Source organism: Athene cunicularia, assembly GCF_003259725.1.
Source record: "Athene cunicularia isolate RWA chromosome Z unlocalized genomic scaffold, athCun1 chrZ_part2, whole genome shotgun sequence".
Classification (NCBI taxonomy): domain Eukaryota; kingdom Metazoa; phylum Chordata; class Aves; order Strigiformes; family Strigidae; genus Athene; species Athene cunicularia.
Window position 1 is genome coordinate 21163446 of NW_020799143.1, and position 72089 is coordinate 21235534.

The 72089-nt window shown below is 37.0% G+C and overlaps 1 protein-coding gene across 4 annotated transcripts; it reads right to left on the minus strand.

The window, feature by feature from the left end:
• Positions 1-6796: 6796 nt before the first annotated feature.
• Positions 6797-56229, minus strand: DENND4C (DENN domain containing 4C). Of its 4 annotated transcripts, none has more exons than XM_026866376.1 (31): positions 55905-56229; positions 48632-48884; positions 47036-47105; positions 45652-45821; positions 43904-44145; positions 42997-43063; positions 42272-42330; positions 40798-40942; positions 40180-40355; positions 34949-35049; positions 33282-33500; positions 32253-32398; positions 30675-30805; positions 29706-29838; positions 29059-29265; positions 28288-28416; positions 27432-27576; positions 26959-27105; positions 24613-24738; positions 23674-23814; positions 21226-22373; positions 19463-19643; positions 17654-17763; positions 16637-16812; positions 15424-15606; positions 13661-13850; positions 12589-12834; positions 11132-11249; positions 9446-9599; positions 8295-8359; positions 6797-7592 (listed from the first exon to the last, which is right to left on the minus strand). In XM_026866376.1, exons 1-31 carry the CDS (start codon positions 56213-56215, stop codon positions 7456-7458), a joined length of 5826 nt encoding a protein of 1941 aa, XP_026722177.1. In that variant the 5' UTR covers positions 56216-56229; the 3' UTR covers positions 6797-7455. The 4 variants fall into 4 exon arrangements, with proteins under 4 accessions (XP_026722177.1, XP_026722176.1, XP_026722179.1 ...); XM_026866375.1 differs by having other exon boundaries at positions 19463-19712; XM_026866378.1 differs by lacking the exon at positions 26959-27105.
• Positions 56230-72089: the final 15860 nt, after the last annotated feature.

Consider the following 72089-nt stretch of genomic DNA (forward strand, 5'->3'; position numbering starts at 1 on the left):
CAAGCACATTCTTCTGGTCTTGCTTTTAGATGTTGTTAATCTTCTGACCTGAATGCTGGTTGTACTTTTGCATTGTCAGTGTGTGCAGAAAGTTCAGCAACCCAGCATATGCACCCACAGATGAGATTCTCCCCCCTGCCCCCATGCTTTCTCCAGGCTGAACAGTGCCAACTTTTTGTCAGCCTCCCTGTGTGTGACATGCTCCAAACCCTTCATCCCCTTTGTGGGCCTTTCACTAGAGTCATTACAGGATGTTCACACCTCTCCTAGTCAGCCAGACTGGGACATAGCACACAGGCTTGTCTCACCAGCACTGAGGGGAAAGATGGACTTCCTGCCAATGCTCTCTTGTTCACTTCGGGATGCTGTTGGCTTTCTTTGCTATGAGGGCACTTTGCTGGCTCAGTCAGGTTGGTGTCCACTGGGAACCCTAGATCTTCTGGCCCAGCTGCTCTCTAGCTGGTCTGTCCCTAGCCTGCACTGATGTGTGGAGGGGGCTACAGGTGGCCACCTGTGAGAAGCTTAAGCTCCACCAGCTCCAAGTCAGATCCACCTTTGGCCAAGGCTGAGCATTATTGGTGACAGTGACCACATCTCTGAGATAACATATTTAAGAAAGGGAACCTGGGAGGAGTTGGAGTTATGAGGAGGGCACTTTTCCAAATACCAAGGTCAGTGGGAGAGGATGGGTGGGGGGAGAAGTTGTACTGGAGCAGAGCAGAGACCCCACCCTACAGCACATGGTGAGAGGGCAGGCTGTCCCCCTGCCACCCATGGAGGTCACCAGTGGAGCAGATACTGACATGCAGCCCCTGGAGGACCCCACACTGGAGCAGGTGGCTGCACCCAAAGGCAGGACTCTGTGGGAAGAAGCCTCACTGTTGTAGTTTGGCACAGGGAGGACTGAAACACAGAGGAAGGATCCACACTGGTGTTCAGGATAGCTGCAGCCCATGGAAAGCACCCATGTCAGAGAAAGTTCATGGAGGACTGTCTCCCATGAGAGGGATGGCATACTAGAGAAGGGGAGATAGAAAAATCAGGAGCAAAACAGCCCTGGAAGAAGGGAGGGGGGAGATGTTTTAATTTAAGACATGGAAGTGCTTCTCACTATCCTACTCTGTTAAATTAAATGCTGCTGTTTAAATTGATGTTTCTTTTTCTTCCCCTAAAGAGTCTGTCTTTTGCCCCTGACCATAATGGGTAAGTCATCCCTCTCTGTCCTTATCCTTCTGTTTTCATTTTTATTCCTTCCCATTCCTGAGGGGGAAGGAGACTAATCACCCTCTGGGCTCAAGCCACGACACTGTCATACATAAGGGAGTTTGAAAGATACTTAGTTGTGAAGGCTTGAAACACTTGACAATAACTGGCAGTTTCTAATACTTATTTTTCACCCTAGCCTCACTCCTTTCCCTGCCTCCCCACTGTATTTGAAAAAAAAAAAAAAAAAAAAAAAAAAGTAATCTGGAAACTGCATGTAAACATCATCCAAGGATGTTGTGAGGCAGGAGGTCCAGTAATGTCTTCTGCAAGCTAGGTTGTATCACTGAAAGCAGCACTCTCTGCTGCCATTACGAAGCCACTGAGAAACCAGAACTCCCATTAAGTGTTACGCAGAGCCACCAACCTGTTCCCACCCGCTGACTGATGATGCATTGCCTGGTCAGCAGAGAAGTGGCTCTTACCATCAGGAAGTCAGAGTCTATGACTTGTCTGCAAACGTCATGGATTCAGCCTCCCTGAGTCTGTTTTTCAATTCTTCTCACCTCTATTAATCCCCATGGCTTGCTAAAGGTGCCACAGAGCCATCCTCTCATGAGCCAAATCTCCACAAGTGAATCCCATCTTTTCCTCTCCCCCTGCCCCAGCTGCTCTCACTCTCTCCCACCATTCAGAACTCACTGAGTTACTATGAAACAATTCCAAAAAGAGGCAGTTCAAAGTGTCTGTTTTTGCTCAACTGTAAGGTGATTAAATTCTGTCAAGCAGCTACATTCCAATGGCAAAAAAAGCTGAACAACTGAAAGTTTTACACAGGATGCATACATATTTTATTTTGGGAAATACATTAAAAATTGTTTCTCAGTCTAAAATATCTACACAGGATACAGAATATGCAGAGTGCCCTTTTAAACTCAAGAAACATGTCAAATGTACAAAAACATTACAGAGAAACACTTGTTAATCAAAGCACAGTAAATGGATGCCATTTTTCAACAGTTCAAAACAGTCTCTAAACCAGTGCAAATTTTACTGCATTAAAGAAAAACTTCCCAGCTCACTTAATAAATTCATAATTTATTCACACTACATCCTTTCATCCTCATTACAATAGTTTACTTTAAGCTCCTAAAAGGAGTTTAATGTGCTTCTAAAAATGGCAAACAATCCCTTTTATTTGCACCACTGATTGATGCAGACTGAAAGAACAAATAAAAATCCCATCCGTTTCTCTCCTTGTATGCATCACAATATACAGCACAGTAGAATACAGAACTAGAGTCCAATTCAACCATTCAGTTTCAAGACTTAGAAGCTACAAGTGTGTGTGTGTGTGGTTTTTAATTTTAAGAGTCCATGATGAAAAGCTGATATACAGAAGGCACCTTAAAGTTTTTTTAGTTAAAAGAAAAAACATTTGTTGAAAATGTAGTTATATAAGATGACCTGCTTACCATTTAATGAAATAAAGTTATCTGCATGAAATAATTGTTGAATAAAGAGATTTTCCAGAGGAAACTACTGAGTGGATTCTTCAGTTACTTACATTTTAACAATTTGTTTTAAAAATATAATTTCTATGATCTAATTTAATATACATTTTGAAAATATCCCCTATGTTGTAGTTATTCAAGGAAAGCAGTAAACTCAATGAAAGGTATATTCTTCTAGCTGCAGCAATACAAAAAGCCATTAATTCACAGTTAAAATGGAATAAAATTACTCATTCACAAGTGCAATGTAGCTTGAGCTTAACCAATGTGAAATTCCACTAGGAACAAGATTAAGTGACTTGAAAAACAAATACATTTAATTTGAAACACATATACTAAATAAAATATTTTCCATTAAAAATTGTATTGTCTAAACTTGAGTTATATAAAATGTGAAGGCAGGATATGACTGTAAGTAACATACAGATGCTTCTAGTAACATAAATGCTGGTATCTATTACTGTGCCAATACTGCAGCCACATCAGTGTCCTATACCTATGGGGTTCTGAAAGTTGTGTCTTGGTAGTGTGCCAGAATATAATTAATAAAGAAAAACACTTAAGAATCCCCATTTTAAACCTTTAAGACCCCATTTGTTGCTTTAATTCTACAAAAAATAGCTGTTTTGATATGAGCACACAAACTACATGTAACTCTTTTATAGCTGGGTGAAAGGTGCAAGATAGTATCTTCTCAGCATAACTGACTGAAGTTTGATCCTTAGGCAAACAATTCAAGGAAGCTTCTCCCTGGTAATTGTTATGCCAACACAAACTTTCTAAATTCTTGAGCTTACCTGAAATTCATTAACGTTTGCATCCACATATCTAATCAGTTTGGTTTACACCTTCACTTTGTGCACACACTGCAGGTTTTGAAGTTAATACTGATCTGTAACCATTTCCTTCACATTTATATGTGAGAATTGTAAAATACACACAGAAGAGCCATCTCCTCCTAAACACTGGCTGTTGAGCTACTAGAAAGAATATCTGGAGGCAAGAGTTTGCTTTGAAAATGAGCAAAATGCAACTTTTTCTGCTTACACTGAGAGGAAAACAGTACCAAGATCAAGCTTATCCACAGCCTTCCTTCACAACACTTTGTCCAGCTCATTCATGCGTTATGGATTCAGATAAATTTGTATTACTAGGAGTGGGGTGTCAAATTAGAAGCATTTGTAGGTAACTAAGTCATTCCTATATAGCCCAAGAAGTTCATGTTGTTACTAACTTGCAGAGAACTTATTATGTCTTTAGTGCTCAATTTCTTAAAGACAAAAACGTTTACAATGCACTCACAGAAAACTTCTGAAGACTTTTCCCTGTTTATTTTTGGCCAGATTGTCAACCATACAAGTACTGAGTCATGCTTAGCTATTTTATGTCATGCCCTTTTCTTACGCATGCTCAGTTTTTTTCAACATTCAAATTAGGGATACCTACATCTCAGAAAGTTTGTGTAGGAAAACCTGCGGTCTCTACCTGTTTGTAGGACAAGACCTAAAAGTCAAAGGAAGAACAGGAAGTGCCATCGTGCATTTGAAAGGAGAGAAAGCCACTAGGAAAAAAACACTCAGTTCTTAGTTACTTTCAAATTTTTCTGATCTTTTTTTTTTCCCCAAAAAAAATCATCCTCTTAGATGAAAACTTCATAAACAAATTTCATTAAGAAATCTCCTTTTTCATTTGAACTGTGCATTTCATTCAAGAACCAGCTGATTAGTTAGCTATTAAAAACTAGGCATTAAAAAATCCAAATTAAAAAGATGAAGCACTTACTTTTGTCATTCTATATTAAAGAATTAATTTCAGTAAGCAGATTCAAGATTTCAAGTAATTACATTCAGGATTTCTACCACTCTGAAATCCAGGTATATACAACAGGAAAATAAGTTAATTTGTAGTGTACAGAAACGCCAATATGCAGGAGCAAATTAAAGCAAGTTCAATCCTGCAACTGTCCTTTTCCCTTTAGGCTTTAGGATCTTTTTTGTTTAGTGTATATACCTGGGTAAAGTCTAACATTTAGCACTAGATGCTGTGACACAATCTGCTTTGCTGTTTCTACAACACTACTGCCTGATTAATCTACATTTTTGGTAAAAGACTGGAAGGTGATCTGCTTACAGAATTTAGTTTATAATATCATTTACAATAGCTTAAAAAAATTTGGATGTCACCAATTATCTAAAACAGCACTAACTGGACAGATTTTCTTTGTAATTTAATGAGCTGAGAGAATTTAAGAATAACTAAAACTTGATTCCTTACAAGTTGCATCACATAATCATATGGTTTGTCCATTTAAGACTCAGAAATTGTCTTTGTATAGCTGTATATTTAAAATCATTATAGAATTACACAGGAAAATTTGCTGTTTTGGTTTGTAGAAGTATTAAGTTGTGTGGATGAATGCTTCAGAATTTTACTTTAAAAGGATGGAACTGCACATATCAGTTATATAATAGGAGAAGAGAGAGAAGTATGAAGAATCAAGCTCTACTCTTCCATTGTGATGTAGGTCAGATATCTGCAAGCAACCATGCATAACCCCAAAGGAAAAAGAATGAAAAAAAGTGTCAGAGTGTGCTTTCTTACTTTCAATTCTTGAGCAAGCACAGTATTTTCTTCAGGAGAGAATCTGTCCAGGTAATATCCCCATATTAACTAAGGATCAGCACTCTTAGACAAAATACAAAGCATCACTCCATGATGCAAAGGTATTTTGCAACAAATAGTGCAAATCCTGTTTTAGCCTCATGAAAAAACAAAAGTTGGTTTTGTTGTTTCATGTAGAAGCTGTTCCAGACAGATATTAATCTCTCATCATTTTCAAGAGTGAAAATTTTTAAGAAAGAGTGGTATGAAGTAAATACATTCATACTCAGATGTGACTATAGTTTTAGCTATGCTCCTTTAACATGCTACAAATATTACTCTTTTTTCTCTAGAAATAATTCCATCAGAAAAGCCACACCATTAAATTTCAGGAAAAAAAAAAAAAAAAAGGAATAGATCTTATCATATTCCTCAAGTAACAAACATTCAAATTGTTGACCAGTATTCAGGCCCTTCTTGCCAAGAAGTCTATGACTATTGTAGTCAATTAAGTATGTGAGGTGAGGTCTTAATCTACTAGAAGCAGATGGATTCATCTTTTCAGCTCATACACTCGAGCACTTCATTTGTGCTAATATACACCTTGAAGACGACATTTATAAATACATTTTAATTGAAATATTGAATTTGGACTATTAGTGCAAAATAATTAACCCACAGGCTATAGTGAAAGCATGGGAGAAAGTGATAAAGAATTCAAGGAAAAGATATTTTTTAAGCATACATGTGTACAGCATAAAGCGTATTTTTTTTTCAGACAGTGTGTTTGATGAATCTTGTATGTATAATAGAACTATTTAAGCTTCCTATCTAATTTTTAGAAATCCATCCATTTCTGAGCTGTTTAGTGTAGAAGCCTATCATCCTTTTGGAGAAAGCAGCAGTCCATTCACAGGATTTTTCACTTGTCAGATACAGAATACAGGAAAACTGAGAGTAAGTTTCTAGTTTTTACAACCATAGACATACATTGTGTACTGTGGAGTACATAACGGAATACTATGTTCAGCTCTGGAGCCCTTAACATAAGGACATGGACCTGCTTAAGCAGGTCCAGAGGAGGGACATGAAGATGATTGCAGGGCTGGAGCATGTCCCTTGTGAAGATGGGCTGAGAGAGTGGGGTTTGTTCAGCCTAGAGAAGAGAAGGTTCTGGGGAGACCTTACAGCAGCTATCCATGACTTAAAGGGGGCCGACAGGAAAGATGGGGAGTGATTCACGGATTGTAGGGATAGGACAAGGAGTAACAGTTTTAAACTGATAGAAGGTAGTTTCAGAGGAGATATAAGGAAGAAATTCTTTCCTGTGAGGGTGATGAGGCACTGGAACAGAGAAGTTGCCCAGAGAAGTTGTGGCTGCCCCCTCCCTGGCAGTGTTCAAGGCCAGGCTGGATGGGGCTTTGAGCAACTTGATCTAGTGGAAGGTGTCCCTGCCCATGGCAGGGGGTTGAAGCGAGATGGTCTTTAAGGTCCCTTCCAACCCAAACCATCCTATGATTCTATGATTATGAAAAGGTGATTGAAATATAATTTAGAACACTGATTGGGATAAGGGTCTGGAGAAGTGTAGCAATTTTAAGTACTGTGATCTGACAAGAGCAACTGCATTGCAACTTCCAATCCAAGGACTCAAATATTTACATTCATACATACATACATACATACTGCACACCAGTAAAAAGATCCCCTTTAGGTAATGGTAATTTTAAAGAAATAGTGAAGAATTTCAGTATTCTGTGGAAAGAAAGGTATTTCATTAAAATACACTAACGCTGGTGGCCCTTAAGAAAGTCACCAACTATAGGCTGCTGTTTAATTATCACCTTTTTGAACAACTTGATATTGTGGGGGAAAGATATGAGGAAGGAAAAGTAGTATATATAGGGAAAAAAAGCAGAACCATCACTGAAACTATCTCAATAGTTTTAAAACATTTTAACATAGTTTACACTGTGTTTCATGAGATGAAAGACAAGAATGTATGTTGTAGTTCAATGAAATTGCTTTGACAAATTGCTCAGTTATTACCTTTTGGGATTCAAAGTGTATATATCACCATGCTTCTGGTTTGTTCACCTCTACTTTTGTCTCACTGGAGTGTGTGTCTTCCTCATTTTTATATTAAAGGTGCTCCAAAGCACTTCCTACAACACTCAACCCTGCTGCTTGGTGGAGCATCAATTTTCTGCATCTTTTCAATAACATCCTTTGGTAGATTTTTATGTGCAAGTCTGTATTCACTATCAAAGACCTCTGAAATAGAAAAAGCATAGTTGAAGTTATTTAAGAAACCTTGTACAGTGCATATTACTGTTCCTATAAAATACTTTTGGTGACTTTTATATAATAACAAATTAATTAACTAGCTGCTGATTTGGTGTGTTGTTTTTTTTTTTTTTTTTCCCAGAATGCATCCTCTCAGAGAACCTGAAAAGCATCTTCATGCTGGAGCATCACAACACTTCAGAGCGGATGCCCATCACTTCCATCACAGTTCATTCTGCCTGTTTCCAGGCTATTTCTCCTGTCACATCCCACAAGGGAGTCCCTTTGCTTGCATAGTAGCAAACAGAAGTCAGGGTAGAGGAGATCAGGAAGGGGTGGGCAATCATGTGGCTAGATGACATAGGTCTAATAGGTGGGTCAGAGAAAGATGGACAAGACTGGGAACAAATTTTCACACATGAGGAATTAAAGCTTCAACCTAATGAACTTTGTTTAAAATAACTGATTAATAGATTCAAAGTCAAAATTAATGGCCCAATCTGAATTACATTTTCATAAAAGCAACACCTTTGAAGAGTGACAGCACAGTAGTTTTCACAAAAACACAGTAATTGAAAAGTTACTTAGAAACTCATGGATGAAACGTCAATTTTATACACTAGTTTTCATATAAAGTATTTGTATATTCCATACACAGGCACTATACATTTCACAGTATTCTTTACTTACCAATATCAATGTTCTCTCTTCCAAGAGACACCAGAGACAGGAAAAGAATTTCTCTGTAAAAACTCCTAGGAAATATTTTGAAGGCCAAGTTAATGAAAGCACTAACTGTAAGCTTAGAAAGTCAGTGTTGAAGATGCTAATCTTCCATTATGTAGTTTCTGCAAGTGTTCTGTTAATCTTGCTTGTGAAGAAAGTGACCAATCTACATGACTACTAGTTGAAAGTTTTCTCATGCCTGTCTATTTTTCCTTAACACATTAAATTATATTATTGCCAAAACCTAGCAGTTGCATTTTCTATGAAAAACTGCTCTGCCAAACATGCTGTAAAACCAAGAAATATAAAATCAAGCACCGCTTAATGAGTTAATACTCATTCCTGCCTGAGGGTAACGTACATGGAGCAGGCTTATTTCAGATCACCCATAGTTTCAGAGTGTCACAATCTAGATATCTCAGAAGTGGGTATCACTGACCAATTAGATATTAATTTTTTTCCTTGTGGAACTTACAAAGATTCTTCTCTAGGCAGGTCAGTTGTTTCTTTTTAGTAACTACAAACCACAGAAGCAAAGATGACTTAGCATTATAGACTTCAAACACATTTTGTGTTTGTGATGTAATTTACTTCAGAGGCTGTGCTTTTGTAAGAAGCCCTTTCTGAACTGTATTTCAGATGTCAAAATGGACCACACAACTGTTATTTATGTGTCTCCCTTTGTTTGTGAATCATGCTGTATCCTCTTTCCTTAGCCAGTACTCCAAATTGGTAGAATTTCAACAGATAAAACTAGGTTGTTTGAAGAATACTGAAGACACTGCAACAGATACTGCACATTTGTATTTATCAATTTGCTAGATTGGGAGCAACACCAAAATCTGCATAGTCAGTATCTCCATTTTACTTATTCGTTTGTAAAATATCCATTTTGATTAAAGAATTACATTTATCCTTTGAATTGGATGAATTATGCATGTGGCTATAGAATGCATCTGTTTGTAAGCATGGGCATAAACAAATATACATAGTGTTTGGTGGACACAAATGAAACTGAGTATTCCCAAGCGGTCTGTATGGAATTAACATTATGAAGTGTAAACAGTCTAATGTTGTTTGAGTGGGAAGAAAGTAAGAAGAGATTATCCCTTTACCTCTGTCGTTTCACATCTGGCTTAACTTTCTGTAGAAGGAGGTTGATTGGTTTAACAACGTTATTGTGTTGAATACTTAGTTTGATGTTCTCCAACAAAGTGTTTGTTGCCTGCTGATCTTCTGTCACTGTGGAGGGTTTCTTTTCAGAAGAATCTAGGAAATGCAACAGTACAGGTTTGGGTTTTTTTCTCTTTAATAAGCAGAAGGTGTTTTAGAAAGTGAGATAGATATATAGAACTTCTACTCAATCTACAGAAATTTGTTACAATGGAAAGGCTTTGTCTGCTTATAGTCTTTACTCCACCATGAAAGTGACAGTATGCATCAAGTATCCATGTGCAAGAGCTCCCGCATGACAGAGAAATACAAGAGACTGAAGAATATTCAGCATCAGAAGTTGCCTGTGATGGTTTGTTAGCTCAGATTTATTGCTGTACTTAAATTTCAAAAATTAAGTTCACTCCATGAAGGTTATTTTTACACAAATTAAAATAAATAGAAGTCACATTTTTTTTATCAATGATACTTTTCTTATCAAAGCCCTTCTTAAAACCCACCTAAAATTCATTGATAACTTTAGGCTACATATTGAAATACATAATGCACAGTTGCATCAAACAGGAAGGAAAATTATTAAGGCATTTACCATCATGATTTTTTGCTTACAATGCCACTTCCAGAGTAACACTGAACTATTCTCTGGAAAATAGTGACTCATGAAGGAATAGTAAGTCCATTTACTGGCAAAAAAATTAGGCTACAGATAAGGCAGCAAACACATGGTGTGTAAATGAAAGGCAGACTTAAGGCTAGTAATCATAATCACACCTAATGTTTTAATAAAATTGACATATATGATGTCTATCTATGACGTTTTCTCCTTTCTTTACATAAATATATTTATGCATCTTCATTCATGTCTGAATGCTCTGGGGATGCTTTCCACGTACTATGCTCAAAACAATATGCTTTTCTAGAAGCTGATGGAAACTATGTACTATTCTGTGCTCGACTGTAATTTTCTGATCAGTCTGTTTATTTTTGGGACACTTTTCAACACATCCTTTTTCCCTTCCTCCTGTGTCCTTAGAACCACAATTAGCATGCTACATAGCTTTTAGCCTAGCTTTTACAAGTTAAAACACAGGCTGAGAAGTTTGGGTCAACAAACAGTTTTTTGCTGATCGGAAGTAATGAAACTCTTCCTTCCTTCCAAACTAAGTTATGGTAGACAAAGTCTTGCCTAGATCTTACTTTTTGACAGTCGAGTAGGCTGCCAAATGTACATATCAATGAAATTGTGACCTTTCATTCATTTACAGAAACACAAGATACTTTTTCCGTAATACAGTCTTCTTTTTCATGCCTGAATAGATATAACCAGATAATGCATTGAAACAGTCAAATCAGGTGAAGCTTATTTAGCACCACATTTAGAGCAAATCCTCCCACCCTGTGTATGATATATAAACAACAGATAACATATCTTTTCACACAGATCAGTAAGACATTTTCAAAAATAACAGGGCTTCGACTATGCTAAGTACCTAAGGGGTTGCAGATGATTCACACACTAAAAAAGCTTTCCACCTTGATGGGCTGTGTACATGTTAAACACTACAAAACAACTGTTTATTTCCATAGCCTCTACTCCCTCTGCTTTCTGTAACATTTGTTTTACTTACTGAGATTTCTCCAAGATATATACAGGGGCTCCCCTGGCTCTTGGTGGAGGTTGATATTGTCCCACAGAAGATGGATGTACACTAGCTTGCTATCTTGAGCAAGAGATGTCAAAGGAAGCTGAAAAGCAGGAGGAAAGGGAAAAAGATTTAAAAACACCTGTACAGTCTTGCTATTTAAAAAATGGCTCTTTTACTCATTTTGCAAACAGAAAAAGGTTTACTTTATTTATCTTGAATCCAACAAACAGGAACAGTTGATGTCTTCTAGGGGAAACTGCACTCAACCAGGGAAAAGTCACAAGTACTGCAACATTAAATTGCCTTTTCTAGTTTAGCCTAATGTATGAAGACCATTCGATTTTTCACAGATATCTGAAATTTATGAGTAGGTATCCAAAAATATTTTTTGCACATGAAACACGTTACTTGATTTGTACTACTTATAATGCCATACCTTAGTATTTTCTGACCTGATTAAGATTTGGTATGCATGGCTATGCTTTCCATCAAGCAGAAAGACTCTGTCTTTGCATATAAATATGAAGCATTTATTTCCATTAAAAATATATGGTGCTCAAAACAATAATTTCATAATTATTTTATAAAATTAAAGTGCCTCTGGAATCATTAATACAATCAGAATTAGTGGTCAAGAAAAGTTTACCACTACTGTGTCATAAAGTAGTAATCAGAAGGTATGTCCCACCTTATGGTTTTCCCTGCTAATCCACTGTATTTTTGCAATAAGCTTTAGATTTCATTAGTATTGGTTTTCAAGTACATTTCTTGGAAAATTCTTCTTGCTTCTAGGTGGGTTTTTGGTTGTTTTTTTATTTTTAAATTGAGGGAGATGATTTTAAAATTAAAGTGCATAGAAGTAGATAGGAAAACTATTTTTTCACATGCATCATTTACAAATATTTAATGAATTTGGTACTTACATACACAAAACCTACAGATATTAAAAAAAAATCTGCTCCTTAAAATGGGAAAACCAAAATATTCAAAAGATAGCACCCATTCTTTTGTTCTATTCATATCATAATGAAACTCAGTGGAGTCTGAATAGCAAAAACTGATAGTGGAAAAGAAGAGTAAATATTGACCAATAACTTAAAAGATTTATATACTGAAGGTATGTAACTCACACTACATGGATTACCATCTATTGCAATTTGTGAGTTCTCCACAGACACATCTTGTTTTCTTCCTGTATCAGCCTTCTCTTTAACCAATCTTACTCTCCAGCTTTTTAAAAGAGAACAGCTTAACTAAAATTTGAATTCTGTTTTCACTCATCTTCCTTCAAGATTCCTTGCAGAAAACAAACCTACCTACTTGTATTATAAATTACAGGAAACTAGATCCAAGCTAATCAGAAATTACCCAATTTTTCGGAAACAAACAAATTTAGCTTACTCTAATATCTGCATTTCTAATATGAGGAAGTTGCTCACCTGCACTCCATCATTACAGTGTTCCGATGTTAGAATGAGTCCAGGTAAGTTGCTAGGTAGATCTAACCGTCGGAAATACCAAACTAGGTTCCAGAAAATTATGGGGTGTTGATTGATGAATTTGGATGTATGAATTACTTGTTCTCCTTCATTTTCCAACAGTGATTCAAGCTCCTTACGCAGTACCAAAGGGCTCAAGTAGGGTACAGATACAGGGAGAGGGTTAGGTCTTTGTACTAAAGGATCCTAAAAACAAAACACCACACAAAAAAGAAAAACTTTTTTTTTTTACAAAATCAAAAATTTTTCTTCCAGAAATACTCTTTAGGATTACTTGCAGTTTCTTTTGATATTTGGAAGATGCCTCTGGAAGTACCAAACACACAATAACTTTTAAAAGCATCAGCAGTTTTGACTGTTCAGGTGTTTCTTAATCATCTAAGATCTCTCTGTTATGTGAAAAGAGAAAATGCTAATTTGTTACAACTTGTTCCTGACTCAGCAGTTTCAAGCTAAGCTGGTACCAAGCAAGTGGCAATGGAGATTGCAGAAAAACATTCAGTAATTACATAAATTGTGGAACTGAATCATGAGTTCACATGTTAACACTTGTTAACAAGACATAACAAGAATAATGTAATAGTCTCAGTACTGCGTCTTACCTTCTACCATTCCCTCTACAGGTAAGTCTAATAGAATACAGAGGAGGAGTGTAAGTGAATGTGTGGAAAAGGAACAAGTTTTCACTCTTGCAACAGTGGTTGTTTGTATTACTGTGTTTAGTCTGCTGTGGAAGTTGGGTTATTTTTAAAACAAACTTCCAGTTTTAGAAAGACATAAGTCTAGCTTCATTCTGCTAGAGAGAACATTTCAAAGCAAGCAGCACTGTTTGTACAATCTGCTGAAAAAGGAATTTTGGATATTTTTTTTTTTTGTCATAAGAACATGAAAATATGCTAGCCCATTCCCATTCCCCAAATGGACAAGAATACTAGTAGTAGAACGTCATTCATTCCAAATTCATTACATTCAATATTTTGCTGTCAACTGAATGATCAGCTTCTAGACTTACCACAGCTTCTTGCAAACTATTTGGAAGACTAACTGTTGAAATGCCATGAGATGGTCTCTGGGAAAGATCAATATTTTGCAGTGGACCTCCAACACTGTGGCTCCGAGTCAAGGACATTCCCCTTTTTGGTGCATTACTGGCAGATATCTTCATGGTTCTGGGATCTTCACTCTGTTGTTCTGCCACATCACTGTTTGGATTTTAGAAGAGAATATGCTAATATGAACTATTCAGCATCCCTATGGCAGCAGAAAGGAAGCAGAGAAGGGCTGCCAAGTATGTATTCCAAATCAAGTTTCTTTATTAATAAGGAAACATATTTACCCAGTTAGTTCCACAGTTTACGGAAAACAAAATGTCTTTCAGCATAGTATAACCATCCCTCAAGAAAAGCAGCTAGGTACAACCTGAGACATGAAGCTGAGAGAACTGTAGCTCTGCATAGGTACCATTGCTATGGTACAGCTTTACCTTGCTTAGAAAATAGTAGTAATGTACTGTTTCGTCAATACATAAAGATTATATAGTTCTCATTATGCTCATTTTTAATACTTCTTCCCTTTATGTATACTTTCTCTAAATGTCATAAGCAGAGCAAAAATATTAGATAGTTAGAAAACCATTTATAAGTTGCATGCCAAAATCACTGCGAAAATAAAATTGTGTCAAACTCATCCAACAGGACAATTTAAGCAAACTCCTATTAGAAGCTCATCAAATTTAATCCATACAATCAAGCCATTTAAAGATCTGAGAATATTCATTTTGTGCCCCTTATAACTGAAACAATGGATAAAAACAATTCAACTACAATACAGAAGAAAAAAACATCAAATGAAATAGAAAGTGTTTGCTTCCAAATAATTCGCAAAGAGAAGGAAGAGTTTAATTTAGAGGTGACCTTCACTCCTAAATTTGACTTTATATAAAAATATGAGACATCAATGTTAAGAGATTAACATACGCAATATCACCTTTCATTTTTAGAGTATTCGGACTAACTATTATCACATCTATTTAAATTGTGTCAGACTAACTAGTCTGACACAGGCATTATCTCATTAGCTCACAGGCACTGATACTCAGGAATTCCAAACTGAATAATGATTTTTAAAAAATCCTATTACAACAAAATTTCAACAAATCCCAGCAAAAGAACCACAATTCGTAACTGCACTATTTCAGTTCTTCCCTCTTCCAACATGACACCTTCTTCTTACTGCTTCTTTCCTCAAACCCTTTTAAAAGTGATACTGTTTTTCTGAGTTCTCCTGAACCTACATCAGTATTGCTTGTCATAGAATGCATGCTCAGTGCAAGTGTTGAGTATTCGGAGAGCTTTCTCTCAAAAAAGTATTCCAGCAAATGGACTTATTTTCCCTCATATTGGAGCATCCTTGTGAAATTCTAACACAAGAAAAGGAGAAGTAATACTTAAATTTCTGTGTCTTTAAAAGGTGAGTGTTCTAACAATACTGAGTAGAAATTGTACCTATTACTCAATAATGGATGGACCTGAAGATTTATTTCTGTAGTTGTATCTCTAAACCCCACTCATTTAGCGGAACCAGCTTACTTCAAATTGATAAAAGCACACTAAAAAATGTGCAAAAAATAATGAGAGAAAACAGACAATTGTCAAGTTACAATTGTACTTCTCCACCATATTTCATACATAAGCCAACCTTCACTTTAGAAGTAGAGGAGAAATACTGGAAGCGTTGGTACATTTCTTACAGAACTAACAACCCTGTTTTACTTACCTCTGCTCAGGTGCTGAGCTAGTTTCTTCAGCTATGGTGTGGCTGGACTGTGGGTGATCTGAAAAACTGATCAAGTCAGCAACAGCTGGACCGGACAACAGTTTCTGCTCCAAGGGATCCATGGTTAATGGAAGGGTACCACTCTGTACACTATCTCCTGAGGTACTTTGCTTCAGGAAAAAACTAAGTTACAACATGAGTGAGAGGCAAGAGAAATACAAAGGTTAAGATGTAAGCATAAAGTAATCAAAAGTTATTATTTCCTCTATTTATTTTCAAAAACTAGCAAAAATTAGGAAACAACATTAAAAATCTTGACAACAGGACACAAACTTCATCCTACTCTCCCCCCTCTAACTTATATAGGCAGAGTTAACGAACATATACAGAGGTTTGATCTGCAAAATAAGAAATCCTACGCTGGCGATTAAGTCATTAAGCGACCTTAGTGTGTCATGGTTCCCAATCAGCAACAATAGATTGATAGCTGACAGATCACTGAAAATGGTTGTCATTGTAATATGACATTACAGACTAGAAGGCAATATACCATTATAGGCACAAGGTAACAGGAACATGTCTTGCTTTGTTAAGGTTTTTAAGTACATATTCTGCAGATGTTCAGTTTCAGCATTAGAGAACACTAATGGAAGTTCTGTTTCACAGCAATAACCACTACAGCGAGAATTCATTTTAAGGTAACTTAAAATAAATTCCAGACTTCACAGTGCAATTAAAAGAGGCACAAATATTAAGTGAAGAAGGTTAAACTGGAGAGCTACTGGAGAAACATTAAATTAGAGCATCTGTAACTAAAACCCGTTCGTAAATCTGATTTGGGAGAAATTCTATGCTGACAGATTTTAAAACTGCTTCACATGCTTTTAAAAAGTTCATGATCCATTTACATTGTTTTAAAAGCTAAGCAAAATGAAAACAGACATGCCTTCTGTACAGCTATGCTTACAAAGAAAATATGGAAAGAAAAAGTAGTAAAAAGGCAACCAGTTCTTTGCTTTGTGGCTGTTTTACAATGAAACTCAACAGTTATAATTTCCTTCAGTATAATCATGACCATCAAAAACAGGCAGCGACCTTCTTGCAAATGTCTAGACAAAAATACTGGGAGATATAACTTAAGATCCTTTTGTGAAAAAATATAATCATGTACAACTGCAAAGGCAGAAGGAGATTATCTATAAAACCCACTAACCTTGCAGAGCCACGTAGGTCTTTAAATTCAACATTAAGTAAAGGTAGGAAGGTACTTTTACAGAAAGGACAGGTAGTGTTCAAGTTTGAATCATCTGCTGTCCATCCAGCCATAATTTCTTCATCATAAACCAAAGCACCACAAGCTCTACATTGAGAGCAACTTGACATCAGTACCTAGAACAGCAAAGAATGAATATTACCTGTCATGTTTCAGGGTTCTTTTATAATTTGCTTTATAGGCTTACTATTCACAAGAGTTCAACAGGTACCAGAATGCCAGCTGTGAGGCAAGAATTCATCCTGGCCTGGTGAGGAGGCTGGGGGTGAACAAGAGGTTGGGAGGGTACACAGCCAGGACAGCTGACCAAAGTGATCTTACATAATGTTATGCTCAGCAATAAAACTGGGTATGAGGAGGGGATTTTTTTCCAAGGCAGCTGTTGCTTGGGGTGTCATTGTGCTGACTGATTGCCTTTGAATCAGCTGGTTTTTATTGTTCCCTCTCTTGTTTTGTTTTGCTTTTTTCCCCAATTCACTTATTAAACTGTGTTTATCTTGATGTTCAAGGTTTTCTCCAACTTCTGCACTTCCAATTCTCTCCCCAATCCTAATGAGGTGAGGTGAGGGCTTAGCTGCTAGCTCTGGTCAACCCACCACAATTATTTAGTAACAACATATAATTTTCATAAAGGGAAAAAAAAATAAAAACACAAAAAAAAAACTTGAAAGGGAAAAAAAAAAATCTTGTATTCTCTCTAATTTCTGTCTCGCTTCAATTTTTCACCCTTCCCTCAATTGTTTCTTCTCTCAAGATAGGAGAGAGACATAAAGCATTTAACATACTTTTTAGAAGCTACTGTCACACCCTGGGTAAAAGTACCAAGCACCTTTGCAGTAGAAACATGGAAAAAAAATTGTTTTGGAAAATTCAACCACAGTCCAACTAAACGGGTAATTAATGAAACTAGTAATATTGAATAGTTACATTTTTCATCTACGAGTTTATTTATCTTACCTCCATTGCATAGTTCTGGAAAATGCTGGATAAACTAGTATTATATGAAGAGCTGTGCTCTGACTTCTCAGAATCTAGAGCTTTCATACTTCTTGGGAATGAAACTTCACCTGTACAGAAAGAGCTCTTTTGGGTCTTGCATTCAAGGAAAGAGTAGTTCATCCATTCCCCAAAAAAATAATTTTCTGTTCAACCAAGACAGAAAATTGTGCCCAATGATCTCAAAAAATATGTGTAGCTCAAACTTCACTGAGATTATAATTACAATGCAGACAAATGTAATTTTTGTGATTAACATTTCAAAGTATTTTTTGTCTAACACAATATATCACAGACTGGTAAAAGAACAAAAAGCATCAGTAAATAAAATCTGAAAATACAAAGAAAGAATAAAAACAGCAAAGAGCAATAAGATTGCTCAATACATAGATATACTCTAAAAAGTTGTTCAAGATTTCTTGAATGATACTTCCGTATGTAAATAGCAAACAGAAGGACAATACCAGGCAAGATACATGATACCAAATATGCCATTACTATGCTTAAGTTTTTCCTGGCTAACACTGAAGTAAAACAAATAATCTTTCTTTGGTAAGGCTGGGTTTTAGGGTTATGAGCTTTGCCCAGGAGAAGGGGAAAAGGAGTTGGAATAAATTTACCAGAAGGAAATGGTTGGAATCAGTTTTAGGAAGCAAAACTATCAGCATTATTTTCTCTGACAAGCCCAGTTAACCTTTCCTGTTTCAAAAAATCACTACCAGAGTCCCCTCACCATAAAGAAGGTTCCTCTGCTTCTTCAGCTAAAGTTTATGTTTGTGAACAAATTTTATGTATCCTCTTGATGGCTGCCACTCTTTACAGTTAGTTCTTAAAACCCTTCTAATTAACTGGAACTAGAAGATATTCCATCAAGATTTTGCTAGACAGAGCCAGTTTAAGTCCAAGTCCACAAGACAGTTCTTCCTCTCTTGATGCAGGCGGCTTTAAAGCATTTGCATCATTAAAATACTGCAAAGAGAGCTAAACCAACCTCCCAGCTGGTTCAGCAACACATCTTTTCTCAAAATAAGAATCAAATATAATTGAATCTAATCTGAACTGAAAATTATTAGATTTACTTCATCCAATTTTAGAACTGGGTGGGGAGGACAATTTAGCAATAGGCCTATATTCATCAATTATTTACTTCCACAATTTCAAATCAAGTATCCATCCAATACCTCCTATTCCACAGTGAAGCTGATATATTTTTTGTATGTGTTGCTTTAGGGTTTTTTGTGGCCTTAGGGCTGTGGTGTTGGTGGGTTGGTTTGTTTGTTTGCTTTTGGTTTGCCCCCCCCCCCCCCAAAAAAAAAAACAAAAAACAAACACAAAAACCAAACAAAAACCTGCATCTCTTAGTTATGCAACTATTTGCAGTTCTTAAAACACTGCCCTGTTTTTTCATATTAATATTTCAAGAACTCTCAGGGTATTATTTTACATCAATGAGCAGGTGTTATTTGCTGTAACTAGTTAGGAATCTTTCTATCACATACACAAAGGAAGTATTGTTACAGTTTAATCCCTGTGTTTTATATCAACTTCTTATACATACATACAAAGAGAAATATTAGCTGTTTGCTACTGCAAGAGAATAGAACAGAGTACAAATTTGCTTGTACTTATTTTAAGTGCTTGTAATAATTTCAGATTAACATAACTTCCACTGTTATGAATGATTTCACACATAATAGTTTTCCCTGTTTGTTATATTATAAACAAGTTATGAAGGAGAAACAAACAAACAAACAAACAAAATCCACTCACCTGCACTGTAATGCTGTCTTCCTGCATCTCCACTGCTGTTGCTACTGCCAAGACTAGTAGTGCTTTGTGCAAGGTCATTCGTAATTAGCCCTGGGACTGCAGTTCTTGATGACAGATTATCTCCTAAAATATTATCTTTGAAACCAGCAGGGAAGTTAAAGTCTGGTTGACTGTTTTCTTCCTTTAATACAAGAAGAAAATTAGCATTTTTGAGTATTTCCAGATCCATTATTTGACTTCCATCTTCCTCCTAACAAATAAATAATTAAAATAGGAGATTAAGGTAAAATCATGATGTAAAAAATTTTAAATGTTAAGATAAATCTATGCAACCCCAAGAAGGACAGATATTGGACAAACCAGAAGGATACTGGAAAAATAAAAGGCTTTAGCGGTGAAAATACTTAGCTGAAGATCAAACTGAGTGACAAAGCAACAGGGATATAAACTTCTTCATTACAGGAGAGATGGGAAAATGATGAAGACATTGTGATTTGGCAGACATTACACAAAATTAAGGAATTATCAGAAAAAAAGGTCCGAGGTAAAATCATATTTTCAGAACTGAAGATAGGAATGAAACATACCAGTTAAAATGATGCAGCAATAACACAGTCACTAAGACACAGGATGCAACAAAGTATAATAATTAGGATACTAAAAAGGTAAGTTGCAGAAATAAAAGAGGAGACAATGAAAAGATCCTTGAAGGAAACTAAAGTCATGTTAAGGGGATTATGGTGTGACATTAAACAAATTTTTACAGAATAGGTCAGTATAATAGAAAGGCATACAGGAAATCCTAGGTCACAGGAAAAAGGACAGAAAGCAAATCAGTGAGTTTTCATTGTCACAGGCAAAATCTAGTTTAAAAAAGAAAAAAAAACCCAACTTATTAAACCCTATTAAGGACCCTATTAGTAACATCAGTTAAATTTGTTCCATGTAGAAATAAAGCCAGTCAGCTATCTTCCCCCTTCCCACCTTTTATGGAGGTTGGGGAAAAGAGGGATAATTTGTAAGAGGAAACAAGAAGCTATCTTAACAGCCTGAAGACAGGTGACAAGAGATCCTTAAAGTCAAACACTAGGTCGAGGGGTTAACTAAATCAAGCAGAAGCCTTTCTAAGAGAGAAAAATATGTTTGGAGGCACAATAACAAGGTGCATGGAAAGGAGAAAGTTATAAATATTCAACCCTCCATCTCTTCTATCATTTGTGTCATTATACTCTGAAATCTTTTATTCTGAAAAAAGACTTTGTTAATCAAGTGTGCTCACAAAAGAATCATAACATTTAGTTTCCAAATTCCTGATGAGTCAATTTACTAGATCTAAGGCTGTCCTTTAGTACTCACAACTTTAACCCTCACCAACCCAACTTCTCAGGTTTGTGATTTGTTTTCACAACCTTGATTTTAAAAAATAAGACATGTAGTATGGTATCAATCAGGATGACATAATTTTGTTCTTACTAGGGTTACTTGGTGCAATTTCTTTAAATATAAATAGGTAAATAAAAGGGGGAGAATGTTGAGAAGAAAAAGTCAAAGTTAAGTTTACTGCATCAAGACCATTTAATTTGCTTTTGTCTGAAAAGATTTTTAATGACAGAGGAAAACTCCTTCATACATAAACCACAACTTTTATAGCTAATTAACTCAATACTTAATAAAAAATACCACCTCATGAATCAATCTTCTGGACACAGAAGTTATCCCACTAACTTAGTCTCCCCAAATTTTTCATATTGAAAAACACTTGCCTCATCATCTGAGTAACTATATGCTGAAGTTACAACTCCCCACATCTTACTGGCCACATTGGCAGCCTGCTTCATGCCTGATTTCAGAACATCCATTTTTGGTCCAGACAGTATATTGTCTAACTTCAGACTGGATAAAGTTGTTACGACAGATCCTAATGAGCCATGTGGAGAAGAACGACCCAGTCCTGTCAAAGATGAAGACCGCTCCTTTTGAACTCGTGGATGGGTTTGTTGCTTGGGTCGTCCAGTGAATGTTTTGGATCTGGAGACAGAAGGACTTCTCCGATTTTCATCAGACTTAGGGGATGGCAGGATGGGATCCAAAGGCAGGCTTGACCTCCTTTCTTGTGAGTGACCAAGTGTTCCAGAGGCTTCTGCTTCCCTATCTGGCTTGTGCAGTTCCATGCTGGGAAACTTACTACCCAATGGGTTCTTCAGATTCATGTAACTCTCTATTTCATCTGCCAAGTTACGTGCCGCAACTGGTGACACTACCTTTTCTTCAGGTTCTGGATGCCTTGGTTGTATGCTGTCAGTAGCCAACAAAGATAAAGGGTCCAAGCCTACTTCAACATCTTCCCTTTCAATAGGCTTAACCACTCCATAAAAGCTATTCCTTTTAGCAGTTCCATCTTTGGATTCTAGTTTCTGGTTTCTGGACTCAGCTGACTGTTCAAGGTTCATGTCTTCCACTCTGGTCACGTTTTCATCTCTTCCATTCTCAAGATGCTCCTGCCCTTCCCCAGGTTCTTCCAGCACTGGAGAAGACCTATGCTCCAATCCCCAGTCAATCTCAGTCACACAACTCCATGTGCCAGATATGACAGACACCTGCTGGTCAACGATACTTTCAAAGCTGTGGGATTTATTCATATGACAGGATGAAGTTTTGGCCCCAGATAAAGCTGCTGTTAGGATCTTGGCATCTGCTCCCATCATTATTGCTATTTCTTTAGAATGCAAGTCCAAGCTTCCCTTTTTCAGCAGCATTCCTGCTCTGCTTTCACTGCTGAAACTGCAGCTTCTCTCTGAAAACAGTTTCTGCCTCTTCTGTCCTTTTTCACTTGTTTTCTTAGGAGAAACATCACCAAAGACTACGTCTTCAACTGAATCCTGAGTTATGAACAGTGGGCTAGAACCAGTCTCTAAAAGAGAAAAGCATTAATATGGTATCCATAGCCACCAAAAATGTTTATTTCCAGAAAGCATGTGAAAACTCCTTATCTTCTTACCAGTGAGAAGACCAGGAGCACCACAATCTTAAGTTATGTATTAAGAAGTTACATTGGTATTAACAATTTATTTTACTGGCTGCAAAGGCATTCTGTAGATCAAAAGTCATCTACTCTTTGACTCCTTGAGGTCAAAGCCTTTTTTATGGCTTCTACTCCTTTCCTTTTGACAACACCCAGCAGAAAGTAGGTACTATATTCATGAATTAAAGTACAATTATAAGTAAAGATTGCACTATGTTTTTTTCCAGAGCTATATTCACAAATCTATATATCAAACTCCACAATTAAGTTTGGTTCTGAAAAAAGACCCCACAAATCACCAATCATCATGTGTGACTGCACAACACAGAAGTGTTACTTTGCTTATGACAGTCATATTTAGAAAAAGATAACTTCATTTAGCATGTGGAAGATCTAAACTAATCTTATAAGTATTCCCATTTCCTCGGGGGAATTGGGAATATTTATTGCCTAAAAAGCTGTGTTAGCCAGGCAAAAACCTCCATAAGTACAGGAATTCTAATACATTAGGATCCTAACAGAGGATCCAACGAACTATTTCCACTGCTGAAGGATGTCCAAGTCTCATATTGATGGTACTTCTTGATCAGTCATCACCTCTCACAACTGCCAAAAAGGTTCTAGGCAACTTCTTGCCTGACAGTCAATTCTTTGCTGTCAAGCTACACTGAAGTTGGACTACACTGCCATAGTCAAGGACAGGCACAAAACCAGAAAAAAACCATGAGCCCCAAGATTTGGCATTTGCATATCCATAAGTGTTCATCATAAAGTTGCGGATGTGTAAATAGATTTTGTATGGAACAAAGACAACACGCAATGTTCCCAGGTTATACAATGACATTGTAAGCCACAGGTATAGGACTTGTCCAAGATCAGCGAGGTTTAGGTGCCCAAATCAAGAGTAGAGACTCTAATCCTCTTCGTTTTCTAGTACATTGCTGAAACACTCTCAGTGCGGGACAGGGAAAAATCCTGATTTCAACCTACTCAACAGTGATTTTCAACCTCAGAATTCACAGGGGTTTTTTAAGTCACCTGAAAAGGATAATGGTGGAAAGCAAATGTGCGAGACATCTGCATCTCAAATACAAGCTTTGCTTATTTTCATATCATGAAGAAGATTGCAAACCGGTATAGAACAACAAATTCAAGACTTCAGCAAGCTCTGTTTCATCCAGTGACTCACCACCACTGCTCTTCCTTCCACTGCTATCAAAAATGCCAGATGGAACTTTCACAATACTGTTACCCCAAGCAGGTGGGTCTGTTGGACTACGAATTTCTACATTCAGCTGTTGCTTTTCATTAGATTTTTCAGTATAAACTTCTAGAAAAAAGAGAATGTGAACTTTAGTTAATTTAACTAAAATATTTCATTTGCACTGTTACGGAAAACAAACTCAAATGCTTTTCCCTTATGTAATTATAAACTAAAGAATCAGTCTTACTAGGTACTGAGCATTTCTTGGAAATAATAGCCAGACAGATGACAGCAGGCAGTATTATGCAGAGTGTGCTTAGCTGTTCACAAGGTTAGAAGAAATGCCATTTTTTTCCCTTGGTATTTTTTTAACTAACCAAAGTAGAGCAGGAACAGAGTTCTCAGATTTACATGCAGGGTTACTTGTCTAATGACAACTTTAGAAGCCCTAAATCAGACTAAGGATCTAGTAACACAGATATGAAACAGACTCAGCAATTAGAAAGACAAAATACAGAAAAACTAAGGGCAAAATCTGGATAGAAGACAGGAGATGACCATATCTTCTACAGCTGGGAAGAGATGGTAGGAAAAAGTACTGCCTTTTATTCGGTCAACTGGATCATTTTTTTAGCTGTACAAGTTTTCACATACACAAATGAGAGGAATGGAATCCAAAATACTGTGTACCCCAGAACTTGTCTAATTTTTCCATGTTAAACTAGTCTAATAAAAGGCTATTTCTACCTATATGTATTCCACTGCTATTATCTAGGGCACAAAAGTAGTCCACCAGATTTCATACAATCATATTTTGACCTTAGCAACATTATGAATTCAATACATTATGTATCTGTGATGGTCTAATCCATGAAGAAGATGTATTACAAAAAACCTTTATCAATGTAAACAAGCATACTTAACCTCCTATTAGGTCTTCAGCTTTAGAAGAAATATTTTTCTCTGCTTGTGTTTCAGCTGCATGAAGACTATCCCCATCATTTCTTAAAAGTTCATCTTTGGATCCATAGCCCTGGTCTGACTGACCACCTGTTTGAAGGAATACAAACATATGCCTCAGATTTGTTTTTCTCTCCTAAATTTATTTTCCAATATGAAAATAAAAGAACTGAAAATTAATTTGTTTCACACTTTGTTTCAACAGAAGAGTTCATATTAAGACCACCAAAATGCTCAGTCTGTGCACAGACAGATCTAATTGGTGATAGTGACAGCACAGATAATTAGGCTACAATCCAAATTTACTTTTCTAATTATTACATTAAATACAAGTTATTTCCCCAGGAACACTATACTGACTAATTACTTTTAATGCACTGTATGTCCTTACATTACTTTCCCTTCTCATTAGCATAAAATATTTAATTGCTGGGCAAGCTAAATTCTCAAACGCATCTACAAAAGAAATTTAGACAAGAACAACAGTAATTGAGCAAACTTCTAACAATGAATATATCCCAGAACTGTTCAATAAACTGTGCTACATCTTTGTGCTATAGTGCAAAGTATAAAATGTAATAGAAAAAAAGTAAAAATTTAAACATTTAAAAAAGACTGCTCTTCCATGATACCAGTTAAACTTGACAGCTCTAACTGTAGTTTTACAGTAGTGCAAAAAGTCTGCCATAGGAAACAATCCAGAAAAATACTCTTTTATTTGTTAATTTTTATCTGAAGTGCTGCTGCATATGCAAAAATACAAAAATATTATATGGAACATATCCCACAGCGACGTGTTAAACAGAATTATTTAAATGCCTTAGAGTACCTATTAGAATACATGATGATATTTATAAAGATCAAAGTGTAAGTAAATTACTGAGTGTGAAAGGTATTAGGAAGCTCCACAAAACTCGAGTGACAGACTTAATTTATCTACAGTACATATTACTGTTGTTTATTTTGCCAACAGAGTAAACAAGTAAAAAAGAATGATATTTAAAAGTTTGAGTAGCCATCATTTATTAAATTTGGCTTCTATATTAAAAACCTTTTCTCCAGAAAAGTAAGTTCTGACATTATTCGGTCCTTATTTTCTCTCTATCATCATTTCAATAATGTTAGTATTCCTGCTTTGCATAGAAGTGAAACACCCTATCAGTAAATGGGTGAATTACCTTCAGAAGTAACATTCAAGGGTAGAAATAATGCACACGTGCATCCAAGGCTTCACACCATTTAAGTCTGCACCCCACACCATGATAGCCAAGGACAAATGCGGCACCCAAGAGACAGCAAAGAGCAAAAAGCAGAGTAACAAAGAGCAGAGAGAAGGGAAGTTCAGTAATCTAGGCAGGCATATCAGATGAAGCATAGGAATCAAGACTCAAAAGTTCTTTTTACAGAAGAGCTCAAGGTATTAAAAACACAGAGTGTGAAAGAACTGTTTGTACATTAAGTTTTGAAGTACACATGAAAAGGAAGTTTAGTTGAGCCTATGCACAGGTAGGATGCAATCAGTACTAAAGCAAATATGAAGAACCATGAATTTTGTCTTGCCATCTCAAGTGATTAACTTCCTGTGCACTCCCTTTCTATACACTTCTTTTACTCCAGTTTGTCTGGAAGAGTGCACACCACGTTTAAGGCAGGACTTTTTCTCCACTTTATCATCTGTTTTTCCATTCCCAGGGTGTTCTGATAATTTCTATATTTATCTCCAAGTCTAGCAACTTAAGAAACAAGAAGCAAGAACTTAAGCAACTTAAGAAGCTTGAATTATGGCCTTTAAAATCATAGTTTGCTATAAACAAACATAACATACTAATTCCAGGAATGCTAATTAGGCCTTTCTGGATTACCATCAAGGAGCAACATTTTAAGTGAAGTGTTAGCTTCTAATCACCTCAGCAACTTTTACTCCTTTCCTTTAATGCAGGGAAAAGTCTTACTCATGCAGACTATCATTTCTATGAATACATGACAATATGCAAAAATTAACCGGATTCACATGTCAGAGGCTTCATACCTCTTCTGAAGCTTAGCACAAAAGCAAGGTTCATGAGACCACAGCAAGACATTTATTTTAACACAAGAGTACTTCTGCTACAGTTCACTCTAACCTAAAGAAACTGTGGTAAAGGAGTAATATTCAACAGCAGTGGTGTTCTTCACATAGTTTAACTTCATGCTTCATTCCCTACAGCTCAGGAGGGGAAGGTTGTGGTTGGGGAGGGGAAATCAACAGGTCACTAGAAAATTTAGCCTTTTGGGGGACTGTTAGTAGTGAAACCCAGCAGAATCTAGTACCTGTGCTAGAGTGATTATCAATGGAATCAAGCCTGACTAAGTCACTGACGAAGAGAGTGTGCTCCCCACTGTTAGCATCATTAGAACTATCCACGCTACCATGGCTCACCATGTCCCCATCACTTCCACCCGTGGTACTCCGCAGAGCTAAAGACATGAATGAGAGCTGGTTAGTAAGAGAGGATTTAACTTCTCAGTTATTTTTTTAAAAAATCTACCCTCTTCAGACAACAGTAAATACTTTTACTTGCACATATTAGACTATGAAATTCTAGTAGCGGAATTTAATCAATTCTTCAGTGTGCAAAAGACATTCCAAGACTGTTTCAATCATCAAGTTGGCAATTAACAATTTTTATACACTTAAGGAAAGATTTTCCACTTGTAAAAGCCACAATGTTAGCTGCAGTCCCTCAGAAAACATGTCATGCTCTCATTCAGCAGAAATAAAACCATTTCAGCTAACTTATTACCTGATATCACAGGTACTCGTGGGTTCTGCGCTGATTTCTTTAAGCACTGCCTAAATTGTGCTGTGCCACGAACTACATTTCGTACCTTTGTCCACAGGAATATGCCACTGCGGTTACTGCTAGGCCAAGGAGACTCTAAAACCGCCTACATAAAGAGACATTGCAATAACAAAAACAGTAACAAAGTTACACTAAGAAACAGTGCAGTGAGAAGCTTCTCCTTCCATACTCAAGGAATTTCCTGTCCCTCATCTGAATGACAAATATTTGAGTTTTTATGAGCTGTTCCCTTTTATGAGTGGTTCCCTTTTATCCCACAGCTCTGGATACAATAGCTGAGTAACAATGAACAATAGATCAAGATTTCTTCAAGTAAACAAGGTGGGTTTTGTTCTTATTTACATACTTAGGTAACAACAGAAGATCAGTTTAGCACTTCCTTTCCTATCACTTTACACAGTTTCTTATATTACTGGAGCTCGGAAGCAAGAAAAAGAGGGGGAGGTTACTACAACTAGCCTAATTCTAGCCTTGATACATCTTGCATCCTGCTACCTTAAAGAATACACCCAGGAACAGATGGTTTTGACATGGAAGCACTAGACAGGTTCCAAACCTTGGAAATGGAAACACTATAAATGTGTGGTTCAACAGAATTTTTGGTTAGCTTAACGGTGTAAAACCATAGTGTAGGTCCAGTTAACTATAAGCATGTCCAAAATGCACTGCTTGCCCAACAGAATCAGCAAATCCAAGTGAAGAGCCGTAAGTAACAATCTTCAAAACATGCTACAGGACAAGAGGAGTGACAACAGCAAGACATTGGTCCAGTATCCCTTGTAAAGACTTCTCTTACCTTATTGTAATAACCATAGGTGATGGCATTTGGCTGTATTCCAGCATTTTTCATTTCAAAGAGGACTCTCACAGCCTGAACCGGCTGACCCCACAGTCCACAGAGCTGCATTACAACTCTGTAGCAGACCTGACAAGATACAGAAATGCATAAATGGACTGATGACAAGGATTTTTAAACAGTTTAAGTTCTTCCTTGATTTCCAACTTTTACACATGTAGAAGAGAAAGCAGCTACTCAGTACATAACAACAAACAGAAGACGGAGCAAAAATTAAACAAGAAATCACACAAGATGAAATTACATCAGCAGTCACATTGTTAAGAATGCTAATTTTTTTTCCACTTAGCTCTTCTGTTTTTGAAATAAAGGAGGGAAGGAAATGCCCACACAAAAACCAGGATAACTTCTATTGTGTGCCTGTGGATGCTACTGAAAGAATGGTATGCTGCACACAAACCCATTATTCCTTCAGTTCACTAAGGCTGTAAAGCATTAATTCAAAGTGCATTGAAAAGCAGGGATATTCAGAACTTCCTTCTTGAAGAAGTCTGGGAATAGCCACACTAAGTTGGAGTACTTGACCCAGCTGACACGTGCTGGTGATGAAAAAGGAAATGAACTTCCAGTTGCCCTAGATTATTTTAAGGTGGCTTTAAAACAGGTTAAACTGTAAGGATGCTTAACCTGGTGGTGGTGAAATACACTATATTTGCACCTTGTCTTCTATTCCACGGTTATGGTAACTTTTTTTTTTTTATTTGCACTTACCTCATCTAGTGGTTCCACATCAGTTTTCCTCATTTTAATTAGAACATCATATGCCTGCTGCAGTGCTTTCACCTTAGGATGTGCAACTCTGATGTAGGCTGGCAGACAAATAAACCATAGGCTGTAACTATGACTGAAGAGACACTTAGCCCACTGTGGGGGGCTTACGTAATACTTCTTGGCTAATTTATGGGCTGTTTTTATCTCCTGTAAGAGCGAAACAAAACACAAAAGCAGACAAACATGTAACATCCTGAATCTAGAAGACATTATTAAGTCAGATACTAGCTTCTTAAAAGTAAGTGTTTAATAATAATAGACAAACATTCAACTGAAGCTCCCTTCTGCAAGGAAAAACCAGCATCAGAATCAATCCTCTTTTTTCCTCCTTCCCCATTCAAGCATTATTTTTAATTTCCTTTTGTTTTATATTACAGTTTGAAGCTTAAAAATGGGTTTGACAATAAACTCAGGTGCTAATTTTATTTGTTGCCTTCTGTTTCTTTCACAAGTGTATATTCTCAATGGTTACAAAGACCTAACTTGTAAAAACATTAACTTATAGTATAGATAGGTAGCGGCAATTTTACAAAAAACTCCGTTATCTTTCAGTATTTGCACAATGATTACAGTGAGATTCATCTGACCTGTTTTGTCCTCTTTGCCATGAGTGCTGGACTATTGGAAATGCTGCTCCCAGCTGGGTGTCTGCTGAAGGAGAGTGTGAGCTCCTGTGGCCTGTCAAAGAGCTTGAAATCTAGTCGTGGGAAGTTTTTATAGCTATATAGACGATTAAAAAAAACAGAAAAGGAAAGCTTTTCACTACCTGCTGATAGCAGAAAAGCTGTACAAAGACAACCTGTGTGCAAAGAACTGACAAACAGGAGAATAAGGAACCGGGAGCGGGGGGCAAAAAACAAAAGGAAAGAAGACAGCAAGATCCTTTTAGTCTTATTCACAAAGATATCACAAGATGCCTTGGACATTAAATCTCCACTGACAATGGAAACAAGAACCAGACTACCATCCGTATCATGAAGGTCAGATAAGCACAGATGATGATTAACAAGGACAACAGTTGGAAACAGAACCTTTGTGACCTCCAAGAGAGAGAGGAAGAAAAAAAGTCATACCCAGAGTGTCTGAAACTCCACACTTGCTGCACAGGGCTGAAAAACACTGAATGAAACAAGTCTGAAAACTGGAGTGGGTGTTTTGTTCTTTTGGTTTATCAGCTGCAGATCAACAGTAGTGGGCATATCCATTACCCACCCCCTGTCATCCCCACTGTGAAACAAAGTGCACTGTAATTGCTACAAAATACACATGGCTCAAACAGGAAGAAAGACACTGAATACATGTAGAAAAAGTATTACTATAAAGTTAGCAAGAAGTTACTGAAAAATCTGAAACCAAAATTCACACATCCTGAAACATACACACACACAAAAAACATTGACTTCTAGAGCTTCAGAATCTTACCAGAATCCAAGAGTTTGTATCCTGTTAAAGATTCTTCTGAATATTAAGGCAACTCTTGCACCAAGACAGAACATCTGGCCTGCTTAATGTCATAAGCATTCTAGTTTCATTATATTTGGCTGTTTGACCTGTACCTGTATTTTGGCACTCGGTCCTGTCCATCATCAGCAGGAGGTTCTGGTGGCATTATGAACACTGTGTGTTCACTTTTTTGTGACTCATCAAGCTCAATTAACCGTGTATCTTCAAGAAAATCTACATCAACCTAAGAAAGACAGTTCGTATTCTAAGTACAGAGTTTGGCTTTGGGATACAATGTCCTTTTTAACATTAACTATGTAAGTGTATGTAAAAATGTATTTAATACTCTATTTGATTATATATATAATATATAAAAGAAATCATATTTGTTCTAATTACTCAAATATCAAGTCCACAGTCTTTCTTTTCACAATCAGATATACCTAAACATTTTGAAGGACAAAGTACCTTCTCTCATTTTTCTGTTCCTTTATCCAGAAAGAGCTGAGGGAGGTGGAGGCGAGTGGGTGTGGGGTGAGAGAGAAAAACAGTTTCTTCTCAACTCAAAAAAAATCCAAATTAATAAATCTAATAAAGCTGTGTCATTTACTGAAATATTAAATACAAACCACTAAATTTTCATATTACTGTAAAGCAATTAGTGTCCTTTTTATATACTTCCTTTGCTGAAAGTAATAAAATGCAGTAATCAGCATGCTTCCAATCTGTTGACATTATCTACCAAGTACAAAATCCTAGATCTATTCAACCAAAGTGCTTTCATTTAGTTCAATTGAAAGAAACTGCTGTTTTGCAGATACTTGCAATATGACAATTTAAATATGCAACACAATAATAACATGCAATAATATCAAATTCTTAACAGTATTAGATGAAGTATACTCTAGATGCCTAACTCATACTCTGCAGGAAAAAAAAAAAGGCAAAAAAAGTTTTAAACACTTATTTTGTGGTCTGTTTACAAGTGTTAATTTGACCAGAATCAATATTGAATCCAAGGCTTATTCTATAAGAACTACGTATGAAAAATGAAGGTTCTGTCCAGAAAGAATCATATATATATACCCCTTTAAAAAAATACATATAATTCCCTAGCTCATAATTTTTATATTGTGAACTTGGCATTTTACAGATGAAGCTAAAAACTCAATAACCCATCTAGACCAGAACCACACTGAAGAGTCTCTGTTTCAAAAAACAAGAATGGGTTACAGCAATCTTTCTCATATAAAATACAGGCAATTGAAAGGGAATCTTATCTACATAAACCAGTTTTGACCGCAAGTGGAGCACTAGGCATGTTTTAGTGTTTTAAGTTTAAATTGTGTGAAAAAGAGCAACAACGCAGATGACCACTGGTAGATAATGTGATTAACATTTAAAGGGAAGACATGGATGGCATTGAGCTACTGTCATCTACTTTTATTCCTCATCCTGTCTTATAGCCTGAGATACTACAGAGCTTTAATGGAAGTTTTCTGCATCAGCACAGAAAATGATGGCCATGCAAGAAGATGAAGAAAGAAAAATGACTCAGCAAAAAAACACCAAGAATCTCAATCCCTCAAAACACTTGCTATAGAGGGTATCTACCTTTACAACTAAAAACTAGGACAGTAACACAAAATGAACAGAACCATATAATTTAAGAGTATTGCTAGATTTTTCACCTTTTCAATACAGTCATCAAAAAATGCCAAGCCAGTATCCTTGTCACTCACAAAACTGCATTCTTCAATAAAGCGGCTGAATATCTGTGTTTTGGTGAGATGCGTGTAGAACTTTGTATAGGCACGGTCTCTGCTTTTTAAAAATCCTGATTATAAAAAGGAACACACAACTAAATAGCAGTTACTAATACACAAAGTATTTGCTTTATCAATAAAAAGAACTACTTATCACTACTTGCATTTGGAAGATTAATATAACAGCTTTTTTTTTTTAATAATTATTTTTCACTACAGTTAACAATACTTGGGAAGCAATCATCTGCATGCAATCAGCCCACTGTGTTTGCTGACCTTGTGTGCAAGAAAAAGGAGATAACAACCTCGTACAAAAGCAAAAGTATCTAATATTTAAAACAATACTAAAACAAAAATTATGAAATCCTAACAGGTGATGGGCCTGAAAATATTTAAGGCTTTCCAAACCTCTGACTAAAAATCTCTTGTCAAATCTCTCTTCCAGTAATTAAAACAAAAATCAACACCACCACACACCCCCCCCAAAAGCCCCAAAACACCACCACCATCACCACATACAAAACAAAACACCTGTGACATTCAACTCATGAGCAGAGCTGAAAAGTTAAGGTGATGAGAAAAGATGACCTTTGCTGACTATTGTTTTGTTATGTTTCCAATCTCTGCCTTGTTCTCTATTATCTTCCCATTTATATCAAGAACATTACTCTGTTCTTCACTACTGGGCTTCTGGCATTTTTGCTCAGTACAAATGGAGAAATATTCTTTCATTACCAAGAGCTGCCCTCACAGATTATATCACACACAGAGGGTATCCTTTTACTGAAAGACAACTTTTCTAATACCAGAACAATTGTAGAACTGCAATTCTATGTGCATTTATCTGTTTCACTTTATACAATTGCTAATTGACCTTTTGAAGTTAAGGAGCTCCTCAACCCTAAAGTTGTAACACCGCCAATGCTATCAGCAGCTGGTTTGCCTCATCCTCACCTTGATGATCAAACAAGGAATCAGCAGCAGTTGCTTTATTTGAAGGCGCCTGTGTGATTGGCTTAAGGAATGTTCTGTAACCCTTTAAAATAGATGCCATGAAACGGAGAAAAGCTTCCTGGATCTCCATCTCAAGTTCTATCATCTTCTTCTGCCAGGAGAAATCTGCCTCAATAGGAGTCATCTCCACTGCAGAGCCTTCTTGGGTTTTCCTGTGAACTAGCAATGAACAACACATACAATCCTACGTGAAAATTCAGTGCATTAAAACAGGTAAATTCTGCAAGATGCCGAAGAGGGATTTTTTTTTCTACTTGCCCCTATTCACAAGTGACAAATACTAGAAATCCTGTGATTATTTTCCAATTGATCTGGCTGATACAAAAGGCAGGTTACCTGAAGAGTTGTGTTTTCTAACTCATCTCACCCTCTGGGACATGAAACAAGGAGGATCTCGGTTGAATGTAGTCTTTCAGTAATACATCAACACAAAGGACCATGTTTTCCCTGTTCTGAAGATTACACATCTAGAAAGAAAGGGCCTAAAGCTATTTTTCCAATCAAAATTCTAACATTTGACTGTTCCAAAGGGTAGAGACAACTAGATGACATTCAGAGTTTACTCTTGCACTCTTAAAAAAACAGTAGCAGGTACTGCTGAAAATTATAGTTCCACACTTTTTATTATTACAAAAATATCAGTTATCATAATATATTTATATGTAAATATAAATAACATATCTATTATAATACAGCCCAAATTGAAAAAACAGATGTGTAGAAAAGACCACTGGTTCTGCTCAAGGTAAAATTAAGAAGTAGTTCTACATTAGGTAGACTGCATGACACACCCTGCTGATAAAACCAAGAGAAAAGTTGAGGTTTTCTAATAGATGAAGTAAAGGCTATCTGCAAAAAGAAAAAAAATTATAGAAAATCAAGGCAAGAACACCTTCCTCTTAATTAGTGCATTTTTCTGTTTCTGTAACTTACAGAGTTTGTATATCTTGTATACCTGAGAGTTCTCCGTAACAACCTAACATACTCCGAATCAGTGTACCTTGAAGAGCTACAGTCATAAAGAAGCAATACCTGAAAACTGTTAGGTCAGCACAACTTTAGTCCTACCTGTCCAAGTCATTAGGCTGAAGAAAACTTTTTCTTTATCTCTTGACAAAATACTTTGTCAAAATTCAGCTAATCGATTTTTTTTTGTAGAAAAGTCTTTATCTGAGATACTCAGCAGCCGTATCTGCACAGTAACTGAGATATTCAACATTATTTTACTCATATTGCCATTTCCTCTATTAGTTTTATCATAACTGTGAATATTGTTTTAGGTCAAGATCCAAATATGTTTTAGCTGAATCTTTGTTTAAATATGATTTAATCATGAGGAAAGACTAAAAAAACAAAAAAAAAAAACACCCTCAAATTTTAGGAAGACACAGCAAGAAAAGTCTAAAAAAAAAAAAATCACACCACATATGATAGAAGGAAGTCTTTACCTTTATATACTAATTATAAGTTAAGACTTGAAGGTATCTATCAGAAAATTTAGTGAAGGTGTCTATCAGAAAATTTAGTAGTTTTCTTTGAATAATTACTCTTCCTGATTTAGGCAGTTTTTGTTCTTAACCCTTCCCATTTTATTCTATATATTTCACCTGCTGCCAGCTGTGGGTGCAGTTTCTTTAAGGTGCTGAGCAGACTTTTACATGGCTTCTTAGGAAACTGCTTCCAGTTGGTGCTCTTCTTATCATCTGATCTAAACACGGGGGAGAGAAAATGGGATATATAAAATACAGACAATATATAAAAAAGAACAGCTTCCACAGCCCTAAGTTGCTTCATTTTCAGAATGTAACTAAAAAATTATTTTGAAATCTTGTCACTGTCCCTATTTGTATAAAACAAAAATGGGAGTGACATAACTCAGAATTTCATTTCCTCAGCTATAAATAAAGCTATGAGCAAGAGTTTTCTCCAGTCTGTATGGAGGATGTCCATTAAGATTTGATTTAGACCTTTTAGTTGGAAGTTTCACTTAGCTGATTTTCCTTTCACAATTTTTATCAGTCTTGCTAATATAATTTAAGCATACTAATCTGTATGTGATTACTACGCAAAATTTATACTATCAGAAACTTGCCATACTGCTTCTGATAAAGATAAAGGCAGTTCGAAATACAGCATGAACTTGCCATTGCAAAATGCTGGAAGACCAGTCTGGTAGCTTTATGTTCATATGGTACACTGTAACATATCTATGGCAACTCAGTTCCAGCTTCAACGACAGACTAGCAGGGACTAGGAAGATTGAGAATTCAGTTCACAGTATGAAAATTATGTGGTTGATTAAGCAGTGGAGTAAATTGGCCTCAAGAGATGCTCATCTTTGTTCAAAGGACAATGGGTATAATGCCAGATCTTGATTAAGCAGTCAGATATAAACACAGAGAGTACAGAGTACAGGATCACAGAATCACTAAAGTTGGGAAAGACCTTTGAGATCATCGAGTCCAACCATCAGCCCTACTCAACAGAGTTCTCCCCTACACCATATCCCCCAACAGCTCATCCAAACAACCCTTAAACACATGCAGGGATGGGGACTCCACCACCTCCCTGGGCAGCCTGTTCCACTGTTTGACCACTCTTTCTGTGAAAATTTTTTTTCCTAATGTCAAGTCTGTTGCAGTTTAAAACCATTCCCTCTTGTTCTGTCACTAACATCTGAAAGAAGAGACCAGCACCAACCTCTCTACAATGTCCTTTCAGAGAGTTGTAGAGAGTGATGAGGTCTCCCCTCAGCCTTCTCCTCAAACTGAACAGTCCCAGCTCCTTCTATCGCTCCTCACAGGATTTATTCTCCAGGCCCTTCACCAGCTTCGTTGCCCTCCTCTGCACTCGCTCCAGCACCTCGAGATCTCTCTCGTACTGAGGTGCCCAAAACTGGACTCAACACTCCAGGTGTGGCCTCACCAGAACAGAGCACAGGGGGACTGTCACCTCCCTACTTCTGCTGGTCACACTATTTCTGATACAAGCCAGGATGCCATTGGCTTTCTTGGCCACCCGTGCACACTGCTGGTTCATGTTCAGCTGCTTGTCAATGAGAACCCCCAGATCCTTCTCTCCCAGACAGCTCCAGCCACACCGGCCCAAGCCTGTAGCCATGCAGGGGGTTGTTGTGGCCCAAGTGCAGGACCTGGCACTTGGCCTTGTTGAAGCTCATCCTGTTAATGTTGGCCCACTGATCCAATCTATCTAAGTCTCTCTGTAGAGCCTCCCTGTCCTCATGTAGATTGACACTCCCACTTAACTTGGTGTCATCTGTGAACTCACTGATGATACGCTCTATGTCATTACCAAGATCATCAACAAGGATGTTGACAGAAATGGTCCCAACACCAAGCCCTGAGGAACACCCCTTGTGACTGGCCGCCAGCTGGATTTATCTCCACTGACCACCACACTCTGGGACCGTCCATCCAGCCAGTGCTTGACCCAGCAGACCATGTGCTCACCCAGGCCATGGGCAGCCAGTTTTTCTATAAGAATTCTATGGGGAACTGTGTTGAATGCTTTCTGAAAATCCAGGTAGACAATATCCATAGCTTTCCCCTCATCTAATAGTCATGTCGTCATAGAAAGAGATCAGGTTTGTCAGGCAGGACCTGCCTTTCATAACCCCATGCTGACTAGGCCTGATCCCCTGGTTGTCCATTATATGACTTTTAATGGCACTCGAGATGACCTGCTCCATGGCCTTCCCTGGCACCGAGGTCAGACTGACAGGTCTATAGTTTCCTGGATCCTCCTTTCTGCCTTTCTTATAGATGGGCGTCACATTTGCCACCCTCCAGCCCAACGGGACCTCCCCAGTCAGCCATGACTTCAGGTAAATCATGGACAGCAGCTTGGAGAGCACCTTTGACAACTCTTTCAGCACCCCTGGGTGTCACCCATCCTGTCCCACAGACTTGTGTGCATCCAAGTGGTGCAGCAGGTCTCTGACCACCTCCTCTTCTGCTGTGCTGACCTCAGTCTGCTTCCCCTCCCCATCTCCCAGCTCATGAGGCCGGGTATCCAAGAAACAGCCAGTTCCACTGATAAAGGCTGAGGCAAAGTAGGCGTTGAGCACCTCAGCCTTTTCCTCATCCTTAGTTACCATGTTTCCCTCTGCATCCAGTAAAGCAGGGAGATTTTCCCTAATCCTCCTTTTGCTGTTAATGAATTTATAGAAACATTTTTTATTATCCTTAACAACTGTAGCCAGGTTGAGCTCTAGCTGTGCTTTGGGTCTTGCTCCATAGCTTCTTAGTAAATCCTGAGAAATTCCATGTCTCTTTCTGGTAGAAGGATGGGGAGAATTGCTGTAATAAGGAGTACAACAAACCTTGTGGCCACAAGACCTTATCAGTTATTACTATCTGAGCTGATGCTGTCACCACTTGTTTTGTACTTTGCACCAGTGAAATGTTTGCTCAGTTATTATTTGCTCAATTGGCACTGACATAGAACTATCTTAGGAAGGAAACCAAAGTTTCATGAGTTAAAGAAAAAATGCATGCTTACAGATGCCTTTGCCCATTTTTTTCCCCCACCATAGTGATATGCTTATAAACCATTTAAGTGGTACTGTTCCAAAAATGCAAGGAGAAATATCCTGCTATAAAAATAAAACAAATTCTCAAATCTTTGCCCTAATAAGGCTACTTCCCTTAGCCAGCTTTCAATGTTACTTTCACAGAGATAGCTGAAAACATCCATAAAAAGGCATTAAGGAAGATGCTGAATGAATAAAAGGCCTTCAGTATTTTCTGGCAGTGAACAAAGCTTCAGTCTATCACACAGAAGATAGCAGCAAAGCTGCTCTAAAAAGACACTAGACACAGACTAATGTAGTAAAAAAATACTGAATTTTTCAAATGTTATTCTTCTACTACATAGTCTTTCAAAGTTAGCAATGGTGCTGTTAAATGCTTTTACATCTAAAAAAAAACCCCAAAAAACAACAGATTTGCCACAGAAATAAAGAGGGACAGAAACAGACATGGATTAAATAAAATAGAAAGAACATTAATTTTTACTCACTAATAGTGTAGTATTTTAGAATTCTCAATTATTTTCAATACAAAATGCTTTACGGAGATTTGGTTTTATCTAAAAGTCTCCAAAATTGAAAAATGTCCTCATTTTCAGGTTTAAAAAAATTTATAATGCAGGTACCAACATCTCACATATACCCAAGTCAAATGTTACAGATGTCAAATTCATCTGGAAGTCAAGTAAGTGGTACAGATGAGATATATGCAACATGGACAGCAAACAAAGAAAAAGATCAGTTGACTAGTGAAAGAGAAATGGACCTATAAGACAGTAAAAGAAAAGGTGCAACAATCTTTCCAGTTGAGTGTCTCTTAAGAGAACAGCCATTTGTAGATTTTTAGTTCAGTAATCAATCCAAGTAAGGTTGGTACTTGGTCTTTCTAGCAGATCCCAACAGAATCCTGACATTCTTATCTCCCTGTTAAATTCCCTATTTCTATCCCCTTCATTTTTCTGCAACCCAATCTTCAAATTCCATTCTACTTATGAACAAAAACATTCAGGTGGTTTTCACTGCAAATATCTTCATATAAAGTTATCTTTCTTGAGTTTCTTTAATACATTCTTCTTTCACAACACTTATTATAATTATTCTTTTGGTGGCATAATACTTTGATATACAGTGATGAGAATGCTTTTAGCAGTGTTTTTAATGGTGACCTAGGGGAAGGAGAAAAAAACAAATAAAAAAATAAACAATCTGCTCCACTGCTTACTATTTCCTTTGATGCTACTAGTAAAACAAAGCATTTCAGTAATGTAAAGGAAACATTTGCTTCAGTAGAGGAAGGGTCCTTTGAACAATGAAAATCAAGAAAGCATTCAATTGATCCATAGATCAGATGACTAATTCTAATTAGTAAAAACAAAAGGGTTAAGAAGTGACATGAGATGAATTAAAACTATTTTCACACCGAAAAGATGTGCACTTTATTTAGGGATGTTCACCATCATCTTGAACTAGCTTAAATGCCTTTTTGTATTTATGACCTAACAAATTTAAAATTGAAAGGTAATTAGTAAGTTACTGAATTCAACACCTGAAGAAACTGATTTTCAGTTATTTCTATTCTCATTTAGATATATTACAGCAAAACAGAAGAGTTACTCGATTAGCCTCTCCTCAAGAAACTGCAAAGAAACTGTTCATGCAACACTTTCATTTTAAGAAAAGCATTAAAAACCTGGTAATTAAGAGAAAATATTTTAGATTAAATACAGTCAAGACACCAAATTTTGCTTGATCTCACCAAAAATTTGACCCTTGTAACTGGAGAACAATTTATTAAGACTAACATAAAATGCCCCAAGTGCAAGACAGCATCAAAACCTGTCATGAATGGTCCCAAAGCACTCCTGTTCATAGCAACAGTCACTGAACACAGGCAAACCAAATCCCAACGTGGCAGGTCAGGGTGAAAATGTAAGAAATGGTGGGGCAGGGAAAAAAACCCCAAACGACAAACTCTTATTCCTCTTTTCTAGCTTATGTACCATTTCCTTAATAAGCAGTACTAGAAATGGAAAAACAAAAAACACATTACCATTGTTACTAAATTTATAGCAACATCTACATCACTTTTTTATAGGCAGTGCCAATGTTGACCCTTGAGTTCGGAAGTTTTAATTTGCTATGAAGCATTAGTAATGAGAAAAAGCACAGAGGACACTAAAATATGAACCATATTAGATAAAACAGTGCTAGTTAGTATTGGTTTTATCTCCTGAGCATCTCAGCAATCTCTCCACCTGCAGATAAATGTAAAAACTCCATAAAACTTACATGTACACCATGTTTGTGTCTAAGTCAATGCACACAATATCCTGTGGTGGATCGTACAGATCAAAGTATCGTGAATCAACTCCAACAATAAATGGAACAGGTGCACTGAGTACGGTGGCCAGAGACAAAGGACAGAGGGGGATATATGGACACTGCCACTGAAATGGAAATATCATCTGAAGGAAAAATTAAAGGAAATCAGCACATTAAAACAAGACAACAGATACTGAACAATAAAAGCCAAGAAGTTACATGCAGCAAGTTGAAATTAAATTGCTAAAAGGCTTGTAACACTGTCAGAAAGGAGTCTTTCTGTAATATAATAATAATTTAATAATAATTTAATATAAATATATATAATAACAATTTAATGTTATAATAATAAAAACATAAATGTAAATTAAGTTTAACCACTTATTTATAGTACATCTCTTAGTTACCTATGCAAAAATGTTTATCATTCTAATAGTTATAAGACATGCTAGGGCACCTTAACTAAATGCTACTGCTGGGAAAAATTATCATAGTGTATCAATCATTTTAACTTTAAAAAGCCCTGTAACAACTGTGGAGTTTGTACTGATTTCTCTCACTCTGTACAGAAAACTTTGTACTTACAGCTACCACAGCTTCAGCAACTCCTGTCAACACAGCTGGTCTAAGAGAATGGAGGAGGATCTTGCCTTCTAGTAATACGAAGAGTAACAGAGTGGCACAGTTTTCTGGTCCAAGATTCATGAGCAGAGTGCTAAAGTTTGCTCCACTAAGGTGTGAGTGGGATGGGAGAGGGAGAAAAAGATGTTAGAGGATTTTTAAAAAGTCATTACTATCACACTTCTGACAACTGTTTTAGTCCAACTAGTTGAATGGTGCTAATATTACCACACATCAAATATCTATCTATCCACTTAATAGCTATCACCTCAATATGATACTTTTATCACCACAAAGAAACCTAAATTAAAATTCCATTGCTAAAGAAACATATGCTATACCATGCTACTGCTGAGTTTCTGTTGTTTCTGGCACTCTCTCTCATATATGCACTTGTCTTTATAACAGTAAACCAGATCTAACTGGTTAATTAACAACTAATCCAAGCACAAGTAACACCACTTGTTTCATATAATGGGTTACCTTAGGCAAAATTCATGAACTAGAGTATCCATTTGATCTTAGAATCACAGTTTCAAATTGTAATAGTAGTCAAGTAAAATCAATCTATTATTCTGAGAGTAACACGCCTTTAGTTTCTAGAGCTTAGACTGTTTCATTTGTTTGGACTGCATACTTTTGGAATTGTAGTGATACCTGTAAGAGCACAGGGGATGTAAAATCTGTCCTTAGAAAAGTGCTTACACGTTATTTTTCAGTTTGATGGCTGGTTGTATTTTTTCACTTAAGAGACTGTATAACAGATGTGATTAAACATGGGATACTGCTGCACACAAAATATATGGGGGGGGGAGGGAATTAAAAAGCAAAGACTATTTTAACTTAAAAACAAACAAAAAAATCAGGAAAACCATGCAAACAAAACCCCATGTCACAGTTACAGGGAGCTCCAGCCCAGAAGATGTAGGCAGTATCCACAGAGACTGCATCAACCTTCAAGCAACAAATACCAATTTTTAGGTATAATTTTAAATTTCAAAAATGTTTACATGTTTATGCATTAACTGAATTAACATAACTGCTTGACATAAACATCTCTCTTAGATCCAAAAAAGGGAAAAAAACGAGGTAATAAAAGTCTATCTATGCTATTAAAATTTTTTTTGCTTACTACACGGGTTCTGAAAATACAAGATATTAAAATATTTGTTTTTTCCTCACAGCCTGCTTTTTCTTTCTTTGGAGTTCCTACAATAGTCTGGCAATTCATCTTTATTTCAAGATCAATTTGTGATATTATACTTTCACAAGGGACAGGCCTATGTCCAAAAGACAACATGGTATAATTTTATAAAGGTGTACTGAGCTTTCTGTTTATAAGATCTAAATATTGCATCAATGTTTGGCTTCTTTCTTTCATTCCTATTTGCCTCTGAATTTTTCAGGTTGCAGACATTTAAAGCATTAATAATGATACCTTAATGGCAATGGTGTAGAAACAGGCTGAGACAATATTAATGCATCATGGGCAGAAAGCTGAAACACATAAAGTAGTTATGTGATTGATATGGACAACTCCAAAGTTAATACACTATAAGACTCAAATATAGTATATCCATAGTCCCATAAACTGCCTGGCAGACAGTCACAATGTCATACACAAGACACAAATCAGAGACAGTCTTTGGGACTCATGTTCACCAGGTCAACAGAGCCTGAATTAGTCACTGAAACGATTCTCAGAAGTTATAGGAAACTACCTATGACTCAGTGTTGAACATGTAAGTGCTGCTAGGTGATTAAACAGAGAAACACAAGAGACAGTGCCCTGGGGGATTAACCTTTGACCCACAGTAGTGGGTAGACAAGTGAGAGAAAGACAGAAAACACCCCATCAATGAGGTAATGTAAATGATGCCTATAAAATAAAAGGGTAATATATGGCAGAAATTTCAAAAGTGCAAGTAGGACATTGCTGCCACCCAGACCACTTTAAGTCTGAAATAGTTTCCTTTGCTAAGTTACCCCAGGTTTATACCAAAGAGAGAGAAGTCCAACCCATCCATCTCCTCCCCTCTCCCTTCCAGCAGACGAGTATTCAAAACTGAGTAAAAAGCCTAAAGAAAGAAACCAGGCTTTCAAATGTAAGAAAGAGAGTTTGCCATTATTGTAACTAAAACTGGAAGCAAATGGTTTGCTTACCTGAACAAGAATTCTTGGCCTTTGTGGTGAAGGGAAAGGTATATTGTGCATAAAATGGGATATGTGCCTGAAAAAAAGACAAGATGTTAGAAAACCAGCACCGGGGACTAATCAGGGACTAAACACAATATTAATAATGTTTTGTAATTACTATGGTATGATATTTTTTAAATGGCTGTTAAGATTTACTTACTGTCTTGATAAGTTTAAGAGCCTATTTATGCAAACTGAAATAAAGAAGCTCCATTCACTTACATTCCATGCATGAAAATTAATACTGGCAGCCTCAGATATGTATGCAAAAGATAGGAACACAGTGGTATTTAGGCAAGCCATTTAAAATCCCAGGCAGCCTAACCCCATTTGATAGAGTTTCTAATGAGTCTTAACTCAGAGAAACTGTATACTTCACTGCCAGACATCTAACACAGTTTTGAAGGTAACATTGTCTTTCAGCAAACTTTTAGGACCATGAAAAGCATCCTCTGCAGAGTTTAAACACATACAGTCTGCACTAGTTGAAGTGCTTGAAAACAGACACAAGACATTCATTGCTAATACAGAGTCCCTGAGCTTATATTTATTAACCTAAAATGCAGGACTGCAAACCTTAGGGTGTATCTTGTAGCTTAGTCATTTTGTGTGTTTGATGTAGTTAAGAGAAAGGTAAACAGACTTGACATATTGTAACAGAAAAGCCACAGTAAAATCCGGTTTACTTCCCTGACACCGCAAGAACCATTACCCTTAAACAGAAGCAGCAACAATTTCTATCAGTACAACATAAGCTACACAGTTTAGGCAAGAGAATGAAGCAAATGCAGCAACTGTGACATGTATAAATCACATGACTTCTTGAGCTGATATAATTACTTTCCGACAATACCCTGAAAAATATTTTACATACTTTTCAATGGGAAGAGGATGGGGTCCAGAGACAGAGAGTTTGTAGATGAACATAAGAAATTTTCTAAATGCTTCAAAGAAAGGCCAGTGTGAGAGAAGGCAGATGCACTTGTTGGAATTGATGGACTTGGAAGTAACCACTTTCCTCTCTACAGCTGTCAGGAGACCCAGCTGTAATTGTTGTTTTTCTGTTAGCAGCTCCCGGGGATAAGGCTCATAAAACTGAATAGCAGCACCATAAACCTAAAAGATTAAGAAAAACACCTGAGTGGACCCACTATTTAACAGGAGATTCAGTCAGAACTTTTGAAGCATCCTTATGTCTTTAGTGTTTGCTATAGTGTTTTTGCTGGTAGCTTGTGAAATGACTTTTCATTTATGTAGCATACACAAAATATCCTTATCAACTAAATGCTTTGCATTCTTGTGCCTCTCTTCCTCTTTTTCACTGCACTTTCCTCAACCAAGTGTTCATGGTAGACTGAAGGAATCAAATTGCATGCTGTGACAAAACCCTACCCATTAACTGTTATGGTCAAAAAACCCCAAACCCTCACAAAATGCTTGTGTTCGGTAAACTATCATTACCACACTAAATAAAATTATTTTAGCTTTGACATCACTTCTATTAATCTAAACAGCTACTGACCTTTTCTAATATTCCTTCCCTATTTGTCAGAGTTTCAGAATTAACTGAATTATTCTGGCACACTTAGCAAAAGGAGTTCAGGGAAAGATGGATACCACAGTATACACTGAATCTGAGAAAAATACTGGCAGCTACTTCATTCCTCCTTGCAAAAGCAATATTAATACAAGATGGTTTTGTTGTTTGGATGCAGAGAAGTAAGTTTCCCTTATAGGGGACTGAGGCAGAGTGGAAGTTGAGCTGTTATCACTAATAAAGCCAACTGCTGTTTATTAATCACAGAGAGCTAATCACACATTGCAGTCACTTATTCTCTTGTGCAGTTCACATGCACACACATGGACAGTTGGCAAAATGAAGCAACAGCTGGGAGACCAACCCCAAACAAGGGCTGCCTTGCTTCATCAGGTGTACCTGTAATCCTAGAGCCTCTGTCTGCGTACAGCAGACACTGCCTTCCTGCATGGACTGAGTCATGCAACACATTTTTAGTGCCAATGTGTGCTAGTGGTCTTATATGGATTTAGCAGATGGCTGGTGTTTTGAATCTATCACTTCTGAGAATTCAACAAGATCAGTGGTCTCAGGAGCTCATCAGTTCTTCAGAGCCTTTCACATGCTACTTTTCAGCACATACTTTTCCTCTCCCTGCCCTGCTGTTTCCTGGTAACTGCTTTCCTATTCATGCACATAGATACCTACAGAGCTCAATTAAGCAAATGCACACAGAAGTGGCTTTTAACATAACCATAAGAAAACTGTAAATTAAACATTGCTAACACATGTGGTAAGTGAACAGCTCTTTAACATGCAGCCTACACTTCCATTCAGAGAAACTTCTTACTTGAAAGAAAAGGGAAATCCATGGGTTTGTTAAGTATATGGTTCTGCTTACATGGGACAGCACATACTCTTCCAGCTATTTCCTGGGTTGGTTTACTTACATTTCATACAAACACTTAAAAACCCCAATTTTATAAGGGAAGCATTTAACAAGTTATTTTGTAGTATTTCTAAAATACAGAAGAAACAGTGCCTATTTATCTCCATAGCAGCCATTTGAACTAAAAGCAAAATCTAGTCACAGTTCAGAGCCATACCTTTTCTGCAGAAGAGCAGGTCAGTACAAATGTTGAGAACACTGGCAGTGGATATTTGGTTTGAGGGTCCCAGCACTCAATAGTAGCTCCCATAGGAAGGCAGAAGAGAGGCACAGATTCCGACAGTGGGAATGACTCATAGTTCTCTTGAGGATATCTGAATATTAAGCCTTCAGAATGGGAGAAGGAAAAGTAAGCACATTTGGCTGCAAACCCTAAATAACATAAAAAATATATTTTCCACAATGTACAGCAAAGTCTGGTTATCTGGACTTCATAACTGAAAAGTACATCCGCAGAAGAAGTAAGTCTTACTTTCAGATGAGAGGCTAAGTCATACAAGTAACAATAATTTTTAAATTGTATATGAATACTGAAGCACTCCCTTTTGGTAACTGTTGAAAAAACAGTACATAGTAAAAACTAATTTACGTTAAACCAGCTGGGAATTCCTGTGCTATTTAAATGTGTCATTGGAATGGTACAAAGAAATTCTTATGAAGAAAGTGATAATTTATCTACTGTAAAAGGAGCAACAATAAGTCCATTCAAAATAGTATGATCTAGCTGACTGTCCATAATTTCTGCTAATCCATCAATATGTTCAATGTAAACAAACTGTTTATTCAGTTTTCAGCTTTCTTTACTACTGCTGTTCACCTAGCTTATTTTATGGTACAGGGACTTCATCATATATGCTTTCCATATCTACTTGGTAGTTTACTCCTTTCAAAGAAACTTGGTGCACTTAGTGCTCAGTAGAAACTGTTTTGAAAGGTTTTTTTGACTTCTTCAGAAAAAAGATAATATGTAGTAATGCATTAAAAAAACTTATAAAAAACAGACTTAAAAGGATTTTTGTCATTTATTGTTCATAATATTTTTCACTCTCCTCAAATAAGAAACAAGTGAACAGTTGTGGAACTGAAGGGAAGAAACATTAAATTTTCAAATAAAATGGAAGACATTGCATTAGCTCTGAAACATAAAAAGAAATCAGTAAGGTTAAATGGAATTTTTAATTACTCCTCCTCCATCACCACCAACACAAGAAATGTGAAGTGTTTTGTTACACCTGAAATCCTTGCTAAGCTTTCTGGTGAAGCTCCTAAGCTACCAAATCTGTCATGATAAGAACTAAATTAATACAGAACAATGCTACTTCTATTAAGGCTTGGTTGTTTTTCTTTTGTTTTTTTCTTTTTCCTGAGAAAAAGCAAGGAGAGCAAAGAAGGCATCATAGGAGTTGATTTCAACAGACATACTCTGGGAACAGAATTCTGACAGATAGCATTTAATCTTTTAAAATTATTATTTGATTTCAACAAGGCATTTGAATCCTTCTGTTAGCATGTTTAGACAGTCTGCTTCTAAAATTACTTACCAGCTTTATATGCTAAAGAGTTAGAAGCTGGCACAGACTTCTTGTAACAAAGGTATACACTGGAACCCCACTGGAAGATACAAGTTTCATCTTAGTACCAGCAAAAATGACAAAAGGCAGTAGAGAAATCGAGTGTAAGCATTTGAATACACTTCCACTTACAAACAAAGCAGATATTTAAATAAAAACTGTTACAGAATAAAATGACTGGCTGGCTGTTGAGTGCATGTAAATCACAAAACCAAGAATTCAGACTTCTCACATTTTTAGAGTCTACAGGATTTAAATAAAATAAACATACCACCAGAGCACTCTGACTTATTCTAATAGAAGAACAAGGAAAAGTGAAGCAAATCATTTGCAACTTCACATCTTCTTGGTTATTTAAAAAAGCCGACTCTTACGGGAACCTCAATAGTGGAAGTGAAATGCAAAACATCATCACCTGAAGCTTTTATCATACTTCCATAAACTGGTAATTTACATACTGCTTTTGCAGTTTGTCTAAATACATTCTACCATTTGAAAAAAGTCACTTATTTCAGCTTGAGTAAATTAAATGCAAAACAGACTAAACAAAAGTGAACAGATTGAAAATACATAAAGAAACTGTAAGTAGTAATTATCATTCACACATGCCTTAGTAATTAGGCATTATTAATAAACACAGAAAAGCATTTGTGATTCATCCCAAAGTGTCAGCATCACCAAGACATGGGGGGGATAGAATAATATTGAAAAAAAAATTCACTGCACTACTGCTAAATAACACATAGACATAAATATGCAAACTGAGTTAGTGAGTAATCAGTATGAAGTAATTCTTAACATTAAAGGAAATCAGAGCAACAAAACCTACAAGATTGAAGTCTTGAGATGGGGAGTCTAAACAGCCTTAGCTTGATGGTGCAAGACTAGGGAACTTTCGAAAAGACAAAAGGAGGCCTATGGGGCTGTTTGAAAAGACTTATCAGGTGCTGATAACGTTGCTAGGCTACTGTCTCCTAACTCAAAAAGAAGTTTCCTCTGGTCCTTGAAGTTGTGGATATCAGCAACAGATTACTCCAAATACCGGCACAAACTGGCCTAGCAGTCTGGTCAGAAGCCAGAGAACAACTGAGGCTGCGCAGAGCGACAGGGTAAAAAGTTCATCAACGAGGAAGAAGAGGTACTTCATCTTTGCAACCCCTGCCCAGAACTTGAAGAGCTCATCGTGCAGATGCAAGGGGAGGAGACCTGATTACCATGAGAAGTGAGGGGAGGCGAGGATAGACTATATATATGTATAAGCATTCTATGAATATACACTACTTTGTTACATATAAGCTGGACGGGAGCTGCAAACGGTGCGCATGCTTGTGGTGGAGTGATCCCCCACGTGCCCAGTGCTGAATAAACATACCCACTTTATAACTCCACAGTCATAGAGTGATTTTTAATGCAAGTCAGTCTCACGTGTATACAGAATGAAAAAACGATAATGTAGCAATAGAACACAATTATAACAATGCTAAGAAGAGTTCAAAGAGCTAATCCTGTGGATTTGTTTGTTCAGTTTAAAAATAAAAAAAGAGGTTCAAGGTTTTAAATACTTACCATACCACAATTTAAATTCTTATCAACTTTGCAGAACGTATGAGGAGGGGTTTCTCCTTTGCTAGTAACGATAACACAGATATCGGTAACTGCCAATGAATTCTGAGGTCGTATCGGAGGAGCCCTTCGATATGTGATAAAGATCCGTTGAGAAGAAGCTGAACTGTTGTTAACATTGGCGCAACGACCATAAGGAGTAGCTTGAATCACCTCACAGCCTGAAATGATACGTTCCTTCCCTTCATATAGAACTCTGCAGACAGGAAGGAAACAAAATATTATGCACGTTCAAATATATATGAACTTACTCGGACAAATACACAGTAGTTGTCTATCCGTTAGCAGTCTATGTCATCATTGCATCCCTCTAATGTGCACTTTACATATTGTATTTCAGCACATGCAATTTAAGGAAAATAAATTATTCAGAAATATTTAAATATTATAAGAAATCTCTGTAGGAACAAATCACAGTTATGAAAAAATAAAATCAAGCCACAATGAAATAGATTTATAGAATTGGTAGGAATGCCGCACTGTCAGTGAAAATTAAACACAAAGGAAGCTCTAAATTGCTTGCACAAATGACACCTGATAATTTCTTAGAAATCGTTTCCATCACTATGACATCTGGGAAGTAATTTTGAGGTTAGGGTTTGGTTTGTTGTTTTTTTTTTTTAAAAAAAAAAGGATCATTTTTGGAAAAGAACAACAGAAGACAGAAGTTTGCTTCACAGATATTCTTTAACAAAAAAAAAGCCCAAATCCAGTAATCATTTACATTCATAGTTTGAATAACATTCCTTAAGGGAAGAGGCAGGGAGAGAGGATGAACTAATACTCCATTCCACAGAAAAGGAATAATAATACAGGTGACTGTACTCCTAAGCTGTCCAGCAACATTCACGTGATAGCTGGATTTTTTAGCCAGATCACCAGTTTAGACCACTGTATCCTTAGAAAAATAAGAAAGATCCTTCAAGGCAGCTACATGAGCTAAAACTTCACACTATAATCTCTCCCAAACATAAAGCTATTAGGAAGTCACCATGAAAGAAATGTGGAAGTCAAACCATACCTTACTGCATATTTCTAATGTACAAATGCTATGATAGGGCATTGGGAGGTGTGGCTGGAGTTCTGGAAGAGACCTGGGGCTTCTAATTGACAAGCAGCTGAACATGAGCCAGCAGTGTGCCCGGGTGGCCAAGAAAGCCAACGGCATCCTGGCTGGTATCAGAAATAGTGTGACCAGCAGAAGCAGGGAGGTGACAGTCCCCCTGTGCTCTGCACTGGTGAGGCCACACCTGGAGTGTTGTGTCCAGTTTTGGGCACCTCAATACGAGAGAGATCTCGAGGTGCTGGAGTGAGTGCAGAGGAGGGCAACGAAGCTGGTGAAGGGCCTGGAGAATAAATCCTGTGAGGAGTGATTGAAGGAGCTGGGACTGTTCAGTTTGAGGAGGGGAGACCTCATCACACTCTACAACTCCCTGAAAGGACATTGTAGAGAGGTTGGTGCTGGTCTCACAGGTAATTAGTGACAGAACAAGAGGGAATGGCTTTAAACTGCAACAGGAGAGGTTCAGACTGGACATTCAGAAAACAATTTTCACAGGAAGAGTGGTCAGACAGTGGAATAGGCTGCCCAGGGAGGTGGTAGAGTCACCATCCCTGGATGTGTTTAAGGGTCATTTGGATGAGCTGTTGGGGGATATGGGGTAGGGGAGAACTTGCAGTGTAGGTCTGATGGTTAGATTTGATGATCCCAAGGGTCTTTTCAAACCTGAATGACTCTGGGATTTCTCCATTTCCTTGATTCTCTGCAGTATGTACAGAGATGTATGTATGTATGTATGTATGTATGTATGTATGTATGTATTTGCCACATGTACTTGCCACCTTCAAATGAGTTTTCATCTACTGTTATAATACATGGCAAGATTTAGGATAAAGATAACACATTAAAACTTTGTATTTTGTGACCTGCAACTTCCCACATGCAGTCCATCGCAACTTTAAAATAAAATATAACAAGGCACTGTATTTTACAATGCCCCAAAATACCCTTGGTTAAATGTTTGACAGACTACAGCAAGTATGTATTTGAAAACTTCAAAAAGTCACAGGTATAACCTAAAGAAAAAGGTATTTTTCCTTATCCAACAATTCTCAGAACTTTCAAAAAAATGTAACATTAAACTTCTCAAATTACTTAAATATTACTGTCCATCTTTAAATTTGAATATGCAAGTATTACTGTTGATTCTGATTCCACAGAACAAACATATCTTGTCATAGTATCAAGGATATACATGAACCACAGTCCTAGAATACTCGAATAAAGCAAAGAAATATCATGAGTTGGTAGTATGTAGTTACAAGGCTGCCATATAAATGTATTTAGCTAATTCATGGAGGAAAGTATTCTTGCTTTCAATAATGGCTTCTCCACACTTCTGCTACATTTAAAACAATGTGTAATCTCACATTCAAAATGCACCTAATACCTGTGTTTCTAAGTTGTAACATTAGTTTTAATATACCACCTACTGGTTCAAGATACATAGAGAAAGTCCATGCTATTCAAATTACTTCTAAACTAATTGTCTGTAATAACATGTATTTTGCTCTTTTTATTGGGTCACCTACTTCCTAAAGTTAAAAACGAACAAACAAAATACAAAACCAAGAACTACAATGGCAGCAGCCCTCAGGCAACCTTCGTTGTGCATAAAGGGTTTACATGAACTCTTTACATCATTGCTTTACATTAATCAGAGGAGAATATTAACAGAGCAGTCTCCAATGGAAGTTTCAGTTCTGTTTTATTTCAATTTCATGTATTTTAAATAAAATCCAGAAATTTAAAGCTATTCCAGAAACACCTGTCAGCTGACAGCTTTTAGGAATGATAACCATATTAATCAGACTATTTCAGCAGTTCAATCTAATAGGTTTACAAATATTTTCAGAAAGATATCTAAAGACTGAAGGAGTTCTCAACTGTGCAAATATTTTAAGATATATATTCTTAGTATTCAAGACGATAACAGTGGGGTCACCTCCACATCAATAGCAAAAAGAAAATGAAAGCAACTCTTGCCCTACATATATTTCAGCAAATGTATTACTAAAATCACACCATTTCCTGACCTCATGCATAGTATGGAGTTTAAGAAAATAGAAGAAAATCACCATCCATGGATCACTCAAACAATGATTGTAATGGTTTAGACAAAAACATTCAGCAGTGACGCATGAAATATTTAACATGACACCCTGTATATATGAAGTCTTCCCCGAGAGAGTAAGTTTACTCCTACTTTTTTCAACTTCCCAGTGTCTGCCTTCAGACAGATATTAGTACTGATAAGGGTAAGAATTGTTTCCTGCTTCTATGAGCTTATACTTTGGCCTCGATCTTAAGTACACCTTCCTTGCTACATTATTCTATCAACTTCAGTGAAGTTTAATTTCAAGTAAAATGTAGCCTACAGTTTCCTCTAGATGTTAGGTCCTTTCTTTGTAAGAAAGACTGAAAAATCTTGTTATCTCTTTGTAAGGCTGTTTTCACATTGTACATGGAAGTTCTCTCATGACTGGTCTTTCTAATTTGAAGGTATACTTCAACGCATCAGATAACAGAGTTTAGAAAAGATAAGTACTACCTTCTTGCAGCTGTTTAGCTAAAAGCGTTAAATCACAGAAAACCTTGCTTCACAATAGGTGGCCTGTTACAAATTGCATGGTGTCAAGTTGCTCTTCAGCTTGACTTCTCCAGGTTCAAACACATTTCTGCCTCTCACAGACCTTGTGCAAAGTAACTCTCTATGATAACTCTTCCTATTTCATTTAGGAGAAGGCAGTATGCAAGTACTGAATAATAAAGGAAATAAGTATTCTAGGCAGCAGGAGGGTCAGAGAAGAAGCACTGGGTCAAGCAGAGAGAAAAAAATGACTTTTATTTCTACTGCCATTATTATTATTATTACTGTCTAAACATAATACGGAATAGTTTCATCATTATTATCCTAACCTGTTCCAGACACCCAACTGCAGTTGTCACAGTGGTGGGATTTAAGGAAAATGGAAGATGCTAGCTGCTAAGAACATCTTCCAGTTTCTATTATGCTTCTTGAAATTTGAGTTCATTTTAATTTTTGAAATACATCTCTAGTAAAGAAAAATATTTATTCAATTGATACTTGCAGATACTTTAAGAAACCGGGTATGCAGAATGAGATGGGTCCTTAGCACAGAATCACTAACCAAACTAAAGTTTCCCATATTAGTAAAGGAAAAAAAAAAAAAATCAGCATTTGTTTACTTCACAATGAAAATTACCTAACTTTTGCATTACTCAAGTAATACAAGAACCTCTGCTTCAGACAAGATGTCTGATATTCTTTCCTTGGTCATTTCTACAGGAAGCATTACAAACTGCAAAATCACTTACACTTATAAAGCATTTTTCTGTCAGGTTTTCTTCCATCTAAGAATCAAGCATTAGAGCTCTCCCATTATTCCTAACTCAAGTGTAAAACCAAGAGAGGTGAGAGGTGAGATCTTGTTTCAAAGCCTCACTGCACTTCAACCAAAACAAATCTCCAATCTCAGTTCTTAACTATTTCTGGAACATTGGCAAAAATATTGGTTAGTAAAGCAACACAATGACGAGTAGCTGAATTATCTATGGACATATAAACTTAAGATACTAAATTTTACAGCTATATGTAGGAAAATGACCTTAGAGATATCTTGTCCTAGGATCAAACCTTTATTCTTCCAACTAAAAACAACCACAACAAATTCAACATGTCACATGGCCTAACTATAGATATGTGAGCACCTGCAGCAGGAAGTCACTGTAGCAGCTTACAGACACCACAATTTAAGAAACAGTGGAAGCATAGAAAGGAAAGAGAATGGAGGATACAGAAATACAGAACATAAAGACAATGGCAGAGAATCTGTAGAGTGTACCCTCATCTATCCCTTACCCCAAACTGCATTTGTTTAATTTTCCCTAAAATTAGCCCCGAAAGAAATAGACACATTTGTCAAGAATCATCTGAATGTTCAGACTACAAGATAACTCCACTTTACACACATATTAACAACCTTGACACAAGACTATGAATTTGACCCTTTCAAGGGATATACTCTTCCTCTACCTACTAAGTCCACTCAACATGGCAACTTATTTAACAGAAATTTAAGGTTTAAAGATTAAATATTCTTTCACACATGGTTTTTTAATTAAGGGTAGAGAACAGCATAAATTAGCCTTCAGACTGTACACACATCTCTTGTACAAGCTTCACTTTCAGCTGAACATATTAAAATTCACACACATACACAAAAAAAAAAGAAAACCAACACCCCGACACTCGTTCTAACCATCCCTTGCACGTAGTTGCAAAACAGCAGGAACAGCAGGGGAAAAACATTCATATGCATCACTGCTCAGACAGAAAAGCCTGCCATGATTTGTTAGGTGTGATATGCTAACTAGATCTGTGTAAAACAAAATATAGAATAAATACTATTTGCCAAATACCACAATTTTCCACCAATGGTTTTAAAAAGTGTCTCTGCCATGGAAGCACTTAGCCAGTCAACTATTTGCCTATTTTGCTTATCAGGTATTCCCTGTGAAATCTACCCAACATTCAGGTCCCTAAGGTTGTGGGAAACAAAAAAATAAAACATACTTGCAGTCTCTTCCATAAAGGCACATGCTGAAGACCGATCATTTAGGTATCCCTTTGAGGAATCACTCCCTCTAGAAATTCTTCCTTCTGCTAACTTACTGAAATTTGACATAGCATTAAAAGAATACAGCAATTCTACACAGTCAAATACTATTGCAACAGTTATCTCATCTTGCAGTATCAGTCACACACATGAGAAGAGACTCTTAAAATCACAGTTTCACTTAAGATCACTGAGGTGAACTGAAATTAGAATGTATCAGGTTAATTATGCAACTTGAACTATAATCATTAGAGCAGAGATCTTGCCATGTAACTAATTTCCTTATTAAAATTTCAGTTTCTTCCTGACTGGACTCTACTTGTCAGTTGGCACTCAAACTGCAGGTCAAAAGCCAAGTATGCATACTATGTGTCTGATGTGCTTAAACTTATAAAATGAAATTAACTAAACTAATTATAGCTTACATATAAATGTGGGTTTTTTTACTTTACTCTTTAATTAATAAATAAGGAAAAAACACACATATTCTTTATTTTGCCATCATTGAAACACTTGCCCCCCATGCTCCATTTTCTCTCTCTCATTACATTCCCAGTAGTTTTTCAATGTTCTTATCCAAACCAGAATAGAAGTGCTATACAGAGCAATTTAGACAATACTGTAGTGCTGTATGAGTTATTACAGATTAAGCATTACCTCAGTATGCTAATAGCACAGACTATAATATTCACCATCTCAAGATCTTGGGGGATTTTGTGATCTTGGTCCTGAACACTTACGTTAAACTCAATATCCTGTAAGTAATAAAATTAATTCAGACCTTCCCTGTCAGGCTGCCTTCTGCATTTATTAAGCATTGAACTTAAAGCACTGGCTATATCTAAGGTTTTCAAACACGGTACTAGTAATTCTTTAAGAACTTACTCCTCAAACATCAAAAAGTGTTGTTTTTGAAATCAAGCATTATTAGTGTTACCAAGAGACTATATAATCTAGTGTTTTCAGCCAATCGTGTCAGAACCTGTAAGCAACCCCACAAACATGCTGATCTGACAGTAAGGTAGGCTACAAGATTCTAGGTAGGTGGGTAATTTCAAGATGTTTCAGTGTCCTACCATTTTAAAGTGGTATCTTTTACCTTAAGTAATAAAGTGAATTCCACAAAGTGATAATTTTTGTCTTCTGAAGTAATGACTTTTAGATTAAGTACATTATATTTCTGGATTTGCAATATACCATTTCGATAAATTGATTTTGTACTACTCTCTCACCTTTCACAAAACTGCAGCAGAGAACTTTGTTTCTTGTGTTTAATTCACTCTCTCATATCTTTATAAGTTTAAACACCATCATTCATTTTAAAAAGGCAAGTTCAGTAAAGATTGACACTTTTTTCAACTTATTTCAGAAAGAAAATACTACAAAGATACACACAGTAAGCAATACAGATTCAAAGAGAGTATATTCTGAAACATTTTCCCACATCTGTTTTCATCATCATCTGTGAAGAATAAGAATTGATCACTGAGGAACTGAATTGTTAGAGAAATCTCACCCGATGTCAGTAAGGGGTGGTTTGTCCCGGCCTCTCTTGTAGCAAAGAAAAAGTTCAGGACTCTTTAGACTGCCATAGTTTAAGTTGGCTTGAAGGGCTGTAGGGGTGGCTTCAACACAGGTGTATCCTTCTGGCACAGTTTCACCAGCTGATTTAATTATTACAGCAATGTCAGTAATTGGAGCCTTTGGACCAGCTGACTTTGTTTCATGTCGGCTTATTTCTTGGTCCAGAAGGGTTGCAGTATCTGTATCAGTGAGCCCCGCCACTACAAAATAGTCAGCCACTCGTGGACCTTTGTCTTCTATCATGGTTATGTCAGTAATTCCTGGGGAAAATAAAGAGAGATAAATCAAACCTCTGCTTTCAAGCTAAACCCCTTCCCTTAACAGGTATAACATTTTAAAACCTTTAAATATTTTTTTGTAAATAAAAAATTTCCTGGAGTTCTCACAAAAATTCTAGGGAAACTCTAAAACAAACTCTGATTTCTGCTGCTCAGAAAGGTAGTACAGTTGATAACTGGATTTCAGTTCTAGTATCATAACAGTCACGTTTTAGCACAAGGAAGTTTAAGTGAGATAAAAACCTCAAAGCTCCTAACATGGCAGCTACACAGAAAATTGCTCTGTATTAGTTATCGGACCATGCAAGCTCTCTGAGGGCTACAAATTAATGCAGGTACCCCTAAATAAAAGCATATCTATTTTCCTGACATTTCTTAGTGAATAATCTGACTACAGAATCACACTGCTCTTTTCTTTCTTTGAGAGAACAATTCCAACTGTAGGTTCACTGGTTTATCTTCTGCACATTTCATCCATTTTGTTTCATAATCTAGACCTAATGATGTAGTCTTCAGACATTCAGCTGGCAACTACAACATTGGAAGCCATTTACAAAAATCACACATCCAAACCCACATTTCATCAGCTGATCAGGCCGTACACATCACTGCTCAGCTGCACATTCCAGATCTGGAAAGAGTTGTTCTCCCAATGCCAGCAACGTTCACTAAGCATATGATTTTAAAGCAGTGAAATGTATGTTTCTATTAAGAGCAAAACTGGCTGACAGACTATGCTCAAAAACCACAAGTACAATTTCAAGTACCTGATCCCATGATACTCTTTATAAAAGTTCAGTGAGAAATATTTTAAAAGTATTTATAAAAGTTCAGTGAGAAATATTTAAAAAGTAGTTGCTAAACAATAAACTTGAATACTATTATAACCCTTCAGGGAGCTAGGGACAGCCTTTTAGATCCCCATGTTTCCATCATGAGATTTCTGGGGATTCCATCTAGAAAGCTGACCAAGAATGAAAGTCTGGTTCCTATCTTTAAAAACAAGACTGCCACAGCTGCCAAGGTCCCACCTACCAAGGACCATGGTGGTCCATGAGTATTACCAAGTAAGTGCAACAAAATTGAAAAGTTTTTTGTATTTAGAATTTCCTAGTCTGGTAACTGCAGAAACACTAGCCTCTGCTAAGAGAAAGGTGTTTTGACAGAGACAGTATAATCCTGTTTCCTGCAACCCAGTTTCTCCTCCTGTTCATACTCTGCTCTTTCTTACTGTAATTATACTGAAAAAGTCTTTTTCCATCCTCACAGTTTACAAGACTTGTAAAACTTGTTATCAGAAGTGTTCTGAGCACTCAGCTGAAGGAAAAGAATCAGTTATTCATCCTGCATGCTTACTAAGAAATCTTAGTATAAAATTACACATTTTAGGTGGCAACCACTACATTGCAAGATACTGTAGCATGAGATTAAAGTAAGGAGGGAAAGGGAAGTAACTTCATGTAAACCTGTAGTACGTCTGTGCTCCAACTAACTCCATTTTTTATTTTCTAACACTGAATGACAACTTTTCAAATCCTTTCAAACCTGAAAGAGGAATATCTACACCCTTTAAAAGACTCTTCAACATTTTTCCATGCTTTCACAGCATCGCTTCAGTGTTCTCTAAACACTGGCTAACAGCTTTTGTAGAGCAATCCATAAACAAAGATCACTGGAAGAGACATTAAAGTGTTTGACTCCCCTGAAAAGGAGAAAGCCATGGAACAGCTATTCACATAACTGAGTTTTCAGGCCTAAAATATATGGACGTATCAACAGGAACAATAAAAGGTTTATCCAATTTGTCAGGTGTTCAGTGCCTAGGCCTCCTGAAGAACAAGAAAATTACTCCAAAGCCATAGCTATTTGTGAAGCTTCTGAATCACTTTCAATTACACAACTTTCAGCAGTTTACCCTTTCTACTGCCATATATAACATGAGGTTAGTGATAAAGTCCTTCACAGGTAAGCAAGGCAGCATGAAATGCATGGGTATTAGCTTCAACTTAATCTCATATAAATTGGTGCCTTCATTAAAAGGTGCCTCGTCACGCTGCCACTGCTCATTACCACCTTCACTTTTGTCCAGAACTATATTTGTGCAATCACGAAATGAACTGGAAAAAGGAATTGCTCTAGCTGCACGTTAACCTGGCAAAGATTGTTTAGTGTTCAACCAGAAGAGTTCACCAATGACTCACTGTGTCAGCACAAAAGCAGCTGCAGTATGACCCTTTCAGTGGCAGCACTGACTTGCATTGGATGTGAAGTCTAAGATGTTTCAGTTTGCCTCTTAGATGCTTGGATTTTTTCACAGAATTATAAAAATAAATAAATAAACCAACCACTTCCTGGTCCCCTTAAAAGAAAGAAGTCCTGAACCAATATGTCTCGTAAAGCACTGTTTGCACTTGACATACATGAAACCAAATTACTGGAACAAGCTGCTAAAAATAGCAAAATGGTTGGCATCTGTGGTGCGTTGACCTTGGCTGATGCCAGGTACCCACCAAAGCCATTCCATCAGTCTCCCTCCTCAACTGGACAGGGGAGAGAGAATAAAACAAAAGGCTTGTGGGTGGAGATAGGGACAGAGATCATTCACCAATTACCGTCATGGGCAAAACACACACAACTTGGGAAAAGTAACAATTTATTGCAAATAAAATCAGAGTAGAGTAATAAGAAATAAATCCTAAAAACACCTTTCCCCCACCCCTCCTTTCCAGGCTCAACTTCACTCCTGACTTCTCTACCTCCTCTCCCACAGTGGTGCACCAGGACGAGGAATGGGGGTTGCAGTTAGTTTCATCACCCATTGCTTCTGCTGGTCCTTCCTTCCACACACTCTTTCCCTGCTCCAGCATGAGGTCCCTCCCACAGAGACAGTCCTCCATGAACTTCTCCAATGTGAGTCCTTCCCACAGGCTGCAGTTCTTCACGAACTGCTCCAGTGTGGGTCCTTTCCACGAGGTTGCAGTCCTTCTGGAACAGACTGCTCCAGTGTTGGTTCCTCATGGATTCACAAGTCCTGCCAGCAAACCTGCTCCAGAATGGGCTCCTCTCTCCACGGGTCCACAGGTCCTGCAGGGGCTCTCCACAGGGTCACAGCCTCCCTCAGCCAAGTCCACCTGCTCCAGTGTTGGATCCTTCACAGGCTGCAGGTGCACATCTGCTCCACCATCAACCTCCATGGGCTGCAGGGGCATCTCTGTTCTGACAGCTGGAGCACCTCCTCCCCCTCCTCCTACTTCACTGACCTTGGTGTCTGCAGGGTTAGTTCTCTTCACATATGGTCACTCTTCTCTCTGGTTGCAATTGCTCTCCCCATTTTTCTTCCCCTTTCTTAATAATATTATGACACCACCCCTTTAGCCCTCCACTAGCAAAACCTTGCCATGTAAACCTAATAGAACATCATATAATTATTTTTTTTTAAACCTCAAATCTTTGTTAAATGTTCCAGCCTTTTATTACCTGCTACATGTTCACACAGTTCAATATCATTGTCACTCAACGCAGTATTAAAATCATTACCCACTTGTAGCACACTGAGCAAGAAATAAAACAGTAACAGAATACAACATCTAAAAATACAAACTGATATTTTTATCACAGCTGTGGTTCCTGCAATTGCACTAATGTTATCTCCAAATGTTTTTTAAAGTCAAAATTCAGCTTTCCTGGGTAAACAGAAGGAGAAAAATTTTAAAGGACAAAAAAAAATTAAATACAAAGATTTGGAAGGTTAGAACACAAATTAAGACAATCCATTCCCAATTTTTTTACCAGTGGGATCAATAAAACTGTAGCAATTGGTTACTTGGGAGCCTACACTTACATCTATGATTTTATATTTCTCTCTTAGCCATGGCTGGTTTACTTCACAGAAACTCTGTGTAATATGTGGCAGGCAAAAGTCAGAGTCACCAAACAATTCGGCTGAGAAACGTGGCACATAAGCCCCATGTCAGCACAACATTTAGAGAGTTTGTCAAAATGTTGAGTCCCTCAAAACAGTTCCCTTCCTTTTCCACAAGCGTAAGAGAAGTAAGGTTTCAAGTAAGCACTACAACTCAGCTCTTAAAGTATTCCCCAATTTCAGACAGATTTAAAGCAACAGAATCTTCCAGAAAGAGGCCTTGAAGTAACAACTCTTAATTAAGTCACAGTTATCTTCCTTAAAGTAATAGCTCTTCTAAGAGACCTTCTATCATAAGTTTTATCATGGCAACTTTCCCCACGATAATTTCAAGAGATACTGTCCTCTGTCAGTTTTCTATGAGTAGTTTCTGTACATCACAAGACTAACAGGAAAACTCAGCATTTAGAAAATATTGGGATTTTTATTGTAACACCCATTCCCTTTTGGGAAAAAAAAAACAAATAGAAAAAAATTCTAAAAGTAAAAACCGTTAACTTGGTGTTGGATGATAAAAATGCAGGATCTGTAGAAAAAAAGCCAACATACAAGTCCCATGAAAGATTTTTTTTTAAGTCTACAAATATACTTCAGTTTTAAGTTAAATAAACTGAAAACAAAAACTGGGAATTCTGTTTAAAGAACATGAGTAATATAGTTTGAGGAATTACAAATCTCCAAGTCCATTTGGATCCACAGGGACTATGGAGAAATTATTTAAGTGAAGTCAGTTTTCCAATTCATTCATTCATAGGCCATCCTAGGAAAATTAGCTATGAGCAGCATAGTGGCATAATTATTTTTTAAGAAAAAAAAGTCTTCAGAATAAGAGATGTACTTTTAAAATCCCCATGTTTTTCTAAAAGGAATTCCTACTGAAAGTAATTAGTTTTGTAAAAGAAAACCAAAACCAGCCTGCACAGACAACACTTAAAGGCACTTAGTATGACTAGTCTAAGTCAAGAGATCCATATTTAGCAAAAATACGTATGAGAAAAAAAAAAAAAAAAAATCTTTTCACTGCTAAATGTCAGAAATATGGCAGTGTTCTCCTCTCCCCAAGTCCATTTAAGATTGACTTCTCGAAAAGCCTTTCTCAGAACAATGTGATTTTACAATTCTTCCATAATGTTCTATCAAAAATATAGTAACTCAACTATTAGCTTCATATAGGCCATAGCACTTTCTTAAGGAGAGATTTCATAGTGAAATTGCCTTAGGGAAAAAGTTTCTATTCTAAAGATCATCACTTTTGTGAATTTTGAACAGCTATGAGAAAAATACTATATTATTAGAAATTGCTTCAGTTTATTAACTGCTGTCTAAAACACCAGTGAGTTTTCTTTTAAGATAGCTAGACTGCAATTTCCTCTATTTACAGTTAACTGAATCACAACAGAGTTGTTCTTGCAAAGATACAAAAATTTGTGAGTTACAAGTTATAAGTGGCCACAATGAAGTAAAGATGACAATGTAACTATTTTATTTGTATTTCATTTCATCACTGTGTTGCTTTTATCACACAGTTACAAGCTCTTCAATTCCAAAATCACTAATTTAAAGTTCTCAGTCTTCATTCACAGAGATTGCCACAGCTGAGGACTCCTATTCTTTAGATGTAAAAAAAAAAGTCTTCTGCCTTACCTGCAAAACACAATAAAAGGAGACTTCTCTAACACATACTCATTTGTGGAAGTCTGCTTCAGCTACCTGTTATACTCTGAGTAATAGCAAATATTTATCTTAACATTGTTAGATCCATAACTATTTTCCAAAGACTTCTCCATTTAAATTATGACATCATTTGCTTTGCCACTACAGCAGCTGTTTGTAATCAAGTAACATTTGTTTAGAAGTCTTCATAGCCTAAGTACAATGAGCAGCACTTCATTTCTCGTGTGGAATTACAGAAACGTGCTTGTCTGCTCACCTGAAGTAAAGACACAGATGCAGCAGAAAGGAATACCATCAACATTAGTATGTTAAAAAACCTTAATATCCTAGAAATTTTCATTCATTTTCTAACACTGTGAAATGTTAGAAAGTTGCTATGAGAAAACATGCATGACATTCAAGTTTTTAGATGTTTTTAGGAAGTCAGAGAGTAAGATTTCAGCCTTTTGTTTCAGTGTTTTATTTGAAGACAGTATTCATTTAAAGAAAAATCTGTTCTAAAAATAATTTCTGAGATGCAAGGTCACCTCCTTTTGAAAAAGGCTCTTGGAAATGACACTAGGAGGATGATCTGGCAGGCAACATGTACAGTGTTAAAAGTTTTCAAGTAATTCAGAATGCATTAAACACACTTTGGACACTAGCATAACTATTATGCCAAATAATTGTACATAGCAGAGTCTAATATGCAGTGCAGAGTCTAACATGTTGCTCCAAGCACTGTCCCCTTTTTGGCCTATCAACAGAACTTTGTAGCCATCTTATTTTCAGGACCAAACTGCTATCTCTACACAACACTGTCTCAATAACACGTGGGCCTGCCTTGTTGAACCAAAGAAACTTGGGTACTTGTGAAGCAATCTCAAGTGCACAGTTTAGACCTGCTCAAAAAAATAGTGGAGAAAATAAAACATTGTCCTCTACCTTCCAGGAACTTTTATCCTAGTAAAGACAAGAGGTCATTTTCACAGAAGAGCTTTTCATTAAATAGTCTTTCATTCCTAAAAAGTCATGGCATAATTTATGCTATCTCCCTTTGAAGCCATGATAAAACAACAGAAGTCAGAATTCTAAGTACAGGTCTGTACCAATCCTAAAAATATCTTAAATGACAAATAATCCTCTAAAATTAGACTGTAAAGACAGCATAAGTCCAGAAACACAAATGGTACATGTAAATCCAGTTTTTAGCAAGTGGATTTAAGAGAAAAGGAAACATAAGCTTTATAAAAAAGCATAAAGCAACAACCAGTAGGAAATGTTTTGTCACAAATGCCAATCTGATAATTTACATACAAATGCCACAAGTACAGCTGATACTACTAAGGAGAATCTGTTCTTGAAAACCTCTGTATGAACTCACTTCAGAGTAAGAATAGCCACCCATAGAGTGGGTTCAAAGGTAGCTGTTTTTAAGGGCCTATGTGCAGGCAAATCCTTGAGCAATTGCTTAGTCCTTTCAACTTCTGGAAGGAAGTGGTAGATATGCTGGCATCTCAATGCACACAAAGAATAAAATAAATTTATGTTGTGTGTGTGGATATCAAAGGTTTTTTCAGTTCACTCCTAACTGGAGAGCTGATCTCAAAAACAAAAAAAAAAAAATCAGCATAAAGCTCAGGAGGTTAACTAGCGTAACTTTACCTGGAAAAATCAAGTTGTCTTAAAAGCCTCTTATTTCCTCATCTCTGAGCACTCTACTACCTGCAGATAAAACTCACCACATACTATACACAAACTGAATGTCAAAAGTTCTTCTCAAGTTTATTTTTTACATAGGAAAAGTCTATGAAATAGACTTGAACTTTGTTTCAAAGAAACAAAAAATAGAAATCTCACTAGTTTCAAAATTCTGCTCTAAGAAACTGCCCACTAGAAAGAAACTTACAAAGTACTTGCCATGTGGAAGCCTACAGCTAGCACACACAGACAACTGAAGAACTTAAGACAAGATGCGATACTTTTCTCATAACTGAAAATGGTTTTGTAACCCAACTGCATAGGAAATAAGTTTTATTCCAGACTGAAGAATAACTTCAGCACTCTTTGTGCACTGTGCTTGAAACACCTAGTTTGTAAACAGCCTACACAGTTAAGACTTTTAAGCAAGGTGGATGTTAAACACAACTCAAGACTTCTACACAAACGTTTGGTTTTGCTAGTGAATTATACCAGGCTATTGGAAGAAAAGAAGTTAGAAGAAAAAGGTAAATGCATTCTGCTCTTAGATTTATTCCTAAAATAAACTGGCCCAAAGATCAGAGAAGAGAGTGGATTTGCTAAACTAATTTAAAAGACAAAGACTGTACTGGATGGATACAAGACAGCATGTCAGGAGGTCATTTGCTACACTTGGAATATGTACTGTCTACAGTCTGAGTAAGAGAGAAGCATCACTACGTCTTTCAACCACTGTGCTAGGCAAAATTTTATAAACAACACAATGACTACCACAGGCATCTCACTCCCCAATACACAGCTTAATAAGATATGTGACCAAGTCCTTACAGGTGCAACTTCTCCATTAATTCTAATGAACTAATTGGAAGAGAGAAAGTGTAGCCAAAAATTGTTTACCTTTCTGAAAATTCAGAATGAAACTTTTTTTGTTGTCATAGAGAAGGGAGAGATCTGATTCTATATTCATACAGACCATTCTTTTACCTTGTGCTGAGATTAAATAACATTATTGGTGAAGGGATGGGAAGAACAATTTGTTTCCCCTTTGTATAAAAGAATCTTCACTGATGTTTGTTAAATCTTAATTTTATACCACAGCAACCACTGCAGAACTTATTTTAATGAGTGACTTCGGAAATGTTCCTGATTCACATCAAAAGCATTATGTAATATGCATACACATTAGTTAAAATAAGTAACCAGCAAGACATACTGCTGTCTCCATAAGTATGTCATGTAGGACATACTGCTTGAGATAAAGCAGTATCACCTACTTGTTAAAACTGAAAATGGAAAAACATTAAAACAAGATTTGTAAATGCCTTCAAAGACGTGTTTTAAGAAGCTAAATCACTGTCATATACAGCAAAGAGATACAGCTAGGTTGCATCAAGCCTTCAGCTTGGCCTCCTCCTTTCTGCACAGATTTCAAATATCAGAATCACAGAATGGTTTGTGTTGGAAGGCACATTTAAAGATCATCTAGCTTCAACTACCCTGCCATGGGTAGGGACACCGTCCACTAAATCGGGTTGCTCAAAGCCCCGTCCAACCTGGCATCCACAACTTCTCTGGGCAACCTGTTCCAGTGCCTCATCATCCTCACTGGTAATATATATCTTCCTTATATCCAATCTAAACCCACCTGCCTTCATTTTAAAACTCTTGTCCCTCATCCAATCAGTACAGGCCTTGGTAAAAAATATCTCTAAGCAGTATTTTGCAACAGTAGTAAAGACAAAGGCATGACAAGGTTGTTGTGAAAAAACTGATGACACCGATTAAAAAAGACATTTGTTTTTTTTCAGAAACAGGTGATGTTAAATCAGAATAATAAAGCTTAGTCACTTGTGACAGAAGGTAGAACCTGAAGGCCTGACTGTAGCAAGTCTGACCATTAGTGAGGATTTGGACACTTAAAAAGAGTTTTGTCTCTAGGACTGTTCATAAAAGAATAAAATCTAAATACAAATGCTAAAGGACTGAAACAACTACTGAATATGACAGTTAGTATTAAACTATTAATACTATTTTTTAAAACTTCACAGTAGTGGAAATGCATCAACACCAGTGCTTTCTTCAGGTTTTGGGTTTTTTTAAAACTATTTCCTAGTTTTATTCCAAAGCAACAGAAAGAACACAGTGAAGGCGGTTCTCAACGTTAACTATATTCAGCAAATCTGAATTATTGCTTTTGTTCTAATTGCCTCAAAATTTGCCTTTGTTTAATCAGATTCCAGGACATCAAAGCTAATACTTGAAGTCACTTTGAAAAGCAATTAGTAATGTAGTCATGGACAGTATTTGGCAATAGAAACTTTAGACTGTTTTTTTTTTAAACACAAAACATGGATATGACTCTAGCACACATACATACCCACACAGGCTTAAATGTAAGCAGCATATGCAAAGACAGTCACCAATATTACCATTTAACAACTAGAACACACTGGAGTATGCACACAGCATTCCCAAAGAGCTTGCACTCTAGTCGCTTGTCCATTCCAGCATATTTTCACTATTATTACTCACATTGGTATGCCTGTCCATCCTGTAATCACATTTAAGAAAGTCTATTTCTACTCAGATAAGTGTGCAACTCCAGCTTATGCATTTCAGTTTGGGACAGTAGAAATAAGACCTTGCATATGCATCACAGATGATTCAAAATTACTGCAGAATGGAACATTATAAACTAGACTATTCAACAATGTTAAATGAGTTCAGATGAACCAAGGAGGTTATAAAACACGCAACACATAGGGAAGTTACATGGACATGTCTATATATGAGTTCTACAAACATTTTATTCTGTGTAAGAATATACCATGATTATTTCCACATATATGCCACACACATGCCACAACAAAAGACAAGGTAAAGCAACATGACTTCAAGCATACCATTGGCACTGAACAGGTTTAAAACAGAAAAAAACATAATCCACAGATTATTAGACACAGACAGTCAGTAGGAAGAAAAAATAATTTCTAGATCTGCATTTGAAGACTTTCTTTTTTGGAATGCATATCACATTGTCATAAATTATTAAATGAAACAAGAATTAGTCACTTCACTAAATCACATAAGTATCAGAAAAACTAGACTTGAAAAAAAAAAAAACTTCACAGAGACACAACACTCACCTTCTACCTGTCTTAACACAACCAGCTGTGGAACAAGAATGGTTGGATGTCACTGGTGACTGGGTCTGAACATGCACATATGCAAATACAGCACCATTCCTTTGTAGCAGTTTTCCAGTAAACATTTGAGAATGTAATGATTGCATAATTGAAATAGGTTACAAGCTACAAACTGATTATCTTATTGAGGGCTATAACATTGTGAAAAATTAACTTAAGGACAAGGTGAAAGATAAAAGGAAAGACTTGCCAATTACATTTAATGACATATTCCTATAGGACGACTTTTAACAGTTAATTGACCTCCATCTAGAAAACAAATTGTATCAAGGGCAGGTACTGCAAATAATCTAAACTGGCTTTTTATGTCAGATAGCTAAATTGTTGCAAATTGGTACAAATTCAAAGAAAAATGTTAACTCTGTACTAGCTGTTTGTGTACCAGACTTTTCTGACAGCATCTGAACACTAAAATCAAGCATAAAATGAATGTAATCACTTGGTGGGAAAGTTTTCTAAAGCTTTCCAAATACACCAGGGCACTATCAAGGAAAAGGAGTAGAAATATATCAAATCACCTCAGGTAAGAAATTCCTATGGAAGCAAAGATACCGAGTCTAGAAACAATTTGATGAAACAGGTGCCTTTTCTTTTTTTTTTTCCCTCCATCTGTATAAAAACCAGTTCTCAAACAGAGTTCTGCAAACTCTGAATGTTTGAGAATGAAAACACTTCTGCTCCAAGATCCTGAAATGTCAAACACAGCTCTACAGTTAATGCTGAAAAACAAAATGTATTTTATAAATTCAATAAATAAAAATATCTTAACATGAAATTAGCAGCCATACTTAAATCCCAAAGACCAAAGGCTAAAACACTACAGGTGGGAAAAGAAAATATCTTTTTTCACACTTTTAACTGTAACTTCTACAATGGGTAAAGACATCCATAACTATTTAAAACTCGACTAAGACTGATATTTGGGATCTCTCTTTGGGGATTTGTTACTGACAGTTACATGAGAGCCACTAACAAATAAACCATTCATATAATGGGAAACAGTACTCTTCAAATGTAGTTTTTCTTTTCAATTTCAAACTGTGGGCTTTGAAATGATAGTAATAGAGCAATTCATATGAAAACGAAACAATGAGGAAATTAACTGACTTCTGTAAATCCAGTATTGTAATAAGTGATAATTACATAGCAATAATTCTCTAGCTGTGTAAGGCATATACAATTCGCCACTTAAGCATCAATTTTGTTACTGAGAAGACTTTCAGACCTGTTTTACAAACAAACATTTTAAAATAAATATTGTTCTCCATTACTCTGAATTTTCTTCACATTTTCTATGTTTTCCTGTCTAATATACAATTTCTTGGATTGCTAGAGCAAGATTTATCAAAGGAAGGGAGGAAACTAGTCACATATTTTCAGCTATGTATTTAATAAATTGGAATTATTCAGAAAAGACATAAATGTAAACTACTAATGATTTAAGATTCTGTCTTAGGAAGCAAAACTATGCTTTTAGACTCATTTTTTCCTGACTGTCAGCAAACCAGTTACCACTGCTACAAAACAGTGGGGCAATGATGTTATGACATAAATGCTTGTATCGAACATAACAAAGCTTTCGAAAAATCAAAGTTCTGCAATAGCAATTTGAACAGCTATTTATGAATTATAAATGACTGAAAATATCACTAGGTTAATGGACCCTGTGATCCAGTGTGCTCAGGAGTATGAAAATACCCCCCCCCAAAAAATCATAAGTGGAAAAAAAAAAGAGTAAAAAAACCCCAAAACAAATGAACCATAACTCCAGGCTATCTCTGCCATATTCAACACTTCAAGTTTTCCTATCATACAGTAAATTCAAGTTGCCCAACTGTATAAAAACTGGAGTGATTACAGACATGTGAGGTGGAAAAACAAATTCTGAAGTGACCTACGGAGTCTAGAGGACAGAAAACAGAAATGGAAAAGATGTGAGAAGGGAAGAATGACAATCAGCAAGCAATCCAGCTACACTCATTTAATAAACCAGTTCAATCTTGTTTCATCAGTGTTGTACACAAACCGTTCTTTCACATGACAGAAGATGACAACTACTCCAGAGGCTGCAAAGAAAATTTAATAATAATAATCATTCTTAGAGCAAGGGAAGTATTTTATAAAATGCACTTACTGCCCCAGTTGCAAGCTTTAAAGGTTAGCCATGCTTAGTATTATGTAATGAGCAAAACATCTGCAGCCCTGGGAACACTCTTTGTTAGAGAACTCTTTCTGTAACTGGAAACTCCGTTGGAACAAAGTCAAAAAAAGTAGCCTGAAACAAAAATAAAACAGTGAAGAAAAAGTCAAGAAACAACAGTCCAGTGGTTAAGTGCCTTCTGGGAGCTCAAATCTCCTATATTGCTTTCCTTAGTTTTTTTGGTGCCCTTTTTTTTGGCTGGAGTAAGGACAGACTATGTTTTGGGTTTGAGAGGTCAAAGGAGAGAAGAAAACATGTTCTGTTTCAAATCCACCTAAGAGGTTACTCAAAGTAAGCTGTAAGAGTTTGAGACATTGTCTTCCTTGTTGCACTCTCTACTAAGCATGGAAATAGTTAAATATTAGCATTGAAATTATTTTGCCAGAATCTCTAGTGACAGAGATATGCCAGATCACAGGATCATGCTTTCATTTCATTTTTGTTAGCTGCCTACAATGCAATCAGCTATATGTTGCTTGAAATCATCTCCTAAGGGCTCCACAAACCCAGAGTAGAAAACACATTTGCTGTTTTTAAGGAACATGACCTTCCACATTTTTATTGTTCAGGAAAAAAAATGCTGGAGGAAGACATCATTTTTCTCTCTAGGTCTCTCCACAGACAGCTTTATCACATTAAACACAGGCTGCTTCATCAACACTTCCAGAGACTCAGAGCCTATCCCCACCTCACTGAACACCCTTCCTGGCTACCAACAGGATGAGTCCCATTTCTGGTTGGCTTATGACAACAGCCTTAAATCACTCAGTTTCATGTCAGCATTTTCATTCTTTCTCTTCTGTTTTTCAACCTTTGCAGGAGCTTATTAACACTTCGTAAGACTGTCTTTTAATCCTTTTGCCAACTCCTCACTAAGCTCTCTTTTGCCAAGATGGCTTAAAAAACTGTAAACCACACACTTGACAGCAGTTAGAATAGTCATGCTTTTGGTCTTACGATGCAACAGCAAGAATCTTACAGAAGGAACTCTATTTTTGCTCTTTATGTTGCACCAGGCATACCACAATCTTGATCTGCTGCACATTTTTGCTTTGAGGGTTTGCATTAGCACAGCTACAGCAAATGCAGAGAGTGTAGGCTAAGCCTCTGAATAACCCCTCTACATCACTCACTTTGCAGGTCACCTCACAATGAAGCCACTACAAACATAAATTACATGTGAAAAGCTTAGGCAGGAGTACGATGCCTGAAAACTTATGCCCTCAACTTTCATAAGTGTTTTCTGTATTGCCAAATGTTTTATCAAAACTTTCTTAAAAAAAGCTCTTTGCTTTGTATCTACTACTCTTCCCACTTGTCCTGGTTCAAGCTAGGATAGGGTTGAGTTTCCCCATCAGAGAAGGGGGAAGGGATCTCCAGCCGGGTTATTCATACCATGCTGACGTCAGGTCCGGGCACAGGAGCACAGGAACTTTTTCCTTGGTGGCTTTGGTGGCAGTGAGAACATGGCAGGCTTGTCCTGTAACCATTTGCGGTATTTCTCTGTATATCTTTTGTCTTGCTTGCTGTTATTGCTGTTTATTGTTGCTATCATGGCTACTGTTTTTCAGATTATCACACTGTTGTTTTAAATTTCCTCTTCCCACCGGGATTTATGCCTCTTCCAGCCTGACTGGCTGAGGGTAGGGTAGGGACAATTGCAACATGGTCTCCGGTCCCGGCAGAGCTTAAACCAACACAGCCTTTTTGGCGCACCAACGTGGGGCACTAATTGGGTTGAAATAAGAATCTAAAAGGGACAGACCATGACCAGAGTGTGTTAGAGAAATCTGTTGGGTGTAATTTTTCTGTCTGTATTTGTTTGATAAGAAAATGTTTGCAATGCTAGCCCACTTCCTTGCATGGTGGGGCTGGATTAATCCTTACATCCAGTGTATGATCCCAGTGTTGGCATTTGTTATCAGTGGGAAATGTATAAAGGGTCTTATGTTGTTATACGAGCTATTGACTACTTATAATGCTTTTGTATCGCTGTGTGTGGGGGTGGGCCGGTACCTGTTTGCTGCCTAGGCTTTTGTTAGGGGTATCACATCCTCTATGGGAGAACCAGGGGAAGAGATCTTCTCGGTTTTGGGGAGTTTCAATTATCCTTGGAGCCTGCAGGCCAGTGTGATTGTGGCACAATGCTTTCTGAATGTCTGCCTGATTTTGATTTTGGCCATGTATCACTTCTCTAACAATAGCAGTGCCCGGAAACCTGCCGCAAGGTCAGATACCAGGGAGTGGCAAGGGGTGTGGGAAAAGACGGGCAAAGGCCTGAGTTGGTGGGCACCTCCAGTGCTTTGGAATTTCACTCCTGAACAAATGCAGAGCCCTGATAAGCTGAGGGAGTGCTTAGAAAGGGTGTGTTACGAAGCTGGCAAAACCCAGGAGACACAAATCGCTGCAATGTGTTGGGGACTTGCCCATGCTGTGTCCTCTTTAATACCACCCACTGCCCTCAAGGGGGGAAAAAGGCTACAGAACCTGAGAGTGAAGTTACTGGTACGGTATCTTGGCTGGGGGAACAGGCAGAACCAGTTTCAGTCGCCTCCACCAGCACAGCAACTGAGCCAGAGACCCAGCCAGTGCCGGTATCAGTTGCCCTGAAACAGAAAACAAAATATACCAGAAAGACAGTTAGCAAAGTGGGGGTTGGGGATGAGCCAGGCCCATCAGGGGAACAGGAGGAAGAGCCAGAGGTGATCGTCCAATCTCTATACCCAACTGAGTTGCGAGATATGCGGAGAGATTTCAGCCACCTGGAAGGCGAGCAGATTTGCACCTGGCTGCTCAGATGCTGGGACAATGGAGCCAGTGCTTTTGAAATGGAGGGGAGAGAGGCCAAGCAGCTGGGATCTTTGGCCAAGGATGCTGGCATTGATAGGCAAATAGGGAAACAGGCTCAAACTCTCAGCCTTTGGAAGCGACTCCTGCTCAGTGTAAGGGAGAGGCACCCCTACAAGGATGATATCCTATGTCAGCTAAGCCAATGGACCAACATTGAGAAAGGCATCCAGATTCTCAGGGAACTGGCTGTGTTTGAGATGATCTATGGTGCTCTGAATGATGAGCAGTCACCCATGGACCCAGATCAGGCCCCTTGCACACACCTGATGTGGCAAAAGTTCCTGAAGAGCGTGCCAGAAGCACACTC

Coding starts and splice junctions, on each gene's coding strand:
- DENND4C (XM_026866375.1), bottom strand. CDS start 56,215: ATGATAGAAGACAAAGGTCCACGAGTGGCTGACTATTTTGTAGTGGCG. Junction 40,356..40,797: donor TTGCTGAAGCTGTGGTAGCT/GTAAGTACAAAG, acceptor TTTTTCCTTCAG/ATGATATTTCCATTTCAGTG. Junction 12,835..13,660: donor ATAGTTTGCAAGAAGCTGTG/GTAAGTCTAGAA, acceptor TTTTGTTTTTAG/GATCCTTTAGTACAAAGACC.